General features: G+C 40.4%; 2 protein-coding genes across 2 annotated transcripts; one reads left to right on the top strand and one right to left on the bottom strand.

The window, feature by feature from the left end:
* The first annotated feature begins 1,326 nt into the window (after window positions 1–1,326).
* Window positions 1,327–27,858, top strand: LOC139951066 (procollagen-lysine,2-oxoglutarate 5-dioxygenase 1-like). Its single transcript, XM_071949887.1, has 19 exons — window positions 1,327–1,492; window positions 5,869–5,970; window positions 6,323–6,455; window positions 6,616–6,730; window positions 7,132–7,293; window positions 7,637–7,700; window positions 7,858–7,955; window positions 8,733–8,834; window positions 9,088–9,219; window positions 9,395–9,516; window positions 10,978–11,079; window positions 11,538–11,663; window positions 12,586–12,721; window positions 12,986–13,099; window positions 15,373–15,441; window positions 17,292–17,396; window positions 18,007–18,153; window positions 19,613–19,738; window positions 24,709–27,858. Exons 1-19 carry the CDS (start codon window positions 1,384–1,386, stop codon window positions 24,862–24,864), a joined length of 2,220 nt encoding a protein of 739 aa, XP_071805988.1. The 5' UTR covers window positions 1,327–1,383; the 3' UTR covers window positions 24,865–27,858.
* Window positions 27,859–39,182: 11,324 nt separating this feature from the next.
* Window positions 39,183–52,584, bottom strand: LOC139950823 (uncharacterized). Its single transcript, XM_071949649.1, has 3 exons — window positions 52,543–52,584; window positions 40,648–41,580; window positions 39,183–40,210 (listed from the first exon to the last, which is right to left on the bottom strand). The coding sequence occupies exons 2-3, from the start codon at window positions 41,569–41,571 to the stop codon at window positions 39,224–39,226; spliced, it is 1,911 nt and encodes a 636-aa protein (XP_071805750.1). The 5' UTR covers window positions 41,572–41,580; window positions 52,543–52,584; the 3' UTR covers window positions 39,183–39,223.
* Window positions 52,585–52,963: the final 379 nt, after the last annotated feature.

Here is a 52,963-nt window from a genome sequence, read left to right as displayed (position 1 = left end):
GGAGTCTGGTGTCCTGTCTTAGTTTAATTGTGTCGTGTATCACATGGTAAAAGCCTGTGCCCACGTTTTTCTGTATGATGGCAGTAAGTTAAGCGTAAGTAAAATAAACTTGTGTCTTTATCAAAAAAAATGTGATGTCGTTTGTTATTCTGTGAGATGTGTTTGTTATTTCATTGACTTTATCTATTCCAATTTGTCACACGCCTGTATAAAGGTACATAGAAGATTGACAAAAAGCCCATTTCACTCGACAATTTTAAAAGGGTCCTTGCTCTAAAGCATGGTTTTTAAATTTTACCAAATGCCCCTCATATGAAAGGACAAAGTCTATACTTGGCATCATACTTAAGTAAGATTTCACTGGGAACCTTGTAGCCTTTTCACACAAAGTGCAACTTACAAAATTTCACAACCATGCTAAAATTAAGCAAGGGACCCCAGCTAAATTGCTGTTGTGTGAAAATGGCTTAATAAACCCCATACCACTGTGACTTCATGCTTGCATCCAAGCTTCAGGTCATCTTCCATTAATTAATACACCACAAGGGAAACTGCTTGACTGGGTACAAAAACAGTTTGGGACTGAACGAATAGAAATTGTCTAGAAGAGAGGGACTTGAACCCGAAACCTCTGGATCAATGTGCAAGCTCTCGACCAACTGAGACCTATTGCTGGTGGCTTCCCTCATATGTCATGAGCTTTTGCTCATTGGTGACAAAATGTAGTGACTGCCAACATGGGACTAGAGAGCTCAGGTGGTTGAGCACAGTAATGTTAATCCAGAGGGTGCAGGTTCTAATCCTGCTCTTGTCAATTTTATTTGGCCCAAAATAAAAATAGAAATCTACTAACCAGTCCTATTTTGGTTTATTATTTCTGCTGGTTCCTAATTTGTTTGTGTTTTTTGGGGTAAGCCAAATGACTTATCTATCCCATTTCTTTTCTTAGTTGAAAGAAGAAAGTAATTTGTCTTCAAACTAAATTTATTCTCACAAACTCTCTCAAGAAATTGTTTAAGATAAATTAAAATAAACCCCAGAATTTATTTTTACCTCTTGCAACTATAAGTAAGACTTAGATAAGATCAACATAAACTACCCACACTATTCTGAACACTAAAAACAAAATAAAGTGAACTTTCTGGAAACTTTCTTCTTATCATTCTAGACAGATTCCCCATCTTAACTCTTTCTTATAGTGTTATTATTAATAGGGGAGACGGGGTGTACGGCCGTCTTATTTTGTTGTGATTACGCCCTCAGTTGACGTGTGTACGTGGTCGGGTTTTGCTCGTCGAAAAGTTAACGAGAGGAGACCCTGTTTTTTACACGTAGACACACCATCCACACACGGTGACTGAACGGAGCAAGTGCAAGTGCAAAATGGCGTCAGAATGCAATAAAATAACATATCTCCTGCGAATTGTCGCTATTCTTTATGCAATATCTTTGGTTTTCTGCTTGACATGGGCTTCGGACTCAAAAGTTAAAGGTATGATTTGTTGGTTTTATTTGACAGAGTACACATGGCATGTCACAGCGTCAATGTCAATGAACGATCGCAATTATATTTTGTAGTTAAAAAATAAACTTCGCCTTCAGCATGAAATGTTTCTATATCTTGAGGATTATTATTTGTTTCTTAATTGAAATGACAGTAGGTATTACAGAAATTACATCAACGTGTGCAAGAGGGGGCAGCAACGAGTTTGACAAGCCGAGAAGGCTGCCTATTATAACAATTACATTCCAACAACATGTCAAATGAAGTCCCTTTCAACAATACGATTGTCCTGTTCAGAAGCAAAACAAGTTCTACGTGCACAGACCATGCTGACTGCAAAATGACACCTTCTTCATTGTGTTTATCACTCTTTTGTTGAGTAGTGGGAACTGGCTTTGTTGTATATTTTGTTACATAGGGGTTTGAATGTGATGGGAAAATCTACAATGCCACAGGCCAAGGTCAAAGGACTTGAAGTTTAAATGTGTACACAGTAGTTCTTGTGTAGCTATAGCTGAAAACTTATAACTCGACCCAAATTAATTTTAAAACAAGAACTGAGTCAAAATAAGAAGCATTTTTTCTTCACATTGTTAACTGAATACAGCTTTTTTTATTTGACAAGCCTCATTATTTTTAAGAGACATTTCATGTAGAAATAATCCCACAAGATTAAATTTGGAGGTTGGGAAGGATAGAATCCCGTCCCCCTCACCACCGATCCACCAATCAATCAAATTTGCATACACGTATGCATTATAAATATACATGTTCGTATGCATACATACATAATGAATCGGTTTTCAACTAGTGGTTTAAACCCGCCGAAGCCTGGTTCTTGATAATTTACCTCGACGAACTGTGCAAATTAGGAGTTGTGCCCGGTCTCTGTGAAAAAAACAGACTAACAAATGAGCATAGGGACATAGGCAGAGCTTCAAAACAAACAAATACCAAGAAACATGACATTAAGATCAAACAAACAAAATAAACAAGAAATCTCTCACACAAGTTGTGTGTTTTTGTGGTTGTTTATCTTGGTTGTGTGACACAACCAAGATCAGTAAACAACCACAACAAACAATTGTATCATTCACAATTGTATTTTAAGCCATTAGACATAAAGTGTTTATTTAGTATACTTGTCTTGCTCCATGGATTGTAACACTGTGACTTGAAAGCTTGTTCATCTTGATCATCACCTGATAAAGTGACAGCAGTCATGCTGTAATAAATGCTAAAAACAAAGTATCACAGGGCTTGAACTACATGTAACCTAACCTTATGTACAAATGTACATGTAGAACTCTTCCTCAGTGCTGTAAACAGTTAGAGTCCTAGATATGATGAGGGGTCGTTTCTGGGGCGGAAACATTTCAAAGCTTCACTACTCAAATCTTAAAAATTCCTACAAATGATATGGACCCAATTCACGTGACGTCATCTTAAGAATAATCTTGGATGTGCAAATTTTGGCAGTCAATGTCACTGTGCGTTATTCAGTGAAGTGCGCATTTTAGGCGACACATAAACCTATTGCCAGTGCCAACCAAAATGATGAGCGTGGCACAGTCGCCGCGTCTGACGTGCGTGCAAGGGGTCAATCTAGGCCTATTGGTATTAGTTATATACTCAAAACAATCGTTAGCATTTAAAAAAACTTACTTTGATTGAAGCGAGAAATGGAGAGCTGATTGATAGTACACGTAATCAAACATTGTGAGAAACAGCTCCCTCTGAAGTAACAAAGTTTTTGTGAAAGAGATAATTTCTCACTCAAATCTTTCAGGCATCTGAAAGCACACAAATTTGTGCAACAAGGGTGTTTTTTCTTTCAATATTCTCTTGCACTTTTGATGAACAATTACGTCTAAATTGTTTTTAAAGTATGAAAACTTAACGCTAGTCCTTACATGTGTTAAAGACCACCCCAGAGCCTTAAGCATGGAGGTTGTTAAAGGGAGTAAACATTATCTGGCGAGAAAAAGCAACAACAAAAGTTCAATCCAAGTTCGTCATGTACATGTAGGATAGGGAGTCACTCATTGACACAATCAGTTCAGGAATGTGAGGACCAGTTTGATGTGTCCCTGATAGTACAGTGTACAGTCATGACAGTACAGTGTACAGTCATGACAGTACAGTGTAGATCTACATTTAGACCAATCTTACACCAATGGCTAGACTCAACTCGGCAGACAGGAAGTGAACTCTATCTCCTGCTGTGAGAATGTAGTACGTGTTGGAAAAACTCCACATTTTGAACAGAATGCAGTTGCTAGTGCCCAATATTATAGAGCTGTAACAAATAAAAGCCGAGATAAAGACTTAATAAAGAGTTTGTTTTTGTTATAGCTCTTGCATGTTGGATTATGTTACATGTATCATGACGGGAATTTCATTGCCGTGTTCTCTGTTGGACTCGTGGGGCCCAATTTCATGAAGACTTTTATGATACAAACTTGCCAACCACAGAAAACGTGCTTTAAAACAACAACAAACACAGTGAAAAAACAAAATCTGACCTACCAACTCTGAACTTTTTAAAGTCTGTTTTCTTATTTTGTATCATTGGATGTATAAGAGCTTCTGTACAGAGGAAAGGAAATTTATGCCTCTGAGAGTCAATTTCCTTTTGTGGTTTATTTTACTTGATAAAGGAAATTTTCATTAGAGATAGTCTTAATGCTCAGATCAAGGCAGTGGTGGCCACACCCTTATTGACTCTTGTCTAACATCATCAGTGTTCATAAGCAGCAATCTTTACTAAATAAACCCATCTTTTTCACGCTGCATTCTAAGGTTTTCAATGAGATGAGTCTTCTGTTTCTGTTGTTCTACCTTGCCAGTAAGTTTAGATTGTTAAAGCATTTAAAACAGTTACAGATTAGGGAGGTTTTTGCTGCATGTTCCGCGTGTCGTTAAAATCTCACGTTTTTAGCATACGTGAAGTAACCATGTTTCACGCCTGTACGTCTGTGCGTGCAGACGTCATACGTGAGCAGGTAATAAGCCCAAAGTGGCGACGTCACCCAGAAACAACACAATTTTTTGACTTTCACGCTCACGTATTGCTAGTGTTACATGAACAACAACATGAACAAGTTTGTAAGCATTTTTTCTGATGGGGATGCCAACTAACTTTCTTTATGACCTTCCAGGTGCACTGGCTTGCATACAATAATCCACAGCAACCAATGCAAGCGACACCTATTGTATTCGGACAAAATGTTACTATTTAGGGTAAAAATAGATAGCTTAGTCTGATTGCAATATTGATAATCGATATTGTCACTAGTGTCACTTAAAGCCAAGTGTACAGTGTTTATTAGACATTTCAAAAACAGTTTTGTTAATTCAGTTTATTCCTGCTCTATTCTTTCCTCCATGATTATAGCTAATGTAAAGCTTGATTGAAGTGTGTGGAAATCACTAACACATGCTGTCTCCCACAATAACAACCAAAAACAAACACATGCTGTCTCCCACAATAACAACCAAAAACACTTCATTGTACATTACTTGTTGTATGTGAAATGTAGTGATGCTTCTTCAGGTTCCTCTCCATCAAACCTAGATTAACATCTTTAAGGGCAATCAAAACTGTATTGGCAGTGAACTGTTTCCCTTTAAAAGCAGCACTGTTACAAGTATAGTGTGACAAAATGCTACACAAAATGTGTCAGGAATTTTCACTGTTTGCTACGAATTGTAGCATTCAGTTGCACAAAACACAGTCTTTACATGTAGAAGTATTTTGCTTTGCAACATTGTTGGATGAAATCCTTCTTCTTTTTCATTTAAAGCTGAACACTTTTTCTTGTTTCTTATTCGTCCTGTTATTAGCGCTAATTGTGCTGTTGGATGTGTATAAATGAATAAATAAATAAATTTTACAATTTCCAAAAGCATACCCTGTCTTTTTTTTTAAGCAGCTGTTGACATTGAGGCCAGATGCCTAGAATTGATTATTGGCCTTTTATTGTAAACATTTAATAGATATTGTCAGCTTTAATTGCTCTCCATTAAACTATTTTGGGTTCAATTAAATGATTATAATCCATACTAAATCTGGTTTATTGTTACATTGTACTATTGATTTATCAACTTAGTAGTTAGTCCAACAATGTGAAAAAGCTGTTAATTTGTTCGTTGGAAAACAAGAAATCAATTTTTGTCTGGACTCAGTGACTGCTTCATTGTGGAGCATTTAATTTGGGTCAAATACTGGTTCCATGTATACATAATTTCCTAATTATGGTTCCAAGTGAAAGAAGAGTGATAAAAAAAACCTTCACTTTGTCCATGTGTGCTTTGGTTTATGTAAATTCTTAACATGTGTTTGATATTTTGTTTATTTTCAGATAAAAAACGGCTTTTAGTTGTTACCGTAGCAACAAATGCAACAGATGGCTTCAATAGATACATGAGGTCAGCAAAGAAAAATGGGTTAAATGTAAAGGTAGGTAATCATGATGGATACAGTGGGGGTCAAACAAGGTCATCGGTAGGCCACATAGAGGTCACATCTTTCGCTTGACAAAATATGAGCAAAATGCTTGAAATCTGAATGACTGTACACACTAAGGCATCGGCCTTCTTTGGTAATTGTCAAAGACCAGTCTTCTCACTTGTGACTTGGTGTATCTTGCAACATAAAATCACAAACCTGTACAAATTTGAGCTCAATTGGTCGTCAAAGTTGCAAGAGAATAATGGAAGAAAAACACCCTTGCTCGCACAAGTTGTGTGGTTTCAGACTTTTTTCATTTTCATTTTTTTTTAATGTTAGATTTTTGTTTCTCTAATATTAGGTAGTTGGAATGCATCAGCAATGGAAGGGTGGAGACATCCTTCACCATCCGGGAGGGGGGCAGAAAGTCAACCTTCTTAAAGAAGCAGTGAAGGAGTATAAAGATGACAAAGATCTTGTGATCATGTTCACAGATAGGTTGGTTGAATACTAACTACTTCAAACTCTCACCGGTTTAGCTCTAATTTCTTACAGCTACTGACTCAGTCCACAGTTTCATACAGCGTTACTGTTACTATTATTGTTTTCATGCAAATTGATCTTGTACTAAGTTAAATGTTTTACTTCAATTCTTTAGTTATGATGTCATCCTCACATCTGATGAAGAAGAGATACTTCGAAAATTCAAAGGGATGGACAGAAATTTGGTATTTTCAGCCGAACCCTATCTTTGGCCTGACAGATCTCTTGAGGTAAGAACTCTTACTAATAGGTTCTTGAGAAAAAGACAAATATTCTCTTTAGGAAGTCGCTTCCCTAACTCCCAGTGGGTTTCAGTTTAGGTTTCAGTCCAAGCTCAAGGCTACACCCATCACTGAGCCAAGCCCAGCCACCAGTTAACCCCCCTTTAAGCAGTGCTTTAGTACCATTCAGCAACAGAGTCCAGCATTCTCCTGAAGATGACCAGAGCATACTGATCGAAACGTAAAGTTGTCAACCACCAGCTTTTTCAGAACCAAACCACTCAAAACAAGTTTACGCATGGTGCTACCGCAAACCCTTAACTCACCAATTATATAGAAAAGAGCTCTAGCAAAATTGTGATTACCTTTTGTCTAAAACATTTATCTTTTCTCACTTTTCTGATTTGTAGAAAGAATACCCTCAAGTGGCGAGTGGTTACTACTTTTTGTGCTCGGGGATGTACATCGGTTACGCTCCGTACTTTTGGAAAGCGCTTACGTGGAGGGATATCGGAGACTCTGGAGATGATCAGCTCTTCTTTACTTATCTTTTTCTCGATAAGAACAAACGAGTAAGTGTTTAGTTTTCATCTGTATAGTAAGCACTGTGACACGTACAGATTTTATTGTACGTGTCACACACAACTTCAATGCTGTGTGAACTGCACTCAGGTTCTGTAACCCACACAGAGACTCTATCAGGCACAGATTTTATTCTGTAACACCAAAAAGAGACTTCTATTCAGAATGCACACATTTCATTCTCGAACCTGCAAAACCTTAATTCTGTGACCCAATCCCACATTGTTATTGTCATTATTACTCTACAAACTGTGGCTTGATCTGTTGTTTTTCTCTTCGCCAAAGCATCGATTGCATTCGATAACTTTTTAATGTTGTTTTGTCATTTCACAGAACTCTTGGAAGATTGCCCTTGATAACAAAGCGGTGCTCTTTCAGAACATGAACGGAGCTGCAGGTGAGAAAACTAATTAAAGTTTTCATAAAGAAATTTTAAAAATTCTTTTGCAACGAGTAATCTTTTGTGTCGCACAATGTGTTTCTCCATATTTTGTTTGGTTATTATCAACTTACTGGGGGTGCCTTTTTTTATTTACTTTTTGTTTTGTTTGCAGGGGATATTGTGATTAAATTTAATAACAACAAGAGTAGCATTTTCAACTCCAAATACGAGACATATCCCGCAATGATTCACGGGAACGGAAGATCAAAGGTAAGAGACGCTGCAGAACGTTACAAAACTATTGACTGAAAAAAAGCTTTTCATTTTTTCAATATACTTAAATGTCTACTAGGGAAATATACTTATGTTAAGTCTACTATTGATACTTAGGTCTAATGTTAAAATATACTTTGGTCTACTGTTAAAATGTGTAAAGTACTGTTGAAATATACTTACGTCTACTATGGAAATATACTTACATTGAAAGGGAATTGTTTCTCTAAAAGTTTATATTATCAACAGCCGTAGTGCTTCTCATCAAGTAAAACGTTTTTATGCTCATTAAAGGCAGTGGACACTATTGGTAATTGTCAAAGACTAGCCTTCACAGTTGGTTTATCTCAACGTATACATGAAATAACTAACCTGTGAAAATTTGAGCTCAATCGGTCATCGAACTTGTGAGATAATAATGAAAGAAAAAAAAACCTGTCACACGAAGTTGTGTGCGTTTAGATGGTTGATTTCGAGACCTCAAGTTCTAAATCTGAGGTCTCGAAATCAAACTTGTGGAAAATTACTTCTTTCTCGAAATCTATGCCATATCAGAGGGAGCTGTTTCTCACAATGTTTTATACCATCAACCTCTCCCCATTACTCGTCACCAAGAAAGGTTTTTTGCTAATAATTATTTTGAGTAATTACCAATTGTGTCCACTGCCTTTAAGTTTTGGAGTACTTACCAATCTATACCCCTACATTTATCTAACTTGCTGACTTAAAATGACTTGAATAATATTTGTGTTTCTGTTTTAATTGCAATTGCAGACTTTGCTGAATAATTATGGCAATTATTTAGTGGATCAATGGGTACCCATCAAAGGCTGTGTGTCTTGTGAAGAGGACACTTTCAGCCTGGAAAATGTCATGGTAGGTGATTATTATTACTATCTTTTCTTACAGATATCCCTTCAGTTGAGTGTGTTTCATGTACTTAATAACCTACTCATACTCACTCTTTCCACTTTTGATTTTGTCCATAGTGTTCTTGAACCTTGAGTCTTACATCTTCTCTATATACCTCTTGTTTTTTAAAATCACAATTCAGCCGCTGTCTGAGATGTTTAAATGTTTTTATTAATAATAATAATAATTGATGACATCACTTTGTATTTATTTGCAGGAGGATGACCTTCCACAGGTGCTCGTTGCTCTATTCATCGAGATCCCGACACCATTCATTGACGACTTCTTTGAATACTTTGAAGCATTGGACTACCCCAAGAAAAAAATCGATCTTTTCATTCACAACAAGGTAAAAATTATGCTACTCTCTACCTATTTAAGACAATTGTACATGTGTACAAAAGTTGTTCTTGTAGTGGCCTTACCAAGTCTGGCTTTTAGCTTCAATCGGGGCAAACTTTGTATGATGCAAAGTTTGAAAATTCTAAATTTTCTGAACATTAGCATTTATTTGTGTCTTTCAGGAAAGGCATCATATGAATGCAACAGCCGAGTTCGTCGAGAAGGCACGGGGCATGTACAAATCAGTCAAATATTACCCCTCCACCAAAAACTTGTCTGAAGCTCAGGGCAGGAACAAAGGCTTGTAAGTGAATACATTTTCTTTACTTCACTTTACATACCACCAGGGCCCAATTTCATAGAGCTGCTTAATTTTAAAAAGTAGCTAAGCACAACAAAATTATGGTAACCAGAATAGGGTTACCAGCCAAAATACCATGTCATGTGTACAATTTTTGACTGGTTTCCTGCTTATTTCTGCTAAGCAGAAATATTCATTGAATTGCATTTTTTTTGTGGTTGGCTTGAGTTACGTATTTGTCTTTAGATTTTAATGTTGACATGAACTATTTGCTCATATATTGTGTCCTACTACTTTGCATGTTATACATTTGAATATTATTGATTGTATATTTTAACAAGTTGTACATGTGTTTCATTGCTTTATACATTTGTACATTATTTTATTGACATGAACTGCATTTTATACAATGTTTTATAATGCTATGCTTACATATTTTGTGACATGAAGTACATAGTGTTTTGTACTAATATGTTTTTACAAATTGTGTTGACATGAACTACATGGTTTACAATGTTTTATGTTGCTATGCATTGCATATTAATATTGACATGAACTGCCAGTTACATTATAAACATTGCCGTGCATATTGTAATGTACCTTTTATTGATGTTGAATGATGCATCTAATTAACTGTTTTCATTTGCAGTAAACTCAACTTTTTCTCCCCTCTTTTTCTGTGAATGTTTTGTTTTGTTTGTGTGTACTTCGTGTTTCAAATTTTTTAATATTGTTGTTTGCTTATAGGCCTATATACTTTGCTGTGTTGTTAGTCAGATTTTGTGATTTCTTTTTTTATTTGTGATTTTTTTTTGTAGGCCTATATATTTTTTGAGAGTTCTGTATAATTGGTTGTTGTACTGACAACCTTGAGGAATTTGTAGTGTGAATAAGTTTGTCGCGTATTGTGGGCGAGTGGTCGAGCACACAAGACTCAAGCTCTGGTGTTTCTGATCAGCAGAGTGTGGATTTGTACCTTGGTCTTGACACTTTAAAAGGGCTGTGTCGTCATGATCAAGGCAGGCTTGTGGCTGTACATGGAATTATTAACTCTCACCAAGCTACTGCACACGCACAGTCGTACTCTCCATTGATGATGATCGCATGCGCAAGATGTAACTTGATTCTTAGTTCGTAATTCCATGACCAGCCACAGACATACTTTGATTGTGACGACACAGCCCCCATTAATTCAGTTTGTTCAGGGGGGTCTATCTTTATAATAAAAAAGTTTTGATAATAACAACTACATTTCAGCCATTTTATTTGATTACTATCTAATCCAATAAACATAGTCTAGTTAAAGCTTATTGTCTTGTTTTCCTATAAGGCTTATATTATGTAGGTCTTCAGTTACTGATGTAGTTTTGTTGAAAACTCAAACATTAAAGTAATTTGTTTATCCTTTAGTCGAGAACCATTTTAGAAATAACTGATGAGATGGGTTTTGCTTTTCCATTACAGGCAACATTGTGACGATTTGAAGTGTGATTATTACTTCAGCTGTGATTCTGCGGTGCGAATTACTAATCCAAAAACTCTACAACTACTCATTGAGCAGAACAGGTGATTCTCATTTCCAATAAGGACGTCACACGGACCCACACAGGGCTGAAATTTGGGATCAAATTCAGCAGGAATTTTCTATGTTTAACACAAAATCATTTAAAGTTTATATAGTCAGTTTCTTTCAAGGTTTATTACTTAATGTTTTAGTGATTGAAAAAGGGTCTGAAAAAGAGAGAAGTTGACTGGAACGCGACCTGAACCAAGGACCTCTGGGTCAATGTAGTGGGGCTCTACCAACAAAGCTTTCCAGCCCTACATGTTGGCGGTCTCCCTAGTAGTCAATATCTTTGTTTTTTGGGTGCCAATCAGAAGCCATAAAAACCGAATTACGATACAACCTTGGAAGCGACAGCCAAGGGGTCACTTTACGGGGCTGCAAGTTTACATGTATGCTATGTTTCGCCGTGGTTTGTTTTTTGTTGTTTGTACAAATAAATATGTAATTGCTCTTGCAGATCTGTCATTGCGCCACTCGTACGGCGAGAAGGCAAACTGTGGAGTAACTTCTGGGGTGACGTGAACCGCGAGGGTTATTATGCAAGATCTGAGGATTATATTGAAATTGTCAAAGACCAAAAAGTGTAAGTTTCACCCTAGTCATTTTTATAAGAGGCTCCAGTTTTTAGTCACAAAAACTTAACCGCCATCATCCCACAAACTGCTAATCGCCAGTGAGCGCTCAGGGGCTGATGGCGGCTACAGGAATAATAGCGCCCTCTAGAAATGAACATTTTTTGTTAATGCATATTCCGGTTATACATCTGGAACGTCTTGGACCCAATACTAATATTTTGTGTTGTTATACAACGGGATTAGACATGTTAGAGTTTTAATTTTATTGGTCGAGAATTGATTATGTGTTGTGCTGAAAAGACATGTGTACATAGCTTGGAGAAACACATGGTACATTACCTGGATAGCGCCAACCAGATTTCCATGGTAACCTGACCCATGAAATTGAGTCCCACTGTTGGCTGGAGTTAGTCACAAGAGGGCAGTATGCTAGCTGACCATGAAATTGAGTTCCACTGTTGACAAGAGGGCAGTATGCTAGCTGAACATGAAATTGAGTTCCACTGTTGACGAGAGGGCAGTATGCTAGCTGAACATGAAATTGAGTTCCACTGTTGACAAGAGGGTAGTATGCTAGCTGAACATGAAATTGAGTTCCACTGTTGACAAGAGGGCAGTATGCTAGCTGAACATGAAATTGAGTTCCACTGTTGACAAGAGGGCAGTATGCTAGCTGAACATGAAATTGAGTTCCACTGTTGACAAGAGGGCAGTATGCTAGCTGAACATGAAATTGAGTTCCACTGTTGACAAGAGGGCAGTATGCTAGCTGACCATGAAATTGAGTTCCACTGTTGACAAGAGGGCAGTATGCTAGCTGAACATGACAGCTGAGCATTTGCCTGTTACAGAATTTGCCATCTTGATTTCTTCATGCAGAGCTTCAAACCCCACTTAAATCTTTTTTGTGTTTGTTTATTTTTGTCGTAGGGGTGTGTGGAACGTAGCTTTCATCTCTAGTATTTATCTGATTCATGGGAACAGGCTCCACGCTCCCCACACGCCCTCGTTTGAACGGGATGACATCGATCCAGATATGGCATTCTGCCAAGACTTACGAGAAAAGGTCAGTGACCTCTAATATACCATGGATGAGAAATGTCAGACTTTATCTGAAGTTAGCCTGAAAATTATTTTTGTGACATTTTTTTACTCATTTCTCAAAAACTACAGCACCTCAGCAAGTAATATCTAAATGGAAGCTTTCTACTATCATTATCTTCAGACTGTGTAAGTTTTATGTAAATCTGTGGACACTGTGTTTTGTGTTGAAAAAAAGTACCCAGGCCCTTTAAATTGAATGTCTTGTGTTTCTGGTTGAATCCTGCAGGGTATATTCATGCACATCACTAATAGAGAAACATTTGGCTACCTGGTCGTGACAGAGTATTGCGAGACGGAACATCTTCACAATGATCTGTGGGAGATCTGGAGTAACAGAATGGTGAGCTTTGGATTAGATTAAATAAGATTAGATTAAATAAGATTAGATTAGATTTGGGGGGGGTAGGGATTTTGGTTGGTAAGCAAGAGCTTATCCCTACTAGCCTGCTATTGTCATCGTCACAACACTGTATGAACATGTACATAGTTCAATATTCAATGACTGCTCAAACATTACAATATTAATATTTATCTGTGGGGCAAAACAATGAATTATTTTGAATTTGCAATGCATAAAGAGCCAGTGGATTTGATCAGGATTAGATAGAATCGGATCAGATTAGAAAGGATTAGATCAGATTATGATCCTCACAGTGACTGGGCACTATGTAGGATAAAGATAAAGATCAACTCTAATGGTTTTATGATCTGAGCCAGATGCTCGCTGCGTCTGTATTGGTTAATGTATCACCTCACTCAGGCCAACTGGGACCTCTCACTAAGTGGTTTGGAACAACACCAGATGTGCCAATCCATGGCCAACCCCAATCAAATTATTAAAATGCACCATTTCATAGTAGGATGCCAGTCGTTCAATTAAATGTAATTTGTATTGCACCGAAATGGTCTTGGGGTCAGGTCAAGTCAAATAATCGTCATCCTATTTCAAAATAGTGGCAGATAGGTGTATTTTTGGTAATTGTGCCAACAATTTATGACCCATAAAAACTACTTTGTGAGAAACACTTTTGATAAGACTATGTGAAAATCTCTTATGAGTAGAGTTAGTTCCGAAAAGAACCGGTAGTTGAACCAGTGTTGGTATTTGTCAATCACCAGTTCTTATCAGAACCAATACTACTCCTAAGAGATTTTCACATGGTGTTAAAGACACTGGACACTATTAGTAATTGTCAAAGACCAGTCTTCTCACTTGGTGTATCTCAACATATGCAGAAAATAATAAACCTGTGAATATTTGAGCTCAATTGGTCGTCAAAGTGGCGAGGGAAAAACACCCTTGTCACACGAAGTTGTGTGCTTTCCGATGCTTGATTTCGAGACCTCAAAATCTAATTCTGAGGTCTCGAAATCAAATTCGTGGGAAATTAACTCTTTCTCTAAAACTCCGTTACTTTAGAGGGAGCCGTTTCTCACACTGTTTTATACTATCAACAGCTCTCATTTACTCATTACCAAGTAAGGTTTTATGCTAATAATTATTTTGAGTAATTACCGATAGTTTCCACTGCCTTTAATGCAAACTTTATCTGGTCACTAACTTGTGAAGTAATTACCAAATGTTTCACCACGATGCCTCTGAAGGTTAACCCAGGTCAAAAACTGAGCAACCCCACGCCAGAAAAAAAAAATGGAAAAAATGAAAATGTAATATCCTGAACTTCCTCTCAACCCTGACCTAGTTTATCTCTGGACTAGCGTCATCGGGATTGCACTCGGTTCTTGGTGTCCCCTTGAGAAGAGGGGGGGGGGGGGTGTGGGGGTGTACAGGGACAAATGTTGGCAATGAGAACTTCCTGTTTGCCTAGCTGATTAAACTCAACTTGTTCTCTCTATCGGCCTCATTTCAATTCCACGTCATTTGTGGCTCCTTTCAGGAGAATTCAGGAGAATGTTGATGTTAAAGGTCGTTGGGTGACCTGGTTTTACAGATTCTTAGCTGTTGTCAAGGTTTGAAAGGGAATCAGCTGTAAACTGCTTGCCAACCATAGTGACCTACATTGCATGGCATACTACAAATAATTGTGATGCGATCAAGCTAAATGAGTCATTTGTCGGAAATATCAATATGGAGAAGCAAGCCAAAACATGCAGGTGTGAAATTTACACAAAAAAAAGGATTTCGTAAATCTAAGTACCAAAATTCATCTTACTTTACATTATCAACTCCTTCCTGAAATAACATTGGGAGTTAAAATTTGCATTGGAAAAAAATGTGCTGGCATATAGTTTCAATAAACAATTTGACATGGTATTTTGGTAGGTAATGTTGATCTGGTATAGCATAAATGTTTTGCTTAGCTTATTTTTAAGATTAGTATTTTTTGGTACTTATTACTATAGACTGTATTGAATAATCGCTATTTTGCTATGAAAGTCGCCATCTTGTAGGTCAAACTGTATGCGCGTCAAAACGCGTACATCAATGAAGCATGTAGCACGCAACATTCCTGGTTTGATTTCTTCGGCACCAGCACGCACCAATGCACGCACACGCGCACAGACGTCATCTTGTTGGGCAGATATTTGAACGGTGGCGTCATATTCAATATGGTCTATTTTATATTTATTGTGGTTTTATTTCATTTGAAGGATTGGGAGCGCAAGTACATTCATCCTGGCTATTATGATGCATTGGATCCAGACACTGAGGTCAAACAGGTAGGTCATTTGAGGTCAAAGGGCAATCATTTGCTATGTTATTACAGACAGTAAGAGGGTTGACTGTATACTGTGTAGATGTACATGTAGTTACCAAATGATCTTATAATTTAATAATGTTAATAATAACCAGTTCTTGTATAGCTTATATTACAAAAAAAGTCTCTGTGCGCTTTTGTGCCGCCAAACCTGATGTAATCTCCTGTGCGGTTTGATTATCTAATAAACTACTTGAAATAACTTTTCAGAAAAAAAAAGGCTGTCCGCAAAAAATGCCTCTAGCAATTTTGTCCACCTAAATGCATTCACTTTATGTTATCATTCATCACATCCATAAATAGCACCACCAGCAGACACACTTGTAGTCTTGTGGTTACCTGCATAACTTTTAGGTCGTTATCACAAGTGTTAGAGTCATGCTAGTCCCCCTTCCCTCCCTCGTTTAGAATTTTAGAAACAGGCCGAGGGTGAGAGAGGGGGAAATTTGATGTGATCCCTGCCGATGATTGGTTTATTCCACGTCCCCTGTTGGAATAGTTGTTGAGTTTGTTACTTTGCAAGCAGTGGGTTAGTTATGCTGGGAGAAGTTATTGGGCGTCGACGGGGCCGTGGGTAATTGAGGGGCTGGTTAGGATAAATGGGTATACTTGGGATATGGGTATAAATGACCGTATTGACCCCCATTTCATTGGGGGCCAAGACAAGGTGTTTTGAGCCCAGTTGCTTGCTTTTTAATAAGCCATTTGCATGTTAAACTTGAATTCCTCAGACTATCGAGACAGTTGCTATGTCACATGATTAAGGGCAAACTTTTGCTTGAACACCCATACACAATTCTGAATGAATGAATGTGTATGGCACAATGGTACCAGGGTTTGCTCATCTGGAGGTTGCTATGCCAAAGGCTTGCCTCAAATCGTGCGACATAGAAACTGTATCTATAGTCTTAGGAATTATAATTTAAATAAAAAGTTGCATCTTCTTCCGGTGATCTTCTGGCTGCCGCTTCCCAGGTTGCATCGTAAACTTAGGTTGGATCCCTCGCTACACAGCAGCTAACAGTTGTGGCTTCTGAATGAATTAAGGTCCAGGGACCAGGGGTAATTTTGTTGGAAGATCTTTGAGACGCCCTTAGAGTGTGAAAAGCGCTATACAAAAACTTGTTATTATTATTAATGTTACATGTTCCTGACTTCAGAGACGCTCCCTTACTGTCCCATACCATTCAGCTTATCCAATCAGAAACATGAGTATCTTGGTGTACATGAGCAGCCGTTAATGACATAGACCCTAATTGTTGCAAAGACTAACAGGTGCCATGAGTACATCTCAACCAGCTGCTGCATTAAGCCAACACATCCAAACTCATTTATCACTCTAGATTCGCTACATGACGGTGACAGCGTTAACTGTCCTTCACTTTGCAAAGATACAAAGAGACCTATAAACTGCTCTTAACCAAACAAAATTATGCCAGCCAAACTACATGAACCATGCAACAATATGTACAATTCAAGACTTGTATCTTGCTTGTTATTTGGTAAGCAGTAATCTCTGCATCAATTGAGACCAGGGGTCAATTTCATTTCTGCTAGGCAGAAATTGTACTTGTGGCAAGGTAGTTTGGCTGGTAGCCTTTTTCTGGTAATCGTTATTTTGTTAAGCTTAGCTACTTTTTGTGCTTAAGCAGCTGTTTGATATTGGGGTGTCGTCTTTGACAATTATCAATCTTGCATTTGTTAAGCAGCTCTGTTAAATTGGGCATATCAGTGCATCACCCAAAGAACATAATGTGTTAAGTTTGAGATTTTGACAATACTATTCTTCATTCTCTTTGTTTATATTGACAGGCGTGTACTGATGTTTACACATTTCCAATGTTCACCAATTTGTTCACGGATCAGCTGATCGAGGAAATGGAATTCTTTGGACAGTGGTCCTCCGGTCAAAATGAAGTGAGTATACAGATGAAGGAACCGTCCAAAGTTGTCAACGTTTTAATCGCAGAGCTGTGTTGTGTTGTCGAGCGGATAAGAGCACCAAACTCAAGCTCTGGTGTTTTTGTTCAGTAGAGTGTGGGTGCGGGTCCCGGTCATGTCCTTGAGCAAGATACTTACATGTAACTACCATTGCTACTCTCCACCAAGGGGTAAATGGGTACCTGTGAGGGCAGAGATGGTTCTTGTGATTGATTTAGCTTCGTAGCGCATATTTGTTGCACAGGCTGTATGCTCCCAAGTTACAATGTATCTGAGATGGTCTTTTTGTAGCCCAGTAATCCTTTCTTTCATACTGACCATCCTTTGCTCTCACCACTCTACTCTAATTGGTCCATAGCCACCAATTGTTTATAATTAGTAGCTTTGATTGGCCATAATTTTCCCCCTTTTTCTGGATACCTTCCCCTCATTCTTTGACTCCTCTTTTTTCTATAAATGGATATGTTTTTGTTTGAACTTGTTTATACTGCTGAAGAAGGTCCGGTTTGGATCGAAAGCTAAGGCCATCTACCCTACTCATCTTGTATTTTTTTGATATATATTTTTTGGTCTCTTTATTTGTCAGGATGAGAGATTAGCGGGGGGTTATGAGAACGTTCCGACACGTGACATCCACATGAGGCAAATTGACTACGAGAAACACTTCCTGTTCTTCCTGAGGGAGTTTATTAAACCAATCAGTGAAAAAGTCTACCCTGGCTACGACACCAGGGTAAGAATGAAGGATAGATTTTGAGCACAATTTCATAATTCATGTAAGCAAACTTGCTAAGCACAGAAAACTTTTGTTTAGCAAGAAAATTTTACCAGGTAACCAGCCAAAATACCATTTCATATGTACAATTTGTGACTGGGATCCTGCTCATTGCTGCTAAGCAGGAAATTTGTTTGCTTAAGCAGTTCTATGAAATTGTACCCAGGTTTCTCACATCAGCAGTTCTGTTGAGACCCTGCCCCCTCCCCACCTCCTCTCTCTCCTTGCCCCCCCCCCCCAGGGCACAGACGATTATGAAACAAGAGATTCTAGACTGTAACCTATATCAGTTTCCTTTCCTCGGCAGATCGGATTATTTACCCTTCCCCCTCCGCCTTCCCCTCCATTCCTTCCTCGCCCCCTGAGGGGGGATCATGGTGTTGAAGGACACCCTCGTCAAATCCCTTTTACATTTTGTAGATTTATCTTCACCTAGTGATTCAGCAGAAGAGATCATGGCTCGTTAGTTTTGATCGATGCCAGGTGATTTGGATCAGTATTTCAGAGTAGAGTTTCTCTGTACAGTGTAGGTCACAGAGGCCATGACCTCCGTTGACCTTGGTCTTGGCCCTGCCTCCCCAACCCCTAAAGGCTTTTACAGTTGTGTGTCAAGGGTAGAGATAGCTGTGTTGGGTCAATACTTTATATCAGTGGACTTTGACCTACCCACACAGCTCACTCTCAAGAAAAAAATCCAGTCAAAGTCAGCGAGAAGGAAACCAAGCTAACCCTACATAAGCAGAGGCCAGCATTCTTCAGAAAATGGTCAGAAAACACTGATCGAAACGTCAAGCATAAAAAATGAAAAGAAAAATGGCTCTTCCCTAGCCATCTTTTTTCATCACTAGAGCTATTTTGACACGCTGTCACTGCAAACCTTACTTACTCAGGGAGAATGACCTCATCACAAAATAAACAAGCTTTCCAATAGGTCATCGTCAAGTCCACCTTGCTGTTCAAACTCCATGGTCCCCAAGGAGGGGTTACCAGTCTAATCTTCAATGCCATCTTCTACCTTTTAATGACTCACAATGATTATATTAAGCTTGGAGGGTGAATAAGATAAATGTTAACCCGTTTTGAAGTGGTCCGGGGAAATTGCGAATTTGCATATATAAGCTGACCCATCGAGTGTGATAAATGTTTGGTTTTATTATAATTTTAGGTGACAACCTGTTTAGATATTCTGACATTGAAGGGAATCCAAATGCAATACAATTCAATTCATCTTTACTAGGTCTCCAAAGGGTTCCTAAAATGCTTGCATCCATATAAAACCTTGAAACATACAAACCATTAACGTCAGGTCTATGTTTACAATTATACTAAAGACCATTCGAGTGAATTCTTAATTTGGTCTCAACGTTTTGACCAGCTTGGCTAAGACTATTATTATTTTGTTTTCTTTGGTTTACAGTCCAATGCCATCATGAACTTTGTGGTGCGGTACAGACCAGACGAGCAGCCACTCCTAAGACCTCATCACGATTCCTCTACGTACACAATCAACGTCGCCCTCAACACAAAGGGAGTGGATTACGAGGTAGGTCAAAGGTCAAATTATTGTTGAACTACAAACGAGGTGGTGGCAAATTGAAAAAGCTGTTTAAGCACAAACCAATTGTGCTTAGCAGAAAAAGGTCACCAGCCAAAGTACCATGTCATATGTATCGATTGCAAATGGTTTCCTGCTTATTCTTTGGCTCAGCAGAAATTTGTTAAGCACTTTTGTCTGCTTAACCTAATTGCTAACCTAATTAGATAAATCCATAAACAAATACACACATAGTAAGTGATCATCTACCCTCATTCCATACCCCCCTGGGTGCTAAGGACATGTAACACCCAACTAGAAACCCCCTCCCTCCCTGCTTAGTTTATCACCCCGCCAATCTGTCTCTGTTTTCACTTTCTGTGAAGCATTTCGGAATCCCCAAAGGTAGGACTGGCGGGATGTGAGCAAATCATTTGCAACCTCCCCTCTGATTTCCTTACGTCAGATAAAGACAGTTGCTGTTATCATGAACTTGAGTGTCGACCCACATTTTTCACATGTTGATTGCATGGCTTGAGTTCAACTCTTTAGAGACTTCATTTCTGTGTAATCATCACCATACACCCCCGGCAGACATCCCTACTCCTGATCATTTTTTTAATAATTTTTTTGTTTCCAGTTCAAATGTCAGCAAAGTAACATGTAAAACCAAAATTTTGTTATGTTTTTAAAAAATCGGAATACTATGGAAAATGTGGTATATTTGGTTTGCGGTAACACCATGTGTGTATCTACTTGCCAGGTAGAGTTTGTTCTTAGAGAACTGTCTTGCCATATATTCTACTACCGCGGAGTAGATGTTCGGGGGTTCGGGAGACTTCTCAGTTCTGAAAAGAACTGTCCTGCCTGGGCGGATGGTATAGAAAATAGGGTGGAACTACTACTTTAGCTTAAAGGATCGTGGTTAAATATACTACCGCGGAGTCAGTTTTTAAATTGGTCTCAACGTTTTGACTAGCTTGCTCTAGTCATCGTCAGGAAAACATTAGGAATTTTAATTTTTGTTAACAGGTTCTGATCTGTATCCCAATTAGGTAAAAGCACCAAGCACCATTTAAAAATGAGTTGCATTGTTCCTTTTGTTTTACATTTAAAACAATAAAATTTTATCTGTGCACCAAAGGTTTAAAGTAGATGGGAAACATTTGGAGGGGCACTAAGGCCAAGACCAGAGGCAAGAGAGGCCATGGCCCCTAGGCTGATGATTGGAGGGGTGGGGGCAGTGGTGATCGTACCTGTGCGTGTCAAAAGCTGCCAGCTGCAGAAGCCTCTGTGCACGCGAAGTACCAGTGTAATCTTTCCCATTGGAACGCCCATGGACAGTTGTCTTAGGTTGACTGACAACTCTTTGACCAACTGCTTTTGCAAATCAATCAATTAATCAATCAGTTAATTTATTCGGTGCCAGCTCGTCAGTTCAGGATTTCGTAATGACTGGTTTTGGAAGTTTCTTTTAATGGGCTAAGAAACGTATAAAGCTCTTGAGGTGGAGAATCATTCAACACGTGTGAGTAATTGAGGCGCGCCCCAATTTGGACCACACCCGTTAGTGTTGGACTACCTTGGCTCCAGGCTATTGGTTTTTGTTTTTGTTCCCAAATTGATAGCTTATCGTTACTTAGTGTGATGATTTTTATTGGATGAGTATTCTTAACTCAGAGTTCATCCAGAGTTTGTCAGTCTACGTCAGTGTAAGCCAAACCAGGAGCACTGGGGTGAGCCCCTTCTCTTTTCGATAAAAAAGTGCACTTGGTTCTTTTACGTGCGTTAGACAACACACAGAACCATTGGCTCTAAGACCCATCCAAAGATGGTTAAGTGTCTTGCTCAAGGACACTGGTGTCACGACCGGGACTCCAACCATCTGTCTGCTGATCAGAAACACTAGAGCTTGAGTCTGGTGCTCTCTTACTACATGCCAGGACTCCCCACTGTCAGTTGGACCCTGAAGAAAAGAACTTTGACTAGTCTTCGGGTACTTTACCTTCCATGTTGTTTGCCAATGGACCCCCGGTATAAGATTTCTCTCTTTTTTTTTTTTTCACTGTGATTTCAGGTTTTTCTTAAAATCTCTGTGACAAGCTCTTATAATATCTGAGAAAAGCTCTTAAAATCTCTTTCTAAATCCCTTAAAATCTCCTTGAGACATCAGATTTTCTTGGAAGAACTAAGGTAGTCACACAATGGGGTAAGAAGTAGTTCACATTTTGGTCCGACTCTAAACTAATCTAAACTAAACAGAATACTGCATCATGTGCACCAACAGCTGAACACCTGTTGTGTTCTATTGATAATTAATTGAAAAAGTTAGGTGCTTCCTCTGCCGCAAGGGGCTTGACTGAGTTGATGAGACTCCAATGTGGTCCTGAAGTCGAAGTTGTTTTGAATGAGTAGGGCTGGTAGGAAGTCATTAACAAAGATTAGGGACTGGTGGTAGGGCTCCAGTTCGGGGTGGGGGGGGGGGAGGGGGGAATCCACAAAACTGTAGGAGTTGTAGTTCAGAATCGTTACTGGACTGGGACTTTATTAACAAGACCAGAATCAAAACGAGAAGAAACTGGAATAAAAAAACTATCATGCAATTTTGGAGCAGCGCATATTGCATGAACATTAGGGCACGGATCCTGAGCTTGAGCCCAAGCCAAGGTTTGAGAAAGGCCCCTAGTAAAGCATGGCATCCTTGCCATTACAGTTCTACCTGTATGATTTATCACAAGTCTGAGTACTGCTCTTGACCTTGGCCACACGAGGGCCTAATGTGACTGTGACCTTTACAGGGGTCATCTTATTGACCTATATACATGTATATCTCATGGCCCTCAGTTTGAAAATTCAGTGTTTCTGATAGTTGGTTACCACAACCATTTCAGGCAATGAAATGTAACATTAGAAACAATAATTTTTTTTGCCCCCCTGGTTTGTTGGTAGAACCCTTGTCACACTGTTATAAGTGTCGCAAAGGTCTTGTGACCTTAGTAGTTCTTCACTCTTGTCTAGCCCCCCCCCCACCCCCTCACCAAAGCTTCCCAGAACAGTTTAAGGTTTACATGTTTGGACATATCATGCATGTCATCAAACAATACAACCCGCCTAGATATGTAACTGTAATGAATATTGATGGACCGACCGATGACCAGTCTGTTAATCCTGCAGTTCCAACTCTTACGACCCTCGATTCTTCCTACCTCCATGATTCCACAAAGCACTTAGATTCATTCAAGGAAGAGTCATAGATTGGTGAATGCTCAAAAATGAATTACCATAAAAGCTTACTTGGTAAGAAGCATTGCCTTCAATCACCAACTGAGCTCAAACTTTCACAGATTTGTTATTGTAAGCATATAATTATGTTGGGATACACCAATTGACAATACTGGTCTTTGACAGGTACCACAAACATAAACCTGCCTTACAAGCTTTTTCATTTTAAAGTCATCAAAGTTTATTTGATGATAATTACCAGATCGATACAAAGTATCTACATGTATAGAATATTTTTAACATCTTTAAAGAAATGACTAAGAATTGCGCGAGATAGCTTGTTTCGTTTCCAGCACAAACAACAACGTAGGATGTGTCATTAACCATTTTAAGGAACAGCCAGTTTTAGTCTTGGGGAAGTGCCGTTGACATTGGCATTGAAGAAGTTCGTTTTGATAGGATGAGGTTTTTATGCGGTGCCAGGGGATGGGATGGTGTTATGCCATAGTATTTATCAAGTAATAAACCATCAGAGAATCTGACTGGGCAAATTTTAAATAACTCAGGGTTGACTAGATGGGGACTAGAATCTGCCACATCTGGATTAACTCACTGGCTCTCTGCCAACTAAGGTATCTAGCCCTTTTGGGCAGTATCCCTGTTATGTCAATATCTTTGTCCAGGCACTGCCAGGGGTGCTAGTCAGAAGCTATATAAACAAACAAACAAACAAACAAACAAACAAACAAACAAACAAACAAACAAACAAACAAACAAACAAACAAACAAACAAACAAACAACTGCAACTGCCAGGGGAACACTTTAAGGGGATGCGCCTTTTTATGTGCCTCTTTTGGCATTTATACCCCAGGTTATTTTGGTTGGTAAGCAATTTGTGACAGCTAATCACACTTTTTTCCTTCCACTCTTTTTGGTGCTAACTAAAACAAATATTTAGACAACTTTATCACACTCAAAAACTCCCTTTGAAATGTCCGCATCCAGTTAGTGCGCATTTCCCATACTCGTTATATCGCTTTGCCCTCCATGTCTTGATGGTTCGACTCACGTACAGGAGGAGAGACAGATGAGTAAAACTTACTCAGCTGTTCTTGGTAACCAAGTCGCTGACGGACACAAATCGGCTTAAGACGGTACCAATTTAACTTGTCAAGTCGTGATTTGTGTAAATTACTCGGACAAGGCCTGTGAACTTGGAAGGCTGGAAGGGGGGGCTTACCAATACACCCCCCCTGTTCCCGGGGACCGACTTGGGGTCTTGTCGAACTCTACTGATTGGTCATCAGGGTTGATGTACTGGTTTAATCTATCTGGTGCCATGGATGGGGGAGATGTTACATGGCTTAGATGACTATGAAGTAACTACGAATTAACACTAGGTTGCGATAAAAATAGTGGTTCTGTGATAAAGCTATGAATAATCAATTGATACACAGAAACTGCAGTTCAAAGAAGAGAATACATGTGTAAAGTGATAAAGGCATTTACTGAGAAATGCATTTTTTAAACTGTAAAAATAGGGGATACTTTATATGAAGTAGGCATATGCGTCGGTGTGTATGTATGATAGCCTGCTATGGGATGTAGTTTTTTCAACACGTTTTAAAAAAAATTGCCGCATGCCGGGCAATGTAACTAGGCCAGTGTGCCTATAGTTCTTATATAAATCTATGATCTGACATCACAGTTGCCATTTTGTTTGTTTATGAATCCATTTATCTTTTAACCTCTATAGGGAGGAGGCGCACGTTTCATCCGCTACAACTGCAGTGTCATCGGCCTGCCCAAGGGACACCTTCTGTTGCACCCCGGTCGACTCACTCACTACCATGAGGGTCTCCGAACAACCAATGGAACCCGTTACATTCTCGTGTCCTTCATCGACCCCTGAGTAGGTCAGTCACCCTTGACCTTTGACACCCTGAAATTGGACTTAATGGTGCTAAATCTGTTTTCTACTTCTCTGTATGAGTCAGGTATTTTTATACTCGTAAGTCTCCCCTTCCCCCTTCCTCAATCTGACTCTTGGACAAAGGGTTTGTTTTGTTCAGAATTTCAAAATGTGCCAAGATTAAATTATGGAAAAAGTTTGCTGTAAATACAAGGGAATTCCCCACTTTTGGTTTAATTGTTCATGCTTATGTCATAAACATCAATTTAATTATGTTAGGGCTTTTTCCCCTTGGAATTGTTATAATTTTGAACTTTTTTAAATTTGTATTAGTGGCAAGATACTTAAAGGTGTTTGAAGCTAGTTTTTCAGTTGAGTGATTGTTAAGATAATTTATTAGTTTTGTTGCTTTTATTTGTTCTTTCCGCTGTGCCTGCCTTACTCCTGCCTATTAGCTTGGGAAGCAGTTGGGATGTCAAGATTGATTTTTTTAACCCATTAGAGACCCCAAGAGGCTTGTCCCAAAATGACCGCGGCAGTCTCTAAGGGATGCTACCAAAATGCCCACAAGCCATGGCCACAGAAGACTGCTACAAAACTATCTTTGTGGCATAGTGGCCGCAAATGGGTGCTTGCTTCCAAAATGCCCATGTGGCATGGTGGCCGCAGATGGTTGACCAAAATACCCATGATGGTTGCATTTGGCTTCTACTAAAATTCTCTTAAGACATGGCGGCCGCTGAAAGATGGCTGCTACCAAAGTTTCTATATGGCATGGCAGCCACAGGCGGCTGCTTCCAAAGTGCCTAAATGGCCCGTAAAACTCCTGAGTTGTAATACCCAAGACGTTTCACATATAGAATAAGGAGGTGCAGACTACTCGCATGCCATTCTCGTCCATTTGTATTCCTGGAAATTGCAGTTCTTTCATTCTTCTGTTGAAATATTGTGGTATAAAGTACACAGCACCTTGAATGGCTTCATCTAACCACCTCACAACTTCCAAGTATATTGTTGTTGTCTCTCGCTTAGGAAGGAGTTTTTTTTTTTTTACGCCCAGATCTCCCAAAGTTCTCAGAATGTTTGTTTCTTCAAAGTACTAAACATTTGGGGTTACACGTCTTTAAGATAACCAGGTACTTCCCCTTTAGAGTGCATGCATGTCATTCTAATCCTCTTAAAACATTAAGAAGGGCGGATTAACACGATGTTACCGGCACCTCACAACTGTTCGGATCTTGGGCTATTACGGGTTGACGGTTGCAGCAAGTGCTCCTTGCAACCTCCTCTATCGCTCTGCCAGTCCAGGCCGCAAGTCAACTCTGATTCTAGGATGGTCTGATTAAACCATTCATCTTGATGTGTCAAAATACTCTCCTTACCCGACCCCCCTCGCTTCTCTGTCTCCGTTTGAAGATGGTAGCCTCAAGTTTCCTGAACTTACTCTGACAGCGTCTGGTCTGATCTAAGATAAGTGTTGTGCTTTTTTTTTGTTATTCTACTTTCTTGTGTGTTCCATTTTTTCTGATCTGACATTTTTGGAGAGTGCTGCGATAATACTCTCGTTGCTTATCTCGTTGAAACCAGAGCTCCTGGCTGAGTCGGGTGCGATTTGGCAACTCATGGCTCTGATTGTTTGCCCCGTTCGTTGAAATGTTCTCTGCTCACTGACTGTGACTGTTTGTTTTAGACTGTGAGTTATGATGACTCTTTACTTCAGTATGGTGTAATTGCTGCCCTTAACTCGTAGTTCTGAACAGCTGGACTGTCTTTATTCTGGGATGTGTAAGCTGGGGTGTCTTTCTTGCCGACTTTAACTTTCTGTGAATGCATCTGAAGAGTTGACACTTTTGGTCTGCTAGTTTTCATCTCATAGTTAGACACAGCTATATTGTACACAGTCTTCATACATGACCCGTCTTCATGCATAGGTTTTCCTTCCTGAATCTTTAACTTTATATCATGGTTTTGGTAATAAAAAATAATTAAAAAAAGCATCATATAAATGTACACTGTGCACACAACTGTTTGTAAAGTACATGTAGGACAACAAAACCACTGGAGGGTATTTTGGCTTTCTACATGTATCTGCACCTTTACACACAAACTCCTGCAGGTAGAGATGATCTCATAACCAACTGAAAAATGTGTTCCCCCCCCCCATCCCCACTGTCCACTCAATCCACATCGATCATGGACACTCTGCACATAACTGTTTGTAAACTAGGACAAAAAAAAGTCACAGGAGGATGTTTTGGCGTCCAAGCACCGGTACACACAGACACCTGTAGAGAGAGATTATCTCATAACCAACTGCAAAATGTGCCCCCCCCCCACCCCTCACTGTCACCTCAATAGTCAATCCACATGTATCATTAAGGGACAGTTCGCACATAACTGTTTGTAAACTAGGACAACAAAATCACAGGAGGATGTTTTGGCTTCCAAACACCTGTGTAGTGTAAGATTATCCCATAACTAACTGTGATGTGTGTCGTCTGCATTTTCAGTTTTTCCGTTAAGTGATGACTGTTTGATCCGGAGATGTAATTAATGCTTGTAAAGAGTCAGCCAAGTGTCAGCGATGGGACATTGTTGTTTATTTTTTTTGTTGGTGTCAAGCTGTCAACAATATGTTTCCTTTGTCAGTGTTGTGGCTGAGTAATTAACAATAATAGTGGCTTTTTATATAGCGCTCATATCCGTCACTCAGTTCGGGGATGCTCAAGGCGCTTCAACATCCAGTATTTTCCTGCAAAGTATGTGGGACTACGTCTGAATTATGAGACCTACATGTACTCCTTTTAACATAGCAATACATGTACATGTATATGATGTTTTACAAGGTGCTGTGGGGTAAAGCGTCGTGGTTAAGTGTTTTGCTCAAGGTCACAGATGTTACAACTGGGACTCGAAACCCACACTCTGCTGATCAGAAACACCAGAGCTTGAGTCTGGTGGTCTAAACCGTGGTCATGACACGCCACAAGAGAACTGGAATGTAGTAACACCATGTACACGAGTAGGATTTGAAACTTGATACCTAGTTGTACCCATCACCCAGTGTGATGGTGCCTAGACCCAAATAACCCAGGGTGGATTACAAACCAACAATGCAACCAATTCTGACAATCCCATACCCCAATCCTAATCCCTTGTCTGAAATCCGTACACACATGTTGGGTTAAGCCTCAATGTCATACCCAGATGTACCCATCACCCATTTGATGATTTGATGTACCCTTTAAAAACTATCGCAATGGTTCAAGGTTGGTTGTCGTCACCCACTTGCTTTGACCTTCTCATCTTACCCAGTTCCCCTTAAATGATAGATCAGCTGTGGGCTATATCTCGCCCCTATTCCTAATTGGGCACAATCACTGTTCATCCAAGTCTGGCCTGCAAGGCATCTCAACCCAATTCCTGCATGCAAAGTGACCTCCAATCTCACTCATATTCCCCCATGTAATGAGGATATTCCCAATTGGGCTCATGAGCGACATTGTATATTTAACACAAGGCTCGGATAAGAGTTGTCCCAATTACAGGGAGTCTCATTTTTGGAGTTGATAAAATTACAACGCTTGCCTGGCATGTGTTTGTGGTGATTCATGGGTACCCAGGAGGGGTGAAGGGGGAGAGATGTTTCCCCTTGACTTAAGCTGGTAATGGTGATGACATAACTGGGATCATATGTTACAACAGCTGGTAGGCCTCTTTATCCAATGTCTTTCATCCAGTTTGGAGTGGAGTGGTTGACTAGTGCGTAAAACGCTCGCCTTTCACCACTGTGACCCTAGTTAGATATCCGGAGAGATATGTTTCCCCCTGACTTAAGCTGGGAATGGTGATGACGTAACTGGGATCCTATGTTACAACAGCTGGTAGGCTTCTTTAACCAATGTCTATCATCCAGTTTGGAGCGTAGTGGTTGGCTAGTGCATAAAACGCTTGCCTTTCACCACTGTGGCCCTGGTTTGATACTTGGCTGTGGTCATATTGTCGGCTCGGGTGGGATTGGAACCCATGCCCGTTGCCATTCTAGACCAGTGGGCTTGCCTGGTAACCAGAGTCGGCTCAAGTTTGACATTGTAGCAGCGAGTATCGCAATGATTTAATAGATAATACTTGTCCTCTAATACTGCACGGGTGGGATTTGAACCCATGACAATGAGAGTAGATGTCACCTTGCCCGGTAGCTAGAGGCAGCTCAAACCCTTGAGGGTACTGCAACTATCTCGGTGACTCTCGGTCATATTGTGAATACGGACCGATGAGCTCCTGATCAGGGTGGCCATGGCAACAGACACAACAGCCAGTAGATGCAGATTACCAGGATGCGGTTTACTGGGTTACTCACCCAACTAAGGCTGCCATCTTAGGCAAACATTTTAAGCTAATTTGATATGACCTTTGAGGGAGACATTGTATAATACAATGTCATACTGCCGCTATTTTGAGTTGAAATTGTGGTGGACAAAATGAAAATTGGTGAATCATAGAGCCTTTTTGTCAAAACCACGGCTTTCGACTTTGGTTCCGTTAGTTATTTTTGAAATCATGCGCTTTGGGTATGGGGTGTCAAGTTGCGGAAAAAGGCCTAAGCTGGTACCAGAAGATACCATAACAATAATAAACGGATCCTTTGAAAAAAGTTATCAAAATAGCCCCCCATCCCCTTACCCCTCTCAGAAAAAAAAGAGTCAGTTTAAAGATTGCTAAGCATCTTCTTGAAAATACTTTGAACAAGGAGTTGAGGTATTTTCCAAGCCTAGGCTTGCTCGCCAGCTCCTGCTTCCACTCTGTCATCAATTTTGGAGCAGTGTGCAGGCCTGGAATTTCATCTCTGAGAGGGCAAGGCCATTTTAATTTTGCATAGGGCACTACTTCAACTTGAAAATCTGAAAGTCTAGGGGACACTTTTAAAGGGGCACTAAGGCCAAGACCAGGGTCAATAGGGGTCTTATCCTCTGTGGCCTCCGCCTAATTCCAGACCTGTTTTTGCATTTTGGACGGTGCTTTGAAACTTTTGGTTCTGTTGTATAAGTAACGTCCCTCATAGTTACTTATTGGTCGGTAAGGAGTTACTTATTCATTACCAGCCCATAGTCATTGATGGGGATATTGCTTGGTTCTGTTGTATAAGTAACTTCCCTCAGAGTTACTTATTGGTCGGTTTGGAGTTACTTATTACCAGCCCATAGTCATGGTCAGGATATTGCTTAATTGGATGAATATGCCAGATGGTCTAATCCTGGGTTAACCTAGAAATCAACAGAATCAACAACATAATGTAGACAAGAATGCTAGAGTTGTGGTGGCGGGACGGAAGGGAAGGGGTAGAAGACGGGACTGAGGGGACGGGGGACGGGGGACTGGACTTAGGGGGGAGGGGTTGGCTTGTATGACAGAGGCGACATGAGTTTGTGTGATAGGCATTTCAATGAATCACTTCATGGTGTGTCATGCCTGTGGAACTGATTTACTCTTTACTTTGTGAACATTAAGACGGGCCTTTTCTCCCTTGAGAAATATAAGCTTTAGCATGGTTTATTGAAAGTTGTGCTAAACCCCTACACAATTTTTAGATGCCCTGAAATGCTGTCTCTGGATTAGGGCCTTGTAGCTGTGGAGGTAACTAGTTGTACTGCTAACAATATGAACACTTTGGATGCGATAGAGACATTTTCTAACAATGTCTTTTCGTCCATAAGAATTAGATGAAACTTAAATTAACTTGTGCCAACATGATCACTCAAACATAACAACTTCCCATATTTTGAAGCTTTACTGATGGGCCAAATACAATAAAATGTCGGTCTTTACATCCGTGCTCGAAAAAAAAACCCCGCCTTTCCATTTAGAGGTGCGTGGGGAAACCAGACTGTGAAACTTTCAACTTTGTCCTTGACAAAGTAAAGTTGAACATTCAAACCCCTTCCCTGAGCCCCCCCCCCCCCCCCCCCCACATTCTCACCTGGAAGCAGCTCATTAATCATCCGATGATTCATATCTAGACTGTCACGTTCACGACCTCTCTAAAGATTGACAACGCGCCGGACAGAAAGAGAAAAAACCAAGAGTAATGTCTTGGGGGATGTATCGTATAGTAGCGTAGGCAACAAGGCACTAGGGTCTGGTATTCCATAGAGGCCTTGGATTCTAGTCCACTGGTTCTGACCTTGTTTTGCCCTGGATTGACTTTGATTGGCTGTTCCTGATTAGTGGCTATGGCTGTACATGTACCACCATGCTAACTACCAGTGATGTGATTTCTCAGGTTAAACCAGAAATCAGGTTCTGATGGACTTTATTATACCATTCTATTCTGATTTTGACGCCCAGGCTAGGAGTCTGGCAGTCGTTGGCGTTGTTGCAGTTGTTGTTGTTTCCCAGTGACCGTTACTGGACTCTCTGAGCGTTCGGTGGAGTTGTTGTTTCTCATTGACCGCTACTGGACTCACTGTCGTTGGAGTTGTTATTGTTTCCCATTGACCGTTACTGGACTCACTGATGTCCTGTAGTTTCTGTGATAGATGTGTCTAGTCATTGATGACACACAGGAAAGTGGATTACAAAGTTCATTCCCTCACAATCAAGCCCCCCCCCCCTCCCTAACCTTAAGCCTCATCCACAGCGAGGAACCCTCTGTTTTCAGACAAGGGTCCAGTTTCATAGAGCACAACAAAATCATGCTGACCAGCCAAGTTGTCTCATCACATGAACAGTTTGCGACTGGTACATGTATACTGGAACTAGCTTCTGCTTTAGATGGCCTCTTTGAAAATGGTAGTATAACACACTGTGAGAAATTACTTCCTCTGTAATAGTGCAATTTTAGAGAAAGAGGAAATTTTCATCCAAAATTGTTAATCTGAGGAAGGCTTTAGACATGAAGCCTTACTAATTCATCTGAAAGCATTTAATTTTATGCAACAAGGGTGTTTCTCTTTCATTATTGTTAATGTGCGACTTTGATGACCAATTGAGCTCAAACTTTCACAGGTTTGTTATTTTATGGAATTTTGGGATACACCAAATGAGGATACTGGTCTTTGACAATAACCAACTCTGCCTTTAACGTAGTTAGGACAGACTGAATGTATTAATATAGCCCAGCATGCACCTTTCAATCAAGTGCAACTTTGATGACGTCATATGCCACAGGAACCTTAGTTGGTTATCTTAAAACCATGGTTGGCCAACCTAGGTCCATGGGGGCATTGTACTCCTTAAATTTGCTGCATTTTTACGATAACTCACCTTTGTTTTTTGTCACGTAAAGTTCACGTCACACACCCCTAACCGGCTACCAGTAACCCCAGCTGGCCCCCAGTTTCCAAAATGTCTACCCCTATTATGGTTTCCAGATGTAAACCTTATCAGCAGACTATCCTGTCGGACTGATTTCTCCAAAACTGCTAAGTAGACATTCCCACTTAGCATCAGTGCATGGACAACCATCCAAAGTGATGATACCCACAACTGCTTAGGTACTCAATAACACTTGCTAAGCAAGTTTTCAAAGCAAGCGCTTTTAGTCTTGTGTTACTGGAGTTTGTTTGAGTGAGGGATGCTTCGGGCTTCTGCGATCAGTCACCTCTTGTCGCTGGGGATTTGCGCTTGTCCCTCGGTGATGTTCATTGATTAGTCCAGGAAAACAAGAGGGGAGGTTCGAGGAAGGAAGGGGGTTGTACGCTCTAATTCATCCCAAAAGACTTTACGTGTTTGGAGACGACACTCCAAGGTGTGACGTGGAGTTACTTAGATTTTTTTTCATATATGATATTTATACCCATCGCAATTTAATCCTCCTTATGTTCGGACTTTCAGTCGCCACTGAGATACTCTTTTTGATGAGCTGTCCAGGAAGTGGACTGGAAAGTGGAAAGGGGGGGGGGGTAAGCTGAGAGGGCCAGGGCGCTTGCTATCTTTACTCTTTGAAGAGAGGCTTCACGGCAACTTGGGATGATAAGTAATTTTTTTAAATTATTGCAGATTTGCAAAGTTTGATGTTTAGTTTCAAGGGACAAATACTGTGTGAGAATATTTAGAAACTTTTCATAAAACCAAGAAGTAGATTTTACCTCTCATCTGTAGTATTTTTGTAGTGTATAAAAATTAATCTTGTATGAAATTCAATAATGATCAAGTGCCTTATTATATTGATTGGTGTGTACATGTACTGTGTATGGGGTGACGCAGTGGTATCTTTCCCCACCTTCAATTGCTCGTGATTTTGTCTCCATCTATTTGTTATTTTTCAGCAAATAATTTTGTTACCAACAAGATTTCAAAGCGGAATCTGTACTAAATTAAAGCGGTTTAGACTTAAATTTAAATTTAAAATTCTCTTTTCCCAAATATTTGCCTTCCCTTCAGTGCTGCTATTATACTGTTTTTTCTACATTTTAATACCAAGATTGTTTGTGATATGTAATAAGATACTGACGGCGATTTATAAATGCTTTTAAGGTAAATAGCTATTAAAAGTGTAGGTGAGTGACTTAAAATACTTAATGCTTTGTAGTGTTTGAACGCAGGGTTTATTTACATTTGAAGTAGCCTTTCCTTTGAAATGCTTAATTTTAAATTCAAGCATGCTTTATACATTATTGATTGGCAAAAACCATAGAGTTGTGCGCTAGGAAAAACATGCACTATTGTCCTTTCTATTGCAACGCCACAGCCCAAACTCCCCCAACCAAGGTTGGAAAACTCTGGAAACCCATAAATTTAAAACCCCCAAAACAGATCACCAGAGTTTGTAAAAATGTCACACAATAACCAAAAGTAGTGTCGAATTTGTCGGCTACAAAGCAACCAATCATAAGATGTGATTTTTATTTATTTGAAAGTTTGCAGAAATGTTGTGTCACAACATCTGTGAACAAGATTGATAGGTTTGCTAACATTTGCTTGTCTGTGCCAACCAGCGTGGTTTTTTTTATCAACAATAGAAATGTCTACTATTTGTCTTTGCATGCTATTTCAACATTTGAATCCTTAATGACGTAGTGAATATTCTAGTTTCTATACTTTCTAAAAGTAGTCTTTAAGTCCAAATCAGGTCTTGCCAGTTGGGATCAGTTTTCATATCATATATTTGTATGAAATATATTTTGAAAAACTCCTTCAGGGTTGTTTATGTCATTTACCAAAATAGTATATACTTTTGCGTTTGTTTTCCAGTATTTGTCAGTTTCAGAATGCTATACCTTGTTGATGTGAAGTTGTTTCACTTGTTACCCTTAAAACCTCAATTTCAAATCATTGATTTAAAGGGCAGAAAAATGAAATGGCAACTAGTCTCAATGGCAAACTTAGTTTCATAAGAGGTGTTTTGAAATAAGCTTTTTTTCCATGAATATTAATTTTAGTAATTTTAATAATTTTAATTGATTTATAATTAGCCATAATCTTGCTATTGGGGAGGAATTAATTACTGCCAGTTCGTGTAGAATAAGATGAGAACAGAATTTTAAGAAATCATGGCCTGAATGAAAATAATAAAATATTCCTTTTAAGTAAAAATGTGTGTCTTGGTTTTATGAGTTTTATTTGTAAGTCCATACCATGGACATATTGGTTTTGTGAGTATTGCTCCGTTAAAAGAACTAAAACAAGGGGGAAATTCAAGTCTTAGGGAGGAAAGAGAACCCCTCAAACACGTGTTTTAGATTCTCATTTTGAATTCAATCCCTTTTCCCAAAATCGACTAACTTCCTGAACGTATCTATAGGATCGTATGATGAAATCTCAATCCAGAATCAACGTTCAAACTAGGCCAAGCAATGCAGGCTAGTTCCGGTAATTCTGCTAGTTTTTTGTGTCGATATTTATACCTCGGTGTTTTTGGTGTATGAATCATTGGGTCAGGCTCAGTCATTATTTTGTCAAAGGAGGCAATGATGTTGGACGGATATTGCACAAAATGATACACCCGGGACCGAAGGTATCTGGTGTCGTTTGCTGGGAGCTGATTGGTCGATTGAGTTTGACACGATAATCATATTTTATTGGGTGCGTTCGTTTACCTCCCCTGGGTCGACCCCGGTGTGTGACGTGTTTTCCCAGGACGAACGTGTGCAGATAATTACCCACGTTCGTCCTGGAAAAAAAAAACCACGACACACACAGGGGATGACCCAGGGAAGCTAAACGAACGCACCCATTGTCTCTTAAATTTTAAGACTGAAAAATGTATTTGAGTTTATATCTAAAACTTTAAGAGATGAAGCTAACCAAATGGTGCGGCTCGTCTGGTATGTTCCACACGAACGTGAGAGTTCATTTTGTTCAAAAGCAGAAGAAGAGAAAAGGAAGAAAATAAAATATGATAACTGGAACTTAAATTTGTCCCCCCCCCCCAGCTTCTCTATTTTTGTGAGCAGATTGCACCCAACAAAACCGGTACACTTTTAGATAGCCGACGTTTCGATGCTGCTTCCTGCACAACCGACATGTGGCAAAATTTGGGATTTAAACGTGACGTGGGACGGGCGGGGTGATGCCCTTGCAAAGAGACCTTGCCCTACCTAAATGCATAAATGCATAGTATTTGCAAGTATAAAGCCCTTTAAATCCATTTCCTCCGCCAGCCCCCTGGTGTAAAGTCTAGTTACGCCATTGCTCAGGTGTTGATGTACGTCCACTACAGTGTCTAGGGCCTAAAATTATTCGTGCAAAGCCGCACGTAGGCACGATGCTGACCGTAACCGCACACCTATGCGTTCTGGAAGTTCAAACAGTTTTGTGAATGAATTGTGAGTCGATCACTTTCATACAGGTATGGTCATTGTTTTGGGTCCGTATACAGCCCATAATCTGTGTCAAAATACCCAAGCTAGAAATTACCCAGAAATGGGTTAAACTGACGCAGAATCCTTGTAAGAGTTGTATTGTTATCTTGACCTGCTTTAGGGTCAGCCTGACCTGGAAGTGAAGCAGGGTCCCCGGAGCCAGAATCAGTTCTGATCCGGCAGTTTTTGAAATTGTACAATATAATTGTTAGAGTAAAACCTTACTTGGTAACGAACAATGGAGAGCTGTTGATAGTATAAAACATTGTGAGAAACGGTTTCCTCTCTTACACAGTTTTTGAGAAGAAGTCATTTCTCACTGTATTAAAAGACTCATGCCTGAAGCCCTTTTTAGGCATCAGAAAGCACGTAATTTCTTTTTGTTGTTCATTGTTCTTTTGCAACGTACAATGAGTAAAAACAAATCTCACATAGTTGTTATTGTATGCTGGGATACACCAAGTGAGAATACTAGTCTTTGACAATTAATTACCAATTAAGGTGTGCTTGTTAAATGTATCCAGCAATTTTAACCATACAAGTGAAATCCCCAACCTGTCCACAAACCCCTCCCCCTCCCTACGCATTTGCACACACGTGAATATGAATGTCTGTTTAGTCCCTCGTGACTAATCTAAACCCCGGTCCCGCCCACTGCTATGTAGCGAAGCAAGTCCAATCCACAGGTGAAAGGGTCAATAGCGTATTCAGCAGCTGCTATCAGCTGGACTGATAGCCTCGTATCTCCACTAGATTGAACCCAATAGGGAACTGGGCCTTGTCTGAAGCATATGAATGTACTCCAAGTGTGGTTCTAAATGTATTGGACGGGTTATATCTTAAGAAGGTTAAGAGCCAGTTTCGTCGAGAGGATTACGTTTAAGTAGACATTTCGTTTTTACGGATGAGTTATCTGGTTGTTCAAAGTAAACTCACCAATACGGTCAAAGTGAGGCTAAGGAGCAAGAAACAGTCTTGCCTCGTTTTCAATCTGGTAAGAATTTAGAATAGCTGCCCCCCTACGCAAACGCAGAGCGGACCTCCGCACAATGTGGCAAAAACTATTTCCGCCATTTTGGCAGAGGTTTCCTTGGTGTATATTCATTGTTTCCCAAATGGGCCAAATCTAATTTTTGCTAGGCAGTATTTCCAGCTTAACAGCTTTAATAAATCGGCCCCAGGCTAGACTGTCTGCCCACGCGCGCGTCACATAAAAGTGTGCACTACAAAGAGACACTCGGGGAAGTTGAATCAAATGCCGCAAGCAAGATTTAATGTGATGATGACGTCACATGTGAATTCGGGGTCAATAGTTTGTAGGTATACACACTTTTCCATACGTCATCATCTTGCAATTTGTTTAATTGTCTTTTCTTTGGGACCCTTCTGGATTATTGATTAAATCAAGAAAACACAAACAGATTTCAACTCTCCAATCCTAGGTCAGTAAACCCACTTGGGTACCGACTCCGGAATGGTCGTAATTAAGGTGCTTTATCCGGGGCTTCAGCACCCGTCTCTGGGCTCTCAAGCACCCGTTGACTGCTCGTCATCGACACGCTGTGACCACCGCAGACCGTTCCCCGGTCGGAAACATCGAAATAAACCCGTTTTGTTGTTGAACAGGTCAATTTCACCTTAGACATTAATTGAAGTTGAAAGTTAAGGTCTCTTTATACGGATACAAATTTAATTCGTGTTCCTGTAATACTTAAAACAGGTTCGGCCGAGGGTCAAACTTTATAAATAATTTTTACCGATAACCAATTAGAAAAAAATAATAATTTGCAATTTATGAGATAGAACTTCCTGCCACAATTTGTTGTTCTGACGATGCATTAATATACTGACAGATCCAGGTCTCTGGAATTGTGTTTGATGTGAGAAAAACCTGCAGTGTGTATTTCCATGAATCCCTGGATTTCAAATTGGCTAAAAGGCACCGGACACTTTTGGTCATTACTCAAAATAATAGTTAGCATTAACCACTACTTGGTAACAATCACAGGAGAGCTGTTGATAGTATAAATTATTGTGAGAAACAGCTCCCTCTGCCGAGTACCGTAGGTTTAGAGAAAGAAGTAATTTCTCATTCAAATAACATCTGTAAACACACACTCTTTGTACATCAGGTGTTCTATCATTATTATCTTGTATTAAACTTCGATGACCAGTTTTCAAAGCGTGAAAACATTTGAATCTCACGAGATTCTCAGATTCCCGTTAATGGGTCAAGCTCACTGGGTCAGAATCTGGGTCAGTGTGACCCGGGAACTTTTACAGAGTGTACAATAAACCAAGACTGAACGGAGCTCATTACTTCATCATAACTTTATTTACATATTTATTAAAATACAAATTTACAGCCATTCCTCATTGCAGCATCCTCTAGGATGAATTAATTTTTTTTTAAACAATCAGTCCACTTATGAGCATACCAATAATAATCTTAATAAATTTGAATATTCAATTTATTGTTCGGATTGCATTAACACTTGTTTTAGAACATCAAATAATGTCAAGATGAGAAACGTTAAAAAAAACTGTTTTTTGTGTGCATGCACCTCTCAGTTTATTGTTCAATGACTTAATCATTTACTGTTGCGACCTTACAATCCCCGAGCGAGCAACCTCTTTGAGTGCAAAAGGCTGCTGTCTGGAATAATATTTTGTTATCGACTAAACCACGGACCCTTAGGGTAGGTTACGGAAAGATTTATTTCAGTATAATACATAATACAATGAAATTGGAATGTGATAACCTTCTGAAGCAGCATTTGTAATACGAAATAATTATAATACATGGTCGGAATGTATATGAAAATGTAGGGGGTACGAGTTTCAGCGTACAACACATTAGACCCCTTGCATGACGTCACAAGACCCAAACAGCGCCCTCACTGAGTTAAATGGAGACTTATAATTGGCTGAGAGTTGTGTGCGCTGCGAGTGCACGTTCCTATTACTGTTTAAACTCGGTGATAACTGCTTGGCCAAATGCAAGAAATCTATTGAGCCAATTCACCCGAAGGGCCCATTTTCATAAATCTATTAAGCAGACAAAACTGCTTAGCATTTTCTTGCTGAGCACCAGCTGCAAAAAAGTAAACATAATGGAATTTTGGCCCGGACCAGCTTACAGTATTTTTTAAACAATATTTGTCTGTGCTTAGCAAGTTACAGGTTTTATAAAAGTGGACCCGGATGTAACGGCGCAACAATGTCAGTTGCTCAACACGTGCAAATTGAGTCAGAAAAGGTATTCACGAAAAGGATATGCTAAAGTAATATTATGCCAATGAAGCTATCCCTGTTATTTATTGTCCTGAATAATAATTGTGTCTTATGAATAATTATTTCAGAAACTAATACGATCCCGGCTCTTTTGAGACCTACCGATACCCGGAGGGATTAAGAGGGATCCTTCAAACACCCTCCTTCCCCTTAAAATAAACTTACGCAGAAGGAATGCTCGAATACCAATCTTGCTTCACCAAGCACAGCTTGTATCAATATCCTTATAATATACACAGTAATCAGTTTATTTCAGTAGCACTTCATAACACTGCGTAATCAGCCTGTCTCCGTAAGCATATCGTTGACGGATCCAAGGCAGTGTAGTTTGGGTCCCGTATCATCAGCGTTGCGTTTTCATACAAGTGAGATTCGTTAAACTCACAGCTCTCCCTATTCCGACTGTCATCACTACAGTTGCTGCTACTGCATGGAGTCAGGGGGAGATAGTCTGATGTCCCGTTTATCGTCTCATGGCTACCGTGATAACTCTTACCGTTCCTGAGGTTAGCGAGGGCGAGGTATTTGCTCTGTTTACCGCTGGAATCCTCTACTTTGTTCATACGGAGCGAGGAGGTTTTCCTGTTGTTGTTGATGACACGGCGTTCTGGCTTCGCGTAGAGGTACCCTGGCATGGCGATGGCGTTGATAACCTTCTGGAAAGTACGGTTGTCTGACTGTTGTTCCCTGGCCTGGAGGCAGGCTTCCTCACCGTCTGCCGAGCCCCGGTGCTTGTCCAGACGCCTCGGTACTCTGGGTCGCAACTTCTCCATCTGGCGTCGGTACCAGATGTAGAAGAAGATCAGGGCCGTGGACAAGGTGGTCGAGAAGGTCACCAAAGCCGTGGCGATGATCCCTGCCGTGGAATCGCACACCAACCCGGCATCATGATCTGGCTTACACGGTGGCTTCCCCCCGTCCCGGCACGGTGCATCCATGGTATCAGTCGACATGGAATTGGAAGCCCCAGTGGTTGTGGTTTCCTGGGAAGAGGACACCTCTAAGGCGAATCGGGCCAGGTCTATGCCTTTCACGTTCTGGGCGTTGCAGGTGTAGTTCCCGGAGTCTTCAGTGCGAGCCTCAGTGATCCTCAAGGAGCCGTCCCGGAGCTGGGCGATCCGGGAGGCCTTCGTGGAGCTTACTTTGACCCCGCTGGGGTTGGTCCACGTCACTATCGGTTCAGGTATGCCGCTTGCATTGCAGGGAAGCACTGCCTTCTGTCCCTGGACTACCTTGATCGTTTCTCTGTTCTGAAAGTTTGAGAGGGAGATAACAAAAATATCAATTAAGTAATGTTGTAAAGGTAGCAAGGATAATGTATGAAGAAGGCTCATCTCTGTCCAGGGTGGACATTTCCTTTGTGGTTTGTTGATGATTTGGCAGATATAGGTTTGTTGGTTGTCTGTCCATCGGTTAACTGAATAAGCATCTTAGAGTTTCTTCAATTTCAAATATCTTAACAGGTCATGTTGAAGTGGTTGTCAAATTGTGAGTTTGTTTTAATCATTTACCAACTTGGAGTTACACGAAGGACAATGAGGTCATGACCTCATTTGCTCATTGCCTCCGCTGTAGTGCCACAAGATTCTCACATACTTTTACGTAAGATTTCCGCTTAAAATGGCCTTTGCCAAATAATATTATACGAAGACTGTTTTTAATTTGGGATACTTATTTTCTAGCTTACCGGTGATATTGTTGGCTGTTTACAGACCAGAGGTGTCTTCATGAACCTGAGGTCGATTCCTTGTAGAGTGGGTGGTGTTGCGCAGAGTACCGGGTGGCTGATACGCAGGTTGAGGGTTCCTCTACTCCCAGAAAGCTCTCTCCGAAGAAACTCGATTCGGCAATCACAGGTGATCGGATTCCCGGAGAGCCAGATGTCCTTCAGGGTAGGCAGGAGGAACGTTAAATCTGGCAGAGATGTCAGTTGGTTGTTGCTCAGTGAGAGGGATCGCAGATGTGTCATTCCATCAAAGATCCTTGGGTTGAGGTAGTGAATCTGATTATTTTGCAGAGAGAGTTGGTCGAGGCTCTGTAGACCGAACAGAGCTCCTCTGTTGATCACCTGGATGTGGTTCCCCTGTAAGAGAAGCATCCTGAGGTTGTTGAGACCGTTGAAGGTGCCTGGCTGGATCAGGGTGATGTTATTCAAGGAGAGGTCAAGGGTCTCTAAGCGATGGGCTCCCGTAAACGCCCCACTCGCTAGTGCCTCCAGCTTGTTCCGTTTCAGGACCAGACTGGTCAAGTTCGCCAGCCCCGTGAAGGCCCCTGGAGCTATTGTTTGTATCTCATTCATGCTGAGATCGAGATTCTGTAGATGCATGTAGTGACTGAATGACTTCTCTATGAGTTTCGTCAAGAGGTTCCCGTGTAGGTCGAGCACCCTGACGTCCGTGTGAGTGTTTGGGATGCAGTTAAGTTGACGGGACCCGCAGTTAAATCGTCCTGGCTCATCGTCCTCACATGCTGCGTTCGTACATCTTTGGTTCCCACTGCTTCTTATGTCCAGGGCGGCGCCATCTATTGTTGATATTATTCCAGTGAGTAACCATAGTGACAGTGGTAGGACCACTCCCCCCTTAACAGTTCGAATGTTCCTCAACTCCATGATGTATATCTGAAAACAATAGACGAAATCAAGAACAGTCAGTACAATTTACAGGATTTCAGAACAAAAAGCAGAAAGGATAGAATACAATAGACAAGAGGCCCATGGCTGGCAAGACAACTCTCAGTTTTCAAACAACAGCAGTTAAAGTCAACTGAACACAGTTGCCACACAATAAGTCTGACATAAGTTTCACCAACATTCAATTTTTGTTCTTACCCAAAATTGTCAAACTCAGAACAGGAATCAGATAGTGGCACATAAACCCTTTATTAAGCAAGCCGATACGGGTACAGCTTTTACCAACTTTACACAAAACCAAAACCAGTGGAAGACAAATAGCAGACGATTAGAGCAAGCAGTCTACATTGATCCTCCAGTCTAAAATATTCCATGTACATCGCAGACTACCAAGCATTCAAGAACCCGATAACCTCAATAGATTAAACACATAAAACATGACTCAATTTAAAAAGTGTTCCAAAGCTCAGCTGAGCAAGGCTATGGGTAGACTTGACTCAAGTCCCAATCTCGTTAATTTCAGTCCCATCGCCTAACGCCAGAAAACTTTTGCACGGCCGGCATCCTCCAATCTGTGCCACACTATAGGTACATTTGGACGGCGGATGTGCTAAGGGACTTGAATCAAGTCTAGGCTATGAGGGGTGTGCGTCACCAAGTATGAAACCGTCAACTTGCTGAACTTAAGAAGGGCCGGCTTATCTGCTGAGAAGTGTGCACACGTTTTGGGACCAAGGGCATGGCGTCGACTGAACGAGATGCCGGGACCTCTGACTTTCTTGCTGTTGACAGAGATGACATTTTCAGGGCAACGAGATTGGAATACAATCACTTCTTGTTTGTCTGGACTGTTACCTGATGCTCGGGTGAATCAACTCGGTTATCTTAAAGCTTTCTCATGAAGACGAGCCGAGTATACTCTTCGAAACGTCGAGACCAAACCGGCTCTTTTCAGAGCCAACACTTACCCAAAAGAGAACTGTTACATTGCTGTACCCGCTAACATCTCTTTTCTAAGTTCTAATACCTGCTGAGATGTATACGTCTTAATACGAGGCAATTTGCAAACGGTTACTATTTTCAAATAAACCAAATTGTATGAAGTATCCCATGTAATTTCAAACAATGGTAGTAATTGCAAACAATAGGTGACAGCACATGTCCACACATCCAAAAATGTCCATAGACCTTTTTGCAAATACCCATTGCGCACGCGCTAACTGTTATAATGAGGTTATTATTGATCGCTTGCTAGACCAGCATGCACCTCATTTCACGCCTTACGCAGGCGTTCCGAGTATTTGCGATTGAGCATGCGCACATTTACGTGAACTAGATTTGACTGGTATCATGCTGCCATCTACCATCCCTGAAAAGTCTTTCACTAAGAATACGAGTTTCTCTTAAGGTCTCTCTTAAATAAATGTGCAAAAAATAAACGTCCCGAAAACCCGGATACCAGCGATTACGTGAAAGAATCATAGCCCCCTTATCGTCATAGAAATAAATGTTAGACGTTAATCGATCACATCCGGGTCTGATTATGTCCCACGATACCAATCTCATTCAACGGACATATCTCATTTTCATTGGAACATTCCGGTAATGAACGTTGAGTTGAATGATCAGTCATGTTACCAAGTAGAATCCAAGTATGTCATAATGTTGTCTGTCCATATTGCTGTCCACGGCCCAATTTCATAAAGCTATTTACCCGTAAGCAAATTTGTAGGCCTATTGTAGCAGAAAAATGTGCGTAAGCATAAACTTATTTGACCATGATTTCGAAGGCAGAACATTTCTAGGCGCGCATGTATGTTCACCATTGATTTGAATAATACGTCACTCGTGTGCTACTGCGGGTTAGGGTGCATTTACCTTGCTTTACGGTTAACAGCTTTTAGAAATTATGTTTAAGGACGCCCCGTAAGCACAAAACATCTGCTAACATGTTTTATGAAATTGGGCCCAGGTTTTTGTGACATATAGGTTTCCTCGTAAAAGAATAAAATTTTAAATCATAGGGTAACATAACACCATTGTAAATGTGTTGGCTGACAGAAGGGGTAAACTTTGATTTTATTTTGCTGCAGTATAGGCTATAATATTAATACAATCGAACGGTTCCAAAACAAAGGTATCCCATCCAGTCTACAAACTCTTGATGTTTCAAGTTATTACCCTAACGAATCTTTAGTATCAATTTGTGTAAGAAATGTCACATATAATCGGCGGAAATTGTCAATTCTCTCGAACAAACAATTTAATCCCGCAAGGTTGTGAGGAGCTAGGCCGAACACTGGGCGGGTCACACATGCCCCTGACTAGCCCCCCCCCCCCGGTTGCCAACTTAACCGATTAGCTCTTATTAAATTAATGTTTAAGACAAAACCAATTACAATTTAGCGTGGCATAGCTAACGAACTTGGACTGCATAGCAAGGGCGTAATGCTAACATAATTGTGCCAGTAGAAATACACTTTTTCAAATATAAAGTTGAGAAACTAATTTGGTATTTTTCTTTGTAATAATTAGCTGAGTTTGTTGTCCATTAAAGACACCGGACACGCTTGGTAATTGTCAAAGACCGATAGTCTCACTTGATGTATCCCAACATAAGCATAATTATAACAAACCTGTAAACATTTTTGGGCTCAATAACTGGTCATCGAAGTTGCAAAAGAATAATGAACGAATGAACATATTTGTTGCATAGAATGTGTGTACACGAGAAAGATGCACGAGAAAGGCTTCATGCCTGAATTATATCTCATGTTCAAATATTTTAGTGAGAAATTACCTCATACTCAAACACTACGTTCACTTTTACAAAGATAATCTTAACGTATGACTTAGTCCTATGACTGCTTATAGTTAAAAACTTAAGGCTAGTCCTAAGTTAGGAAGAGTATAAACCTTACTCAAGATAAGACTATGTCATAAACCTTTTGTGAAATTCACCAAGTGCATTTAAACGGGATCCAAGCTCAAAGGTTTTGGAGCAACATTATCAAGGGCAACGGAACCCACGAGGGGAAGCCAAGTCAAAAGGGGGTAACTCTTTGCACCTCTCTAAGACGTCTCAAAGGGTTTAAGTACGCTTAAGCAACCCCCATGGGGGAATCAGAGAGGGTATATGTACCCACTTTGGGCAAAGTGTAACCCTGAACTCGGGAAAGCATTGTGGGTTGGGATTTGAGAGGGTTTCCGCAAGGCACTTTTTCTACTTTTGTTGATACAACTGTGTTTGATTATTGGTTGGATAGGATACGAGAGCGGTCAAGGTACATTGGAAAGAATGACACATAGATAATTTAAAGGCAAAGTATGCATTTCGTTTTGAATCCGTTCGATTGCTTTTATCCTATTATCGTAACTGAATCATGGGGGGGGGGGGGGGGGTCGCGTGCCTCTTCCCTCCTATAGTTATACACCTCTGCTGAGCCGTCAATATGCATTTAAGTTAAATGTCATTGACTAAACAAGTTTTGTCTGGGCTATTTGCGAAATCAGTCCTCGATGAAACGCACAAACAGTCATCAAGTTCATGAACATAAGTTCATGAGAACAGGTCTGATTGTGTGAAAAGGTCGTAGAACCCTTTTATAAAGCAATGAATTTGGAAGTATGCGATGACAAGGGGAGGGGGAAGGGTGGCATAGCTTTAGAGTCTCAAGGAATCGTTCATTCTTACACCTCCAAATGATAACGGCCCGTGAAAAGTTCTGTGGGAAAATGTATAAGTGACTTTGAAATGAGCGCGAGGAGAATTTAATCGTGAACAATTAAGGTAATAGGATTTTATGTCTAGCCTCTTTTCCCCGTTTGCTCCCAATCCCCATGAGCCTATAATGAGGGGGTGATATCCGTGGGGTCGAGGGACCAATCCTCCTTAATAATTCCATCAATCACGTATCTAGTCTAGGCCGCGTTTCCGCTACCGTCTGAACGGCCAATAACCGGCCGAAGGTTGACCCTTGAATTTACAGTGTAGGTGAGAATGTAGAAATAGCATTGGAGGGTGGGTGGGGCGTCCTCGAATGGGGTGGGGGTGTTGACTGAAGCAGAAGCAATGACCCCTCCCATTTCATTAAGTTAATTGCAGAACCGATACTATGGAACTAGTACATGCAGTCAGCAACGACATCTGAAAGCCTGCTTTAAAGAAAATTGCAACAAAACAAATCATAAACCTTCGCTTGCTTTTGCCGATATTTTGCTTACTGTACGAGTTTACGTTCCATAGCTGCTGGCTAAACCATAAGGATACGAAAATGCAGGCTAACCTCCCGGTGCTTATGTAAAAAGATTGACGTCACAATGTAAATCCATGGTGAACGCGCAAACTATACATGACCGTGGGGGGGGGGGATCACCTCGAACCAGTCATAATGGAGTGCGTTTTGGCGACCCTAACCAGAAACATTGGTTAATATCGGTTGAGCGTTTTCGCGCGTTCGGTAGCGTGGTGACGATGCTGTTCAGACCAACCGGCAACCGACTTGCTGAGATTGTTGGGCTTTGGTTTGGGTCGTCAAAACGCACCCCTGTACACAAGGAAAGCTTACGCCACTTTACGTTTTTATCCAATGGAATCATTGTTTCGAAAGAAATGTTGGCCCTGTAAGACCAGTGATACTTGCGGATATCCTTGCGGATAAAGCCAAGGGACCAGTCTAATCTGGACTCACCCCTCTCTTACAGATCCTGGGGAAAAGTTCTGACAACCCCGTCTGGGTCCCAGAGGTTGAACGATCAATCATTCGAACAGTTATTCGATGTCACTGTCATACCGTATGGATGCTCGCAGGGATTCGAATATTATAGGAACTGTCAACATTTTCTGCTTTCCTTCAGAGCTGTTTCTAAAAAATTACACTCTCTAAGAAAAAAAGGTCTCAGAAGTAGGTCTTCTTTTTTGCATAGAAAGTAATAACTTGCTTTTTGAAAATTAACATCCTGTGAAATGCTGTGATCATTTCACCATCGAACTCTTCTGAACACAAAATGTTTTTCGTTTTACTTCTCGTTTTCAATTTGAGTAGTAGGGTCAGGACTTTGCTGGACAAATCAACCAGTAGCCCATCTTTTTTATATTAAGTTGATATTCCGTATGTTAGTCTCATCTATAAACAATAGCTTTTTGTTTTTTTTAGTAAAATGATACGTAGTTCTGTATTTTTGTTTTTTAATATGTTTTGGTTGTTATGAGCAGTCCCATAAGAAAAAATCCTACCTTATGGACATAGAAACCTGCGAACAATACGATGCAGGTGGTATAGGTAGTACTATAGTTGGCAACAATCCCGTCTCCAGAATGTAGGTTTCTTAAAGGGAAGGTACACGTTTGGTAGATACTCAAAATAAACATTAACTTTAAAACTGACTTCGTAATGCCAACCAGGTTTTTTTTCTTCTATCATTTTCTCGCAACTTCGATGACCAATTGAGCCAAAATTTTCGCAGGTTTGCTATTTTATGCTTATGTTGGGATACACCAAGTGAGAATACTGGTCTTTGACAATATTACCAAATGTGTACAGTGTCTAATGCGAGTATAGAATGTTCTTCCCCAACCTTCTCCAGTGCCCGGAGGCGTTTTAAATGAATCATTGCTTTCATTTCCAGATATTGAAAATCAAATTACAAAATGCATAAATAAAGCAATCAGTTAGGCCGACAGGGGATCTGCTTTTCCCGGTTCTAATGTACTCGTGATGACAGAGCCATCATGCACTGTGCGTTTGCCACAAACATTTTTACGGCTGCTATTATGCGCCACCTTGTTTAAAGGCCCACGCCATCTTGTTTAAAGGCCCACGCCACCTTTGGCAATTGTCAAATACCAATCTTCTCACTTGGTGTATCTTAGCATATTATGCATAAAATAAGAAACCTGTGAGAGTTTGGACTCAATTGGTCTTCGAAGTTGCGGGGGAGAGTAATGGAAGAAAACACCCTGGTGTGTGCTTTCAGACGCTTGAATTCGAGACCTCAATTGACGAGCAGTTTGTTGCTTTTTAAGTATCAGCTCCAAACACTTTAAAATCATGATCCAGAGTACTTCTGACATTGGCGTCTTTGGGTTTGCCAGCTCAACACAAGGATTATTAGTTCTGTCTATTAATATCCAAAGTGTGTGTTAAGTTTATGCTACTAGATTAAACAGATTTGTCATAGTGGGATAATTGCGAGGGGGTTGTCTTCAATGCAAAGACTGTTTCTGATGTCAGCTTATTTTACCCAGAAGTTTTATATTTCCATTTTGAGGGTGACAGTTTGTTTGACTGTCTTTGCTTTAAAGGCGTTCAGTGTTATGACCCATGTGGAATCCAGGTCAAGCTATGCATGACGTCATCCTGGATGTGCCACAAGCGCATGACTGTTGAGGGATGCACTGACAGAAGCACGGTGATTGGTTGATGGAGGGAAGCCACGCCGACGGCTATTTCATGCAAAACACCTTTGAACTTTTGTTTTGATCTGGAGGCGATCTGTCAGAAAAAGTATGACTGTAATTGATATACAATTAGGTTCTTTGATGTGGGAACAAAATGAACTTGTATGTGAATCAGGTAATGATAATTAGGATGGACATCCGGGTACTCGGGCACAATATGACATATCTGTCTGGTGCCCAGGCGAGTCTGTGCAACTATGAATGTGCTTCCCTCGCATGGTAGTGATACACTGAAATAAAGGTAATTGAAGAACCTGGGCTCAACAAAGAATGTCTGTCAAGTCAGATAGTACGTGGTGATTGTTGCCTTTTCGTATCAAATCATTCATCGTTGTATGCATTTGAATGTTTTCAAGGACTGAACTTTATTTGTTTACTTCCACGGGTACTAATGTTCAAATACACACTAGACTTGCCTGACTGGCTTTGATAAATGTATTAAAACAGAATGATTTCAATATTGAACCCTTAAAAAAAAAACAAAAAAAAAAAAACGGCCAAACGGTCATGACCCTGAAACGGTCAAAACTTTGCAACATTGTAGCCCTACCCGTTCAGATACGTACTGTAGTCTTAACTTATTAGCTTCAAAACAAATGAATGTTCTAAAACGATGCAAAAACAAAAGTGCATTGTGCTTTTCCCCCGGTTCGATGAAAGAAGCAATTCGGTACGGTTGAATTGCGGGCCCCGGTCCGGTACTCCTAGGAGAGGAACGCAGCCAGGATGTGCCGTGGGCAAGCCTGCAAGCACGGCCCACGGGGACTCGCAAGACACGCTGCTTGCAACTCTCGGTCTCTTGGGGCCGTCCCCAAATCTCGAACAAAAAGGGCACAGGTTGAGCTCTAAAAGTAGGGCTGACTATTACCGGTTTTATGGATCACTGCAATGGTCTATTGGAGATGAATAAAGGACTTCGATGTGGTTGTCTCTCCTATAGGCATCTCGCTGCATTATAGACTGGTCCCCTGTCGTAAGGTTTTGGTTTTTACAAAATCAGTGATTTCATTGGTTACAATTACATTGTATGTACGTGCATGAAATTATGTTGTACGCGTGTGTATAATTTGACTGCGAAATGAATGTGAGATCAGCGGAACATCCATACCACGTGATCGTCAGGATCTTGACGTAGGCGCAAGGCCGATTTATGGCGTAATTCACGAGCCACAAAGTGTGACGTCAGATGCTAATCAGATAATTGCTCAGGCTAATGAACAGATGCAGGGGTTCCTTTTTTCCACGATAGGTGTTTTGGGTTCTTCTATCGTGCAATACAAATCCTAGTACATTGAAATACAGCTGAACAGGAGGACAAAGCTCAAGGACACAATACCACACCTGGAACTCGAACCCACAATTAATCTGCGGATCAGAAACACCACCAGAGCCTGGCGTTTAGTGTTCTGATAACCGTTCGGTCATGGACACGCCAAAAGTTTCCATTTTCAGATTTGGTTGCGTCTTTCGATGAGATCCTATTTCACATAACACCCATAGATCTTGATAGTATAGTTCGCTAGAGTTCATTCTCTATAATGCAATTACACAATACCACAACGGGCAGAGAAACGATTCAATTTATATTAAGTTTTACCCATGAGGGACTGGGTCGAGCCCGGAACTTCACTCAGCGATGCCCCGTTACTCTCCAAGGAACCCAATGTTGGGGGACATGACATTTTCGGCTGCCCGTACCAGACATTGTTGGGGAACTAGATAGGGTATTAAGACTCTCGTTTTGTCCCCCATACCACTTTCCAAAGAGCCAATTGGTGAACAACTCTTCTCAGAGTTCAGTATACATTTTCTAGTCATTGCATTTAATCATAATATAATACTATTGAGGTATAAATATAAATAAATATCAGACAATATTCTTCGCCGCGAGGTTTTGTGAAATAATTGAGTATATCGAGGATAGAATTACAAACTAAATTTGAAACGTGTTCTCGCCGCTTCTGCGTTGGGACCACATCATTTTATCCCACAGTATTGTACCACAGCTCCCTAGCTGCAACTTGTGTACAGTAGTGACGTCATCGTGTGCACGTTTTAATTTTTTCTTTTCTCCAAAATGAGATAATTGATTTGAGGAAATGTGTTTCTTTTCGCGCGGCCCAAGAAAACAGAGGGCCTTGTACCCGTAGCCTCCCCCGGGTGAGTTCAAGTCGATAGACGGTAGGCTTATTACATTACCGAGTATGTCATCACACCATGCCCTTATCGGCCAACCAATCGGGAGGTCTGATAATTGCTTCAAAAACTAGAGGTGAGTTTTCAACACATTGGGGTTAACGTATATATATGATGGCCCTGAAGGGACATCGCATTTGCAAATTAATGTGCACATGCTCACGAGACGTCTAAAATGTTAGATAACGTAACATAGCAATTAATATTTGTATGGTGCATTTCCTTCAAGATTATAGTTCACAAATTAACATCGTGGAGGTGATCGAGAGCCCTTGAGACAGACTCCGCTGTAGAGTCGAGACATCAGGACACTAATCCAGTTGCAAATATAGATAACCTTTGAATATTCATGAGGAATGTTATTCCTAATCATTGGTCCAGCTACCTGAATGCTTTTTGACAGAGCACATTCAAGTGAGTGATGTCCAGGAAAATCCTATTCTTCAGCACTGGTGACAAATCTATATGGACGTGCGTTAGTCCACATAGTGTTTCAAAACCCTGCCTCTATATTATGTGGACCTCTTTTGTTCTAAAGGTTCACACTTCGTATGTAATGCTTAAACCCACACATTATTTGCGAAGCATTTAACGACATCGCATTATTAGTAAATTGTGATGTGATCGAAATGTCCCTTCATGGCCACCATAGTATACACCAGCATGCATCTATACAAGGCAGCGTGAAATAATGGTTAGACTTGCGGAGGTTTCGGGTAACGCTCTCTGGGTTCCCTTGTGGGAAAACCTTCCACTTTTTTTCTCCCTGCGTAAAAAAAGGTTGGCAAGGATTTCTTGTTTCCTATAGTGGTCTGTGATGAATTTGAAACCAGGAACAGGGACAGTTCATGATTTAATTGGAACTTGAAATATTGAGGATGTAATTCAGCTGCTGTGATTAAAAAGTGCTGGCTTGTCTTTTTAAGAGAAAGGACTAACGCCAGTCTATGAAAGAAAGACCATTCTTTCAAACCAACAACAAACAAATCAGCGAGACAATGTAGGACGCGGACCAGGGCACAATTTCACCAAGCAGAAAATACTGCTTGACAAACTTCTTTGTTATAAGCAAACCATGAGTGGGGTACCATTCACAGAATGTAAACTTGATGTAATTTTGGCTGGTAACCTGTATCTGTTAAGCAACACTTTATGTGCTTAGCAAGTTTTTGTGCGTACAGGCTTTATGAAATTGGGCTCAGCAGACAACGCAATTTAAAATGTTAAACTTGCACTCAGATATTTTAGCAAACCGTCAACGAATTTCCCAAACACCAAAAATAATCCTGGATAAGCCGAAAATAATCTCCAGTTCCAATTAAAAAACATAAAATCTATCCGTTCCGACATCGGTAGTTAATAAAGAAGCCCAGCAGTAGTGAAATTGATCCCACTTTGATTTTTTCCCGGATACAACCGGGATTTCCTTCTGACCGGCGGGGATCATCGTGATGGGTGCCGGGTTCAATAGGTCTTGGCACCGGGCTCACTGCAGCGCGCGAATCACGGTGAGGTCATGGGGACAGGGGAAGTACCCTTAAGGCAGACCAGATCACACAGTTGTGGCGATGGATCACTAAGGGGAGTGAGTGGGCTAGGACACTGAGGTAATCATTATTTCCCCGTTGTTTAAGCTTTCTTACAAGACATAAATTTAAGATTTGTTCCGGTGATATCCAGCATGGGGAAATGTTATCAAGGAGAAAAAGGTCAAGCCTTTCTAAAAGGTTGCGAATGCTTCCAAAGTTTCTAAGATCAAAACTAGCCAAACGGTCCCTGGGAAAGTTTCAGTTGAATAAGTTCAAAATGAGCATTACTTTTCTTGATGAATACCATTAACATGACCTTTACGAAGAATGCTGTTCTAGTGTATAGGGTGATTTTTTTTTTGCTGTCCCAATATGTAACCAGGTTTGAAAGGAAGGTAGGCTATACGTTTGGTAATCGCTCATAAAAATTAATATTATTTTTGAGTCGAGTGTCGTCGAGTATGAGCCGCCAAACGGTAGTACTCGATATGTATGAGTACTAAGATACGAGTACCAATAAAACATTACTAGGGTAGTACTCGTATTCGAGTACGAGAACCGAAAAGATGAAAGTCACTAATGAATATTAAAAAACATTCATAAAATACGAAGCTTTTGGTTTTAATCTAACCCACTAAACTTTAATGTTACAATAATTGAATATTTCTTCCGGAGTTTAACTTGGAAATCACACTCTCAACATCTTAGTGTCCGACCGCAATATACCTGACGTAAACATTGCATTTTAGATTTATTGGTACTCACCTATTGAATGGTTCCTTTCTGTATCACAAAAAAATATAAATCCTTAGTGCAAGATAAGCTGTAACTCCAGGTAAGCTTAAAGATATGTTTCCAATAAGGCACTCGTTTCCCACATAGGTCGTGGAACTGCTGATGGGGCTAAGTAACATCCAAATCAACTTCTCTCTCACAAAGGTCAAAATTTCACGTTGGTGTGGTTTCCACTGCTAGCTTGGCCACATTGGATCAGAAGTCTGGTTTCCGAGCCTCTCACAGTTTTATAACTCCTCAGTGACGAGGCGAGTTTCTTGACTTTAGAAATAGCCCAGCGAGATGATTTCGGGAAGCCGGTTGTGATGTATGGGTCTGGTATCTGGATTGCTGCCAGGACTAGTAACTCTAAACCTGGTTATTTTGTCAGTGACCAAGTTCTATATTCACC

This window comes from Asterias amurensis, chromosome 18 (assembly GCF_032118995.1).
Source record: "Asterias amurensis chromosome 18, ASM3211899v1".
Taxonomy (NCBI): Eukaryota; Metazoa; Echinodermata; class Asteroidea; order Forcipulatida; family Asteriidae; genus Asterias; species Asterias amurensis.
This window is presented reverse-complemented; position numbering and strand designations above follow the sequence as displayed.

Excerpts from the sequence above, each read along its gene's own strand:
- LOC139950823 (XM_071949649.1), bottom strand. The coding sequence starts at position 41,571 with ATGGAGTTGAGGAACATTCGAACTGTTAAGGGGGGAGTGGTCCTACCA. Across the intron at positions 40,211-40,647 it reads AACAGCCAACAATATCACCG|AACAGAGAAACGATCAAGGT; the intron begins GTAAGCTAGAAA and ends TCAAACTTTCAG.
- LOC139951066 (XM_071949887.1), top strand. The coding sequence starts at position 1,384 with ATGGCGTCAGAATGCAATAAAATAACATATCTCCTGCGAATTGTCGCT. Across the intron at positions 1,493-5,868 it reads TTCGGACTCAAAAGTTAAAG|ATAAAAAACGGCTTTTAGTT; the intron begins GTATGATTTGTT and ends GTTTATTTTCAG. Across the intron at positions 7,294-7,636 it reads TTCTCGATAAGAACAAACGA|AACTCTTGGAAGATTGCCCT; the intron begins GTAAGTGTTTAG and ends GTCATTTCACAG.